The sequence below is a fragment of the Dermacentor andersoni genome, chromosome 6 (assembly GCF_023375885.2).
Source record: "Dermacentor andersoni chromosome 6, qqDerAnde1_hic_scaffold, whole genome shotgun sequence".
Taxonomy (NCBI): Eukaryota; Metazoa; Arthropoda; class Arachnida; order Ixodida; family Ixodidae; genus Dermacentor; species Dermacentor andersoni.
In genome coordinates this window covers 132,512,215-132,584,303 of record NC_092819.1, presented here as the reverse complement: position 1 = coordinate 132,584,303, position 72,089 = coordinate 132,512,215, and the positions used below count along the sequence as shown (strand labels likewise).

Genomic DNA, 72,089 nt, shown 5'->3' with positions numbered 1-72,089 from the left:
CGATACGTGGTAGCTTAGAAAAACATTTTACGGGCTTCTTATGACGCATAACACACAGATCTGTCACTGTCCTGTCGAGACTGTGAGAATAGGCTGCTCTATCTTTTATCTCTATTTTCCAGATTTTCATATTTAGTAATCGACGGCACACCGTGATGTAAAGGAACATTGCGTCCAACAAGCATAGTCGTATCCGGATAAATGGTCTCGAACAATTATATGCCGAGTCTCGTGCTTTCTTTTTGTCGAGTACACTTGTCCCACTAAAAAAAGCTTGTATGCCCCATAACACCCATATCGAATAACACCAAATAGAATATGGGGAAGAAAGCAGGTTCTTATTCGGGCTCTTATATGTTTTATATCGGATTAATGGATACGGGAGTTTATTGACATATAGGGTTTCTTAATAGGCGGCCATCATTGCGCTTCTGCCCACCCACCCCCCTTTCCTTTCCCTTTCCCTCAGAAAGACCGCATAAATCCACTGTGTGAGTTTTCGTCTAAGAAACAGTCATCAGTTGACATATCTGTGTGGTGCGTGTGTGAACATAGCGGCATAGAACAACGAACGGAATCACTAATTGTCTTGAAGGACTAGCATCGCGAAACTCAGTGCCATTCAATCGCCTGTCAGCTTAGCCCCATCTCGCATGTTCACACAGAATCGGCCGTTTGTTCTACCATTTGTTTATATATATACCAGATTGAGCTAAAAGCTGCGCGGAAACGATAGTGTTTCTAGCAGTAAAGGAATGTTTCAATGAAGGGAGCATGACTGCATGCAGACATAGTCAACTGAACAATCGACTGCCCACCGAAGTTGCCACTATCATCGACCCACTAGCGATCAAGCGGCTCATTGAAAGCACTCCATCGTGAATTTTGTTGTCTTTGTTTGCCATCAACCACCCACTCCATCATGTAATGTTTCAAGAAGACCCCTCTAAATAAGTAAGCCAATAAATAAATCGCAACTTTGTTTGCGGCGTGGTTGGGTTGCAGTAGGGTATCGCCATGCTAAAGATATTGCAGTTTGCTCTGACGTGCCTAACCTGATTATGAGAGACTCCCTGAGCTCCATCGAAGAGAACAAACCACCGTTTGTTTGTTTGTTTTTTTGTTTGTTTGCTTGCTTGTTTGTTTGCTTGTTTGTTTGTTAATCCTCAAAAACTCAAAATTTACATGAACGATGTTAGGAGATGTGACTGTAAAATTTGTTATAGGAAGTACAGCTGTCGACAGTAATTCTTTCGAAGTAGGCAACTGTTCTGTTATTAGGGCTATGCCAGTGGGAACATCGTTCCAGGTTTGGTGCTATTTGCAAGGCAAGCAGTCATCGTATTTCATAGGTCGTGTATATTTCTTATTCAGATGACAATTATATCTGCCTATGGTACCTTCAGTTGTGTGTTGGAATTCGCGCGCCTGTTTCGAGTCCGTCGGCCTTGTAGCGCAAAGTGACAAAGGCTATACATCATACTTCTCAGGAAGGAAGGAAGGAAGGAAGGAAGGAAGGAAGTAAGGAAGGGAAGAAAGAGGTGAAAAGCAGAGAGATTAACCAGTAAAGCGTCCAGTTGTCTACTCTGCACTAAGGTATAGGGTAAGGGGCGGAAAAGATAAGTACACAAGCGAAGATTAAACAAAGGAATGCAGCAGTTCGCACATTTTAAAGTTCTTCAATGAGTCCCGTTCCTTTTAAAAAGCGTACTAGCGCTTTCAAAGCAGTTCTGGCCTACGTTGGGTTGTAGAATTCTGGCTTCCATAAGGGACTGTTGTAAAGCTTGTCGAGCGCGCTACTGAGGGTTTTTCATTTTGCATTGAAACGGCGACAGTCACACAGAAATTGCATTATCGTCTCTTGGCACCGCAAACTTCGCATTGTGGCTGTGTGGCCATTCCGATGAGGCATGTGTAGGCATTCGTAAGGGCTACTTCAAGCCACAGACGGCACATGAGGATTACCTGCCGTCGTGGTAAACCACGTGGAAGGCGGAGCTTCATATGAGGATCCAGGGAGAAAGGACGCTGGTTCTTAAAATAAATAGAATTCCATTTGCCCAACGTAAGCTCGCGAGCAAGCGCAGGGAGCTCTGCCGCTGCGTCTGTTCTTGACAACGAGATAGCGACGCAATCACCACTGTTATGTTGAGATCAAGTGGCTGCGTCTGCTTGCTCGTTTGCGACGATCCTGCTATAACTTCATAACCATTGAAATACAATGTCATGTCTTTTTTCAACTGCCCTATGGTGAGCTTGTCGTGTGTCCTCGACAAGCCGTTCGTGGGATCCACGGCGTACTGCAGAGAGCAATCTCTCCAGGGCGAGCTTGGAATTGCATAAGATGGTCCATTTCTAGGGCGTTCTGATTGATCAATTGAGGTACCGCATGCCGAACTGCAAATTCGACAGTCATCGCTGATGTCAACTGCGATGTCCTGAATTTTATCACCGTAGATTTTGCTAGGACAAATACCGCAGCGGCTGAACTAGAGTGCATGACCAACCCGTCGGTGTAAACATCTAAGTGGTCCCTGTGGACTTTATGTAATAGCAATAAGGCTGCGTGCTTCAATGCTGTTCACTGCATCTGTGCCTTCTTCTTGAAGTCTGGAATAGTAAGGCATACCAATGCGGTGACCACATTGGCAATGAAGGCGATGCTGCTGGGACGTAATTCAATGGTAGCGATGTTCCGTGGCTAGTCAGGAGACGGCTGAAACTCGTATGTGGCCTACCCCTTGACAGGTACGAAAGATGGTGAAAGGGCGTCCTTGCGACGTGTCCAATGTGCACTCTTAGAGGGTCGGCTGCAATGTACGTTGCTATAGGGTGGTCACAAGCTATCGTGATTGTGGCTGCTGTGGATGCACACTTCGGGAGGCCGAGGCATGTCCGTAGAACTTGGGCCTGCATACTCTGGAATGTGCGAAGGTGCGTTTTACTGGGCTACCCAGCACAGGCAGGCTGTATCTCAGGAAGCCCATAAATAATGTATGCTATAGCTGTGGCATCAATTGCACAGATGAGCCCCAAGACTTTCCACCGACAAATTTGAATACATTGGCTATTGCAGTGAACCTCTTCCTTATATATGAAATATGTGGTGTCAAGGACAAATCACGGTCCATGATCACTCCAAAGAAACGGTTCTTTGTTTCGTAACCAATTACTTGTCCACTATGCGCCCTAACATATAGAGTCATTGTTTTACGTGTGAATGCGACTAATAGGAATTTTCCTAATGATAGTTCAGGGCCTTTCATAGGCAGATAAGAAGACGTTTGCGTCAGAACCTTCTGCAGCCTTGCTCGTATCTGGGGACGTGTCATGCCGGACGCCCAGATGCAGATATTGTTTGCACAGATGGATATCTGGACCTTCCTTGGCAGTGATCCAACTAGGCCTAACGGTGTTACGTTGAAGAGCGTGGGGTTTACGACTCCGCCTAGCAGTACACTTCTGCAGGTTAGATGATGGGATGATCTACTACCCTCCTAGAACAGTCTGTATTAAGTCCAGGACGCTTGTGGAAGCCGTATGTCAAGAAGGCCGCCGGTCATTCTTGGAGGATCAGATTCGAAATGCACTACAAGAGACTATGTTCCTTTCTAGACCTTCTCCAAAGTATACAAAATACAAGGCAAAGCAAATTGGAACGGCTTCGAGTCATTCACCGACGAGTAGAAAGAAGACACAGGCCCACAAAATGTATTCACGGCCTGCGGTAGCCGTGGCGGATCCAAAAGAAGATCCAGTGCAGCATCGATACGTTACAATCTCCAAAATGGAAATCCTTTAGTGAATCCTTGGATCCTTGTAAGTATCTGTTATATATATGGAGAATTCTGCGTGGTCTAAAACTGTCTCCGCAACGGCGCCACTCTTTAAGTCCCTTGCCTTTCATCAAGGACGACATGATATGGACATTGCAGAGGACTTCTGCGCAAGAATTACTGGCTTCCCGTCGCTGCTTGTGTTAACATCACGTGATGTTGCGGCATTCCAGGACTCTCGCATGGATCTCACGTTTTCTATTGATGAGCTAGAAGTTTCGCTTGCGACTTGTAGGAAGTCATCATCGTCTGGGCCCGACGGAGCCCCATATAAGGCACTTGGAAACCTTGGCCAAAAATCCGGCAGTGTCCTCTTGGGGAAATACAGCGAATTCTGGCGCAAAGGATTGATTCCTTGTAAGTGGAAGATCAGCCGCCTAGTACCGTTATTGACGGTTCTAAATCGCCATTGGACTTGGCATCGTACCATCCCATCATTCCTCATTGCGTTGGGAAGCTGAAGGAGAGGACGGTGTTGACACACCTTGGATGGCGATTAGAACATAAGGAGGTATATCCGCATGCAATGACGGGCTTCAGGCGCTTCGGTCTTCCATCGATACTTATGAACATACACCGATGTAGCTTAGTGATTATGGCTTTCCGATTCTGAGCTCGAGGTCTTGGGTTCAATCCCGGCTGCGGTAGCCGCATTTCAATGAGGGTGAAAGGTGAAATGCAAGAATGCTGAAGAATTAAGACTTAGGCGCGCGATAAACAAACCCAAGCAGTGAAAGTTAATCTGGAGCGACTCACCATGTTGTGCCTGGTAATCGTATTGTCGCTCATGCCAGTAAAACCCCAACATTTACTTTTTTAGCGATCAAGCGCTCCCGTGACTATATAGCCCTGTTGGTATTTAAATTGCACATATTTAAAAGGCCCCGAATGCACTAATTGATTATTGAAGCCTTCCTGCGTGGAACTGAACTCTGATAATGCTGCACGTACCGTCAACTTTGCGACATAGCTATGTCTCGCTCTTTCCACTTTTCATACCAATTTGCGGGGCCATCTCTTCGCGCAGTGTAGCCAACCGAGATGGGTTTTGGTAAGCTTCTCTGACTTTCATCGTTTCCTGTTCGGCCTCTTTCTCTCTCTCTCTTGAAAACTCTGTTCTCTGTTGAAGCGCTCGGAAGAGCGGGAACCAAATTAAAGAATCACGTGCCTGTAACAGATTAGCCGACATTTAAAGAAGTTCACAACATAAGTTACTCACCGTGTAATTTTAGTGGTTGTTATACATGACATGTTCTCCATGTCAAGAGCTCGGCAAAGACTTAACTCATCTGATGTATTCAAGTTGGAAACTGGTAAAAAGTGCTTAAAACGTTACATAACCATTTAAGGAGAACGGTTACCTGCCATTACGAAAAAAGAAACACATGGCCTTACCCAACCCGATTTTATTTCCCCGAGGTTTACCTACAGTGCTAGCTTAGTAGCTATGGCGTTGCATTGCTGAGCACGAGGTGGTGGGATCAACGCCAGCCGCGCCGGCCGCATTTCGATGGAGGTGAAATGCAAAAACGCCCGTATACCGCCCATGGGGTCCATGTTAAGGACACTCAAAGTGTCAAAATTAAATTGGAATACGCCGCTGCGGTGTGCTTCCTGATCCGATAATGGTTTGGGCGCGTAAAAACCGAGAATTCAATAAAAGAAAGTTCAGCAGCTTGTTACACTCCTGCAACTCGTGAAGGCGAAGGCCTGCTGCGCACGTGATAATGCATTAAATTATAGGATCGGAGGGGTCATTCTTGCAAAAGATAACTAGCCGCAGTGTGAAGTAAACGTATGGCGCTGTAGGTCGACCTCCTTATCGACACATGCGAGTGCCTAATGCCCTACCTAGAGGTTCTCTGGTTCCTTATTTGGTTCTTTCTTTCCTTCGTTCTTTCTTTCTTTGTTCCTTTCTTGTGTTCTTTCTTTCTGTGTTCAGTCGATCGCTCGGTATTTGTTTTCTTATTTCTTTCGTTCCTTCTTTCGTTCTTTGTTTCCTTCATTCTTTCTTTCGTTCCTTCATTAATAGTCAGCCATTGCACCTTTGCTTGCTAACAGGGTCATTCAAGTGCCTAGATCGGTTTTTGCCAACTAGGGACAAGCTCCTCCTCTCCTACCATGCTTTCCCTCGCAGCTCGCGTCAGATGCCACGTTCTTGCTAACGCGCTTTTTCTTCCTACCGCATTTTTTCCCCGCGCTTTTTCTTGCTAACGCACATTAGGGCGGCCGTGGCTGCTGCAGCAGCAAGCAGCAAGAAGCGTCCTGAAAGGTACGTTGACTTCCAGCAAACCGCGACAGATATACAGAAGTCACCTTCGCTGCAAATCTGTAGCCGACACAGCTGCACAAGCAAGAAAACAAGCGTGCTTGCGCCGTCGAACTCAGGAGCTGGACTGGCACAGAATGAACATGGCGGACGGAAGCAGCTCCCAGCCTGAAGTGGGCGCTGTCCACTAAAATGCGTCGGCAACACCGAAAACGTTTTCGGTACTTAGCATTTCTTCAGAAAAGCTGATAAAGGGACCTTAGGGGTTATCAGCCATCGCTGATAATGGTATTTCTTCCTACACTCCGCTAGACACCGCTCTTTTTTCGTATATGAGCCGTTGTGACGAGTCTTAAAATATTCCGACATTTATGGCAAGTGAATGGTGCTAATCTCGTCCTATATGTGACAACTGTTCAATCTGTCTTTCTTGCAACGTGAGAGATACTGTCATGATAGAATCTCATCTTGGTTCACCCTCGACGCGGTTGAAAATCTTCTAGACCTATTTGGTTACGGTAGGCTTCGATAACCCCAATGCTAACAAAACTAACATCCATGTCCTGCAGAGCTTTCAAGGCCAAGCCCTTCGAACATGTCTGGGGCTACCTCGAAATGCTTCAACCGTGGCAACAATTGCCACCGCGAGAGACCACCCAATAATGACCTATATAGCTATCGACGCACTCCGGGCGCATGTTCGCCATATATCCAGAGTCCCAGACCACCATCTCGCTCGCTTGCCTGAGAAGAGACCCAAGGCAGCGTTCTCCAGATCAATTGCGGCTAACCGGCACTCTTTTTTCTCTTTGAGGCACTGACCCGCAACAAGAACGCCATCCCCTATGTGGTGCTTGAAAAAGCCTCCTGTGTATCTTGCTGTTCCAGGAATAGTGAAGAAAGCTAGCTTGACCACCGTGACTCTCAAGCAGATCACATTGGAACTTTTGCATTATTCATACGCTAACCGAATCCATGTTTACACGGATGGTTCTGCCTCGAAAAATTCTACGGGCGCCGTTGTTCTACCATGTCAATAGGTCGTCATCAAGTTTAAGACTTCACACGTAACAATATCTACAGGTTCCGAACTGGCCGCTCTTCTCGCTGCTGTCGAATACATTGAAAAAGAACCGCCCAACAAATGGGCAATATTTTGTGATTCGAAAGCAGCCCTCCAGAGCTTGCGAAGTTTACGACGTAACAATTATGAACTGCTGGTGTCACAAATCAACGAAACCTGCCATTGCGCTTCTGAACGAGGACATGATATCATATTTCAGTGGTGGCCGGGACATTGTCGCGTCGTTGGTAATCAGCTCGCCGATGACGCTGCCCGATGTGCCCAGGCTGGCTCACCGACACTCCTTATACCTTTATCGAGAGTCGACGCTGCAAGAGAGCTTCGCAGTCTCGCTCGTACCATCACGTTAATTACTGGCATACACCACAGAACTCTAAGTGTCGTTTATACAGCCTCGACCTATCACTGAAACTTAAATTACCATCGAACCTTCCACGTCGTGACGCAACACTGCTGTGTCGGCTGTGGGTAGGAGTAGCATTCACCAACTCCTACAGCTATCGTACTGGAATGGCGGATTCACCAATGTGCGCTAAGTGCAAGTGTAAAGAGACCATCAGTCATCTTCTGTGCCACTGTTCTCACTTCGATAATCAACGTGAGCCTCTCCAGTGTGCCTTGAATAGACTGGATGACAGGCCATTCACAGAAGCGACGATCTTGGGAGCCTGGCCTCACAGTTCATTAACCCAGAAAGTAGTTTGAGCGCTTTTTCACTACCTGAAGGCAGCAGACTTGAGTGCCCGACTATAGACATCCTACACCTAAGCTCTCTCTCTCTCTCTCTCTCTCTCTCTCTCTCTCTCTCTCTCTCTCTCTCTCTCTCTCTCTCTCTCTCTCTCTCCCTCTTTCACTCCCCATTTCCCTCGCCACGTGTAGGGTAGCAAACTGGACTCAGTCTGGTTAACCTCTCTACCTTTCCTTCTTTCCTTCTCTCTGTCTCTTTCGATAACCCCGAACTTCAGAGTTCTTGCCAGCGACTACGCGCGAAGCATTGCTACTTGTAACAACTATATGCCGATTCCTTTTACGCGACATTTCCGCCGTTTCTAACGTGAGATCTTTCAGGAGAAATGTTGGTAGAAGTAATGCTATTCAGTACTACCGGCGCAGAGGCCAACAACAGAACAGTAAACAGCAGTTACTAAAACTCCTACCACCAAAAAACTTGCGGCAACCCGCCGTTATGCAACCTTGTCCCGCCAAATACAGGGCTAAATAGTTCTCCAGAATTCTGCCATGAAGGTTTCCTCGTAAGAAAGCTGCAGTGGCGGTGTTTATAATATCTCTGCTGCAAAAGAGTGCATCCTGCAGGTCGTGCTTGCTGCCTTGTTTCCGTGTGACTTCCTGGCGCTTTCTTCGCTACCGTACGTCTGAAGATAAATGTCGTGCACCCAAAACGTGGGCACGTGGGCGGCTAACTTCCCACGTGAGTTCTCCGCTGAAAAGCGTTACAATGACGACTCACGATGGCGCCATTTAGAGAGATGGAAAAGGAAACGAGAAGAAGTCACCCTTTTTCCGGTTTCCAACGTTCCCGGCAGAAAAGTTCACTCTCGTGCGCGTACCTTTGGCCCTCGCCTTAGTTCTGTTGAGGTTATTATGCCCTCTGTAGCCTCGTACAACCACTTGCTTAAGAACATTCTTTTTTCTTCTCATATGCTCACTCCGTCTCCTTCAATGGCAGGGTAGCTGTCCTAATTCTCGATTCGTTCCGTGTAGCTCTATGCAAGGAACCACACAACTGACATATTTCTTTCAACAACGTCTAAGGCTAGCGGCGCAAGACTTACGTACAAAAACAACGAAGTGTCAAACTTTGCGTAAGCACCATTAACACTCTAGCCTTTAGACATGCAAGAACCCTAGGCGATATTCGTCTTCATATGGCTGGCGCAAAACACGGAGAAGATTAACAGGTTGCATACAAGAAGGGGCAATAGACTAAACTTGAATAATGCTAACTAGGTCGAAATAAAAATGAAAGCCAGAAGACCACGTCTTGTCCATACGAGCGCTCGCACTGTTTATTTCCTAGCTTCAAAGAAAACAGGTGCAACTACGTTTGCTAGCAGCCGCTTTCACGCACTCCCATATTTTTCCCATATTACAGGCGTGCCTGTATGACGTCATGTTGTTAGTTCGTAGTGACGGTCGCGGCACAATGACACACAGCCCAACAGCCTCCGAGCGAGCTGAATGAAAGCTACCGGAGAATACCTGCAGGCTTTAACTTTCGAATCGACGACCTCGCCTTCTCTATTGGCGGTTCGGCAAGTCACTGCGATGGGTGATAAGAAATGGAATAGAGTCGAACGGAAACAACTTAGAGATTACCACCTTACATCACACATTGGGATCCGTGGCGTCTGGTATTTCTTTCTTTCTTTCTTTCTTTCTTTCTTTCTTTCTTTCTTTCTTTCTTTCTTTCTTTCTTTCTTTCTTTCCTTAAAGACCCCACACGGGGTATAACTTAAGGGGCGGGTTTACAACAATACGTGAAACAGCATTAGTTAGGGTGAGAGAATCACTGACACTTCTGTTCTATGGTCGCTCGTCTTCTGTTCTATGTGTCGGGCTTCGTTTGCGCTACGGCGGCTTAACGGAATATCAGCCAACTAGCCCATGGACAAGTTATGCGATACTGTTGCTCCAGGGCTGGAAATGATGTAAGGATTCGTTTTGCTAAATTCTATTCTTTCCTTATCATACACCGCTCATGGCCGGCCGAACCCGGCGATAAGTTGGGTGGTTCGATGCGTGGATCAGCTGAGACCACTGACGAAGAGAAAGAAGGCATAGCATTGAAATGGAATAGTCACCATATATCGACCCATGAGACAAATATTCTTGGCAAGAGCAAGAACAAGAACTCGGCTCTTTTGGCTTGGAGGCGTTGCTTATGAAAAAAAGCAAGGCTTCAGTTTGCATGAAAGGGGCGTCCATGAGCTTGCTTGCTTGCTTGCTTGCTTAATTCCCAGGAGGAATTCATGAGTTCAGCACTTCGACATGCGTTACGTTTATGTCATAGTTATTGTGGGGTGACGCAATGATGACACGGTGTGTATTCGCTCTAAATTGTATTGACATTAGGGAGTGTTCCTTCTATGAAATTTAATTCAAAGCAAATTGTGGCGTTTTTTATCGCCGAAATCACGATACGGTTATGAGGCGTGCCGTAGAAGGATACTCCGGAATAATTCAGGTTACAAGGGGGTTTCTAACGCGCACCTAAATTCAAGTACACCAGCATTTTTATATATCGCCGCCATTGAAATACGGTCGCCATGGCATGGATCGAACCCGCAACCACGAGCTCAGCCGCGCAAATCGCATAGCCACCAAACTAAGGTGGTGAGTGGCGCTGTTATTAAACAATTGATAGTAGAGTTCGTCCTTGTCTGTATTGTATTTGGACCCGTCCACTGTTTGGCGCTAATTTAACCTATCTGTAATGGAGGACCAATTGGGTCATCTGTAAGTTGTTCAAAAGTATACGGTGCGCAGAAAAACGCTCCTTTCAGATTTCACTTCACTCGACCGGTGGCCGCTACTTTTCCTCGCGCGTCGTATATAAATGCCTTCTCAAAGCAAACGCCTGCTGAAAAGATTGCTCGACGTAGTTACACCACATAACTCGCATTCAAGTGTCGGAATACTTGTATTTAAGCAAAATAAGTGCGTGAAGGAGAATTTAGCACGCAGTCACTAAGAGCAGCATTTCGATGTCCAAATTTCATTTCGCTTGTCTCGTACGCAGATGACATCCACCGATTTGCTATGCGTGAGAAGCTTAAAAAGACAGTTCTTTCTTTTTTTTTTTTAACGTGTGTTCATCCGCAAAAACTTGGGTACTCGGCCACTATGTAAGTATAACAACATCACTTACACCCGCCGCCATCTGTCACCCTGTAAATTTACTTTTTCTTTACATCCTTCATCCTTTCTTGTTCCTTTTGCCGAAGTTTTAAGCTTGTCGTCCAAGCTATGTACGAGATACGCCCAAAGTGGGAAACTAGAAAATAATTGGGTTACTATATGTAAAGATAAAGGACGTTGATTAATTCATTTATGCACGGTAACGGGAAAATAAAGATGAAGGTGTCGGGGAAGTTTTACTTCTGAAAACAACAACAAATAGAAGAACAGTGTGTATAAATAAATACATGGTTTTATTATCCGCATGAAATTTCCTGAGCTACAAAGCAAAGTGAAAGATAGCACATCTGCTGCCGCCGTTATCGGTGTTTGATGCGTTAGGCATCTCTGTTGCTTTTAATCACTGAGCCTTTTTAAAGATCGGTGCTTTGCCTTCTTCAGATATGCTGCAGCAGGTAGCCTGCGCTGTTCCGGAAAAGCATAAACTTTCCGCCATGTTAAAAGCGGTCCAACATTTCGTCGCTGAGAGTTGAATTCCAAGAACAAACCGCCGGGACGATTCGCATGGTCCGGCCGGAGGACTCGGAAAAGCGGACCACCACAGAGTCAGCAAAGCAGGAGGAGGAGGAGGAGGAGGAGGAGGAGTTGCGAGGATGTTGGCACGAGCGTGCGTTCTGTCCTCTTACGCAACGCGGCTGGCTGCCTCACAGTGCCTACTCGGGTGTACGAACACGCGCATGACAAAAAGCGCATGAGAGGTCCGTGGGGTCGGATAATTGTTGCCCGAATAAGGCTACCGCCCCGGATGGCCGCTCGAGCAGCGACAAAGAGCCGTGGTCGGCGGACAATGCAGGGCTTCGCGCGAAGAAGAAGCCACCTGGCCTCCGTTGCGTAATCGGGATAGGCGCTGAGCACTGGCGATGTGCTCTGCTGAGACGGTCGGCATTGTGCTCGGAGGCGCTCGCGATTTGCGCGTACTGCCATGTGTCGAAACTTCACGTGACCGAGTAGGCCACGTCAACTCATTCGTTGATGCCGGGGTATACGCACGTCCGTACGCGAATGCGCGCGAGCGTTCCCGTACGTGTGTGCGGATGCATAGCAGTGTGCCTTTGAGAGCACTACGCTCGCAATACTGCATTCATCCACGGTGATAACCGCGAATGCCATAGTGTTGCCGGTGTTCTGTGGAGCATCAAGTTTGTTGACACTTCAACGGCTGAACGGCCGTTATCGCATGTCAGGATAGTTTAATTAATCGTTACTTCGCGTATAGAACTTATTGTGAATCGGAAGTGGTCCGAAAGGGAGCAAAAGCGCCTAGCAGAAAATGAGGACCTCTGCGGAATGAACCCACTGAATATTTGTCCTAAGAACTTAATTCGATTCTAGCAGGCCCATTTTCATTTCCAGGATGAAGATAATGTCTCCCCAACGTGCGGGATTCTCGAAGGCGAACTGTTGTTGTAAACACGTTTCATCTGAAATGATTGGAACTGAGATGTTAGTTAATGTAGAACAGAAATAATTAAGAACGTGTTGGCTAGAAAGGTACCATCTTAATGGGAAACATTAGCTTGAGCCCTACTCCAATGCCGCCTATTCAGATACATGTAAACCGCAGAAATACTTCTAAGATTCCCCACCGGACCACATTGAGGAAATGTGTTACATTTTAGAGCGAAATTTATATGTTAGTGACTGTTGGAAGTGAAATTTTGACTTAGGTCCTCAGTGTCTGCATGGAATATTTTTTTAATTATAACTTTAAGAAACATAAAAGTCTGAAGTTTACAAATTTTTCCCTCTGCATCAAAAGCAGATAACGCCGTTTTGTAAACTGAATGCGTTAGAGCATCTAAAGAGGACAAATTTGATCTATAAGTTTACAGCTTACGTAAATTGACTACAATGTTTACAAGGGTTTTGAAGAAGTCATACTCACATGAGAACCCTATACTGCAGATTGGTGCATTGTACAGCAATTTGCTCCGCTTTATATGTACAATTGATTCAATTTACAGAATTATGATATCGTTTTTCATCACTGCGTACAGACTTGTAAACTCGATAGTTTCGTTTTCCTAAAATTTGCACTTTTCGACAGTACGATTTCTCTTATATATTTAGATTGATGGCGTAAATGAAAAATTCTGCTTCCGACAGTCACTACATCTTAACTTTTTAGTTTTAACACAGCAAGCCTTACAACGTTTCGTATAGTGGTTGCCGAGAAAAAGAATTTCTTTTTTCTCATGTATTTAGATATGAGTCCCCGAGCTAAACCTTCCTCTTAATAACTTCGAGGGTCGAGGTCACTACCTGCACTGTACGGGGCTTTGTTCTTTTTCTTCTTTTTTTCTTGGCAGGAGCCTTAAATGACGTGTGATGCTTTATTGTTGTGGTGCCCTATAGTAGGCGGTAAATAATTCTTACACATGCCTTGGAGTGTGTCCGTTAGTGTCCGCTTTAAGTGACAACCGCCTGAGCATCACGCCACTTGAAATCCAGCAATGATGAAGTCCTCAGCCTCTTGTGCCTCGCAGTGTTGGACGCAACAGTGTCTTTTGTGTCTTTAGAGTTAGCGCTCTCTTGTGTACCGAAAGATGAACTGCCTATAAAATTCCGGAATTATAACAATAACTGTCATCTCTCTTGCTTATCTTCCTTTTCTTTAACGCTTCACACCTGGTGCCTTAAAATTAAGAACGACATACATGGATCCAGGTGGCACATAGTAATTGACAAAAATGCAGCCAGCGCAGACTCCTAAAGAGTGAAGTAAACAGACAGAGAGAGCGAGAGAGAATTGAGCTGCGAACGGCAGGGAGGTTAACCGGAAGGTAGATATGCAGTTTGCTACACTGCACTGGGGATTGTTAAGGGCAGATAGAAAGACAAAGAAAAAAATGCGCACACCTAGAAAGAGAGGGCGAAAGAAAACTCACACACACCCACACACACACAAATGAACGCGGGTGTGTCACAGTTGTTCAATAAACGCATATACGACTAGCGTTGCCAACCACACGAAATTAGTTGGCATAGTCCCGACTTTAGAGTGAAATTCCCGAGTCCCACCTTGACCCAGCCCTGACGTCCACTTGACACAATTTTGCGTTTGTAATAAACCAGAGTTATTATTTTATAATACCTGACGGTTAGCTCAGTTGCGTATCCTTCTCTTTTGTCATCTGTTGCATTGCCATAAGCACAAAGGTAGTTTCGTTTTCGTAGTGGTTTTAGTTCTGGTGTAGGCCTTAAGCGTTTACAATGTTGATATCCGTGTCAGGTACAGAAATGACCTAACCCTATCTATGCTGGTATGTGTGCTAGCTAGGCAAGTAGCGCGCGTTTCTTAATGGAAATCGCGACGTGTTAGGACTAAAGAAAGCTTTGGAACTTTGTTTCATGGAGAGACGGGCGGCTCCTGCCACTGACAGCATCGGTCGTTGCTAGCTGCCCGCTTTCTGTGGCCCCCGCCTCTCCACTCCGTGCGCCCTCCCCCCCCCCCCCCCCCCCACGCTCCCTTCTTACTTCGACCATTAGAATGTTGGTTACCCTGAGTACGACAGGCGACAATTCTTGTTTGGACACAAGATACGCGCTAAAGGTTGCATAATTTTTTTAAGTGTACAAAAGTAAAAAGAAAGGAAATAGGCAATTGTTCGACTCGGGCGTGTCGCTGCAGTGGTCGTTGAAAAGATTCTGTGAGGCAGGCAGGCCTATGCGGGTCAAATAAACCGCCGGGTTACAACGCGGCACCAATGTCCCGCTCTCAAAAGTCGCTAGGGACAAAAGCGTGCTAGAGTGATCCATCGAGCAGCAAATGAACCTCATTGTCGTGATCCTTTCGAGCCATCCGAGCAGAACACCAGCGCTGTGAAACAGTCACGTGCGCGCGAGTCTTCGACGTGTCGCCCTTAATTAATCAATCCATCAGCGCGGCCCCGTTGAAGGCAGCCGCTGGACAGCTGTTGACGCACCACGTAGAGGAGTGCGCGAAAGAAAACTGGTTTTCCTGGAGGAGGAGGAAGAGGCGAGGCAGTTCACGGGGTCGATGGTGTTGCGTCTTCCGTCCACACGAAGTGTTTGCTGTAGTCATGTCATTGGGTTGCCGTTTCACTTATTCATGAAGTCGCATGATGCTCCTTGTTTTTTTTTTGTTTTTTTTTGCGTTTCTCATTATTTTTTTATTTGCACATCGAGAAATAAACTTTTCTTTTTTTTCGATTAGAAGGATTGTTTGACCGGGATTTTATTAAAGAAGGTGGAGGGGGTGGCGAAATAGGATGAAGTATTGCCAGGCGCCAAGTGTTGTACCAGGCACTCCGCGTGTCAAGGAACTGAGACAAAGCTCCTGTTCAGAAAAATAATACCTCACAAGGATCACTTAGTGACCGGAAACCTTTTTTCTCGCTATAAATAAAGGTTGTTGCTTTCTTGCTGCAAATGAGGACGACATGTTAAAGTCAAAGTCAAATCAAATCAAAATCAATCAAATCAAATCGTTGCCTTTTCGAAAATCCAGATTTGCGTCATAGTGCGCTGATAACTAAGAAAAGGAAGAATCTTTTGTCGACAAACTTGGAGTACAATGCTCGGGAATAATAAAACATTAACCCCTTATAGCTATCTGTACCCGTAACGTTTGCGCCTAATGTGTGCTATGTTTCGGTAATGTATCACATTTCGATTAAACAAGGTTGTTCATACAGTCGGAAATGGCGATTCGGGTTGTGCGCTATACCATTTTTGTTACACAGGGTTTTGTTTTTGTTACACAGGGTTACACATTTTTGTTACACAGGGTTGTTTCCCGACTACCCTGCACCAAAATTTAAAAACATACAAGCGCCACACGTGGCTGGACAAAACCAAGGTGAAACCAAGGTGAAATAAGCCCGTGAATCCACGCAAAGTGCCTGGAGTGGCCAGACACGCGGCAATCTTGTGTGGAATCGCGGGCTTCTTTCGTGCTCGGAAAAACACTTTTATGTAGCACCTACTGACCAACAGAAAGATGCATCGGGAGTTTTTAATTCTGCTCTACAATTTTCTCATTGACAATTTCCACGTCATTTCAAAAGTCCATTTCAAAAGTTCATTTCAAGAATTCATTAACTAATTAAGACTAATTATGTGATTAGGCAGAATACAAAATATAATCCGAGTATCCACCTCACCCAAAGCTCAACAAGGAAGAAAGCCCTACACGCAGAAGACTACAGAGTAATGCTTACACCCACGGAATCCTCATGCATAGAACATACCCTACGCTACAAGGATACCACTGCCCAATGTGCGGCGTACCGGACACCTTGGCGCACCTCATCCTTGAATGTCCATGGCATCTAGACGAAGACGCATTGCCTTCACCGAAAGAGTGTTGTAACGCCAGACAAGAAAGTGAAGACCTCATAGAAACGTGAGAGGCCAAGCCCGTCTCCGAGGACCTGGAACAACAACGACACCTCGTCGCCAGTGCCAAGGAGGCAGCGAAGGCCAGAGGGTTCCTGGAATGAGGAGACCTCCCACATAGAGTAGAACCGGGGCTTACCCCGGGATACTGTTTCGCAAATAAAAGTTTGTTCCTCCTCCTCCTCCTCAAGCGACGGTAAATAGTATTGTCTTGGTTCCGTCCAGCTACGCGGTATCTTGATATGTTTGTGTAAATCTTGGTGCATGACAGTTGCAACACCCTGTACAGTACAATATAGGCGACAATAGCTGTGGATAGGATACAGAAAGCAATAGCTCTACGGGGGGGGGGGGGGGAGGGAATTCCCGCTAAATAATCGGTTTTTCTTGATGTCGGTGTAGCGTGTCGTGCCACATAGATCAGTTTCCCAATTTTGCAATTTCATTTGCGAAGTACCAGAAAAACTGAACACTTCACATGTGCGCAAATAACGCGTCGGGCGTAAATACATAAAACGACTCTGTGTTAGCTGCCTAAATTTGCGCCGTGCTTCCTCCTCTATATATTATACATACATACATACATATATATATATATATATGTGTGTGTGTGTGTGTGTGTGTGTGTGTGTGTGTAGTGCCTTAGTATTGTACTTTTCTACGAACATCAATAAGTCATCGGAACAGATAACTGCCACTCAATGGAGCACCGCATATATAGATCTCTGCCTTAACGCCTACTTGACAATCACTCAAGTGACATTCGCTTACCATTTTGCGAATGCGCCCAAACGAATTGGGAATAAATCCATTCTAAAATAACTTCAAAGTGTCACTTTCACCGAAAAGTTAGAAGGCAATTCAACATCAAATTCAAGTCCACGAAGGAAAGTACCTTCCTGGGCGAGTCTTCTTGGCCACTTTAGCATCCCGAATGTTGGAATAAAGTTTCATGTGAGTTGCGGGTGAGAATGAGCGTATGAACAGCATGACTTACTTTGAGAGCAGTGCTGGAGTGACAGCGTCAGGTCGACGTCAGTGAGAGGTTGAATCGATTTCGATATTTCTGTTTCAGTTATCACCACAATCATAGCCATCACCACTCGAATCATCCTCATCATCGCCAAAATCAACATCATTATTACGGTCATCATTATCATGGTCATCGCAGCCCACCCTAGTTGCTTATGGTTACCGCGTTGCGCTGCTAAGCACGACGACCCGGCACCAAATCTCGACCGCGGCGGCCGGGCTTTGGGTGCGCGTTAAAGAAACCCTGGTGGTCAACATTAAACCGGAGTCCCCCACTAGAGCGTGCCTCATGATCATGTCGTTGTTTTGGCACGTAAAACCCCAGAACATAATTTTAACTTTAATAGCCGCCACATACCCAGTAGCCCCAGTTGCAGGTATGCATATCGTGGCACATACTAGTAACCCATGGGGCACGTACCCTATAGCACAAACTCAGTGGGGTCAGTGGGGCACTTTGTTTTGCAGTTTACTGTAGTCTGTATCGGGCCACGAAAGAGACTAGAAACGGATCAGATTTAGTTAGAAACACGTACCAGAGCTCATCCGGTACTCCTTCGAGTAACAGCGGCAGTAAAGTGTAACGGACAGAGCACCCCATGCTACATCGGTTCCTCTTCGTGGCAACGCACGCCTATCATTCGGACAGTTGTTATTCCCTGCGTACTTGGCCACATCAACAGCGGTGTTATCGTAGTTACCGAGAACAGTTATCGAGAAACTTTTGCTTAAAAGTCAAACGCAACTCTCTCCTAAGCGCACACTTTCTCCAAAGGCTTTTGCGCACGATGAAGTTATGCTGAAGACCCACGCTCCGGGCGGGCCGAAGAGTCCGTATACACGCTCGTTTGCCCTGTATTCGGAGACTAAGTTTCTTCGGTGAAGGTGACAGTTTATAATAACGACACATTTGGGCCTGTCAAGAGCCTTTCTCCGTGCTCACAAGTTCATGACGCGCAGCCTAATAGCCACGTGACTGTCGCTGTCACCAATGCTATTACATCGTGGAACTACAAGCACTGGTACACTCTCGTTCTGTTCAACTGTTGAAACGCGCGACAGTTCTCAGCGTTCCCGCGCTCTGCTTTCTCAAACGAGCCTCTGCGGTTGCCCGCCGGTGATTCCGGCGCAAAGCAACTTGTCGATTACACGAACAGATATGAGATTTATGTAAAAACGAAACTCGGCGTAATACATGCTCTCAAACACGTAAGCCAACATGCACTACCACAGCATTCGAAATTTATTCAATGTGTCGAGTACAACCTCGGTTAACGAGCATGAAGGATTTCACTTTCTATGCGTTAACACACTGAGCCGTCTGCTTTCTTCTTCTTTTTCTTTTTTAATGTGCTACCTCTAGGTCTTTGTCGTCTGTTTCATCGGTGTGCAAACGACGCAGAAGAAAAACAGCGGTCAAGCGCTAATTAGAGGCAGTAAAAAAAGCGGGGAATCAGAAGGTGGACGGGTGAAAGCGTGGCGCGCCGAGAAGGCGACCAACGAACCGATTTTCGCCGGGTCACGCGGGACACGACAGCTGACGCGTTGGTCCCCGGGCGAGAAGAGGCTCTCGGAAGTGTCCGGCAACGCTAGGCCGCGCTACCCTCCACCTCGGCGAAGGAGACGCGGAGGGGTGAAGCCGGGAAGAGCGGGCGGCCCGCGGGAGAGGCGGTCGTCCTATAAAGACCTCGGCGCGGACCAGTTCTTCCTGGCAGCAGTGCTTACTCGCCATTTCGTCCGTCCCGAGCCGAGACAGGAGAGACGCACCGGCGATTCCGCGGCGCCGCCAGCACCGCGCGCGCAGTTCATCCCACGGCGAGAAAATGATGCGGCTCTCGCGAGCAGTCGCCGACGCATGGATCCTTCTCCTCGTCTTCGGTGAGCGACGACGGTGTTACCCCAACTCCTGGATTACCGCTTGGGAACGATCGAAACCGTGCTGTGTTGCGCGGTGTTCAACGTGATGAGCGACGCGACGTGTCATTATTATTATTATTATTCTCTGTGTATGGCATAGAGTAGCTACCCGAAGGAGTGGAGATATTCGCTGTGACAGCTTCGTGCGGGATTTCATTCTTTCCTTCTTTTTTTTTCTTGCCACAGCTGGGAGCTTTGTTGCAAAACAATCTGGCAAATATTGCGAAGTTTAAAGAGAAATTTAAATATGACTCGGGTTGCCTGCTCGATACGAGGCTCTTAATGTAGTAGCATTATAAGACGGGCTGCAGCCAGTTTGTAGGCACTGGTTTGTCGAAATATATGGGCCGATCCCGAAGGTAGTACGATCTAGCACAGAATTCAAAGCTCTAACCATCATGAGGAAAGAATACCGAGACGCGCACGCCAGACATTTCAGAGCTTTGGTACGACAGAAGCATGCTTGTCATCGGGGCCTAATGATTAGAATGACACTTGGGCTGCCGTGGGGGAAAACTGAGGCTCGATCGAACCATCGGTCACGTATTTCTATACAGCATTACAGGTGGACTTCGCCCACTTTCGAGTTATCTAGCAGAAAAATCGACGCATGCTAAGCGTACGCGGGCGCAACCACAGTGTGAGCTAAATCGCGTTTGTGAGAGGTACGAGGCACAAAAACGTAACTTTCGTAAAAGCGCGCGTTCAGAGTAACCCGTAATCCAGGCGCGCGGAACTGTCGAGAAGCCGCAATTGTGACACTCTGTCGCATGCTAATAGACTGTTGGTGGTGCTGCATTGTGGCACAGTTTATTTTCTCTTTTTTTATCTAATCCGTTGCAGACAACTGCTACAGTGGACTTGCGCATAAGTCGTTACTTCCTATTATTCATAAGACATATTATTTACTAATTCCTGATTTATTCATTCAGCATTAGTACAGCAGGGCACCAATCTATTACTTCAACTTGACTCAGTCAAGGCAATGGATAACTCCGAGGGACGACCACAGCGGCACTGCTTAGCTTTAGGAACGTCTATTTTATTTTGCCTGTCCGATCTCCCACGATGTTTTATTTTTTGGTGTTCACTGTCTGCTTCAGATGGGTAACTATATATCGTTCTCAAAATAATTTAAAGGGTATCTTACGATCAGCATGTGCACTCATATGCACATGCTGTGTGTGCATGCTTACCTAGTGTACTAGTTGCGCTATTGAGATAGTGAAGCAATCGAGAGTCACACGCTTTATTCTATTTTGTTTATTATTTAAATCGCTAAAAATGTAATGACATTCATTCACCTCTTTGCTTTATCGGCATCTTAATATAACATCGCTTTTAAATTTTTCCTTTAGCTGACGACTCAAGTACTGTGTTCTGTTGATGACAATTGTCCGTTCGTCGGCTTGTGGAGCTTGTCATTCAAGGAAGCTTTTGTAGCCTTCATTTTTTTTATAAATACTTCAATAGATGCCGACTACTGCATATGTAGGACGTATTTAATTGTAGCTCGAATTATTTGATCACGTGTCACGGTGTCCGCTATTTACCATGTTGGAATGCCATGAATATGCCTGTGTTTGCGCGCGCGTGTGTGTGTGCGTGTGTATGTGTGTTTTCGGTGCACTTGCCCCAGCGCATATGAACGAAAAAACTGGCGAAACATTAATCTGCGGCCCTCGATGGAACAGAGATACTTGCATTTATCTCGGTAATTTATAACTGATAAGCGCTTCTTATAAGTTGTGATTAAAACTAGGTAGGGCATTTATCGGTTCATAATCTAAGAAAACCATTTGCCATTCGATGATGAAGTTCTTGTCTTCCTTGATGCAATCACGACGGTATGGGCACGACCAGGGATGAGCACTTCCAAGTTCGCTGTACTCACTTGCAGTTCCATACGAAAAAGTATAAATTCTTCATTTGTTCTATATCCCTGATAGTTCGTCGAATGGTTATGAAATTTTAAAGCAACAACAGTTCTTCCAACACATGATATAGAAACTCGACAAGCTCTATTGGAACTCAAGACCCTCAGGAAAGTTACATATCAGTCATTTGTTGATAATTCCACGCTTTTGAATCGCAGATGGAAGACGTGTGGCCAGAATGCGCGCTTTCGTCGCGGCCAAAAATACTGAGAAAATTTCCTTCCGCTAGCTCATACGCTTCTTCTTCATTATTTCCAGGCGTGTCCACCATCTGCGCAGGCCAAAGAAAGGTAAGTGTTGTTGCTCGGGGCAATATCGTTTTTTTCTACGTCATTCGTATTTTTCTAAATTCCACCAGATGCAATTCAACGCCCTCGATGAGATTCATTCTGCGCGCCTTAATATAACATTCGCACCACCGTGCAAGAAACGGCTGGCACATCAATATGCGTAGCGTCGACAGTTCTTCCTGTGCCACTGTTCTCATAACAGCATCTGCGCGAAAAATTATTTCTCATGAACTCGGCGTCAATATTTTATTTTATTTTTTCAATCGCATTTTAGAACGCAGGCCTCACGCGCCCGTTCATGGGATCAGCGTCGAGGTCATACCTCGCCGGCGTAATCGAACAAACGAGCACAGCAAGAAATGAAGAAAGTGGAGGAGAACGCTAGAGTGAAAACATGAGGTGGGAGAAGGAGCGGAGGGGGAACGGTCTGCGCATGCGTGGAGGCGGGCCCCGCAGCTTCGTGGGCGCTGTCATCTTCGCCTCCCGGGGGGGGGGGGGGGGCGCAGGGTAGCGTGAGGTGGGCAGTGCTACGCTCGTCCGCGGCGTCGTCAGTACGTAGTACCAGCGTGTAGGACGTGGTTCACTTCATCTGCAAGGGACGGCGGGCTGCTACGAGTGCTACGGCTTGATGTGACGCCCTCTTGGGTGTTGTCGCTGCTGGCACTGGTGGCACGATTTCCGTGCGCCGAAGTGCTGCTGTCGTCAATGAGGGAACGAAAGCGTGAGGAGAACGTAGTGTCGCGCAGGACGGGCAACGATGGCTACGAAATGGCGCCAGAGTAGCGCGCGACGTCTGTACGGGAGCAAAGCGCGCTGCTCACAGCGTTCTCTTCCTAATATAAACTGTGTACCTATATAACCATAATACAAAATATTGACGCGTGAAATGAAAACACATCTAGAAGTGCGCTCAAATTTCGCATTAGGGAGTACCGTAATCGTCGGTGAATTTTTCAGTGGCATGAACATCGAGGGACACTCTTGTTTGTTGCGCAGCCCTTCCCGTTCCCCTCCTGAGACGAGCGGGGAGGAAGTTCAAGATAAGTTAGAAAAAAAAAACTAGAAATATATAGTACAGTGTAAAATGCATGCGTTTCATTACACGTATTATATCCGAACATAAGTTCAGTTACAACTGAAATGTTTAGAGCGTGTTAACTCAGGCCGACTTCTCTGCCTTCATTGAAATAATATATCTATCTCTCCCTGAAGTGTCTGGAATAATTATAAACAATTAGAAGTCACTGATTACCGCACACCAAAGCACTGAATCGTAAACATTAGAAAACCCGACCCTCTGGAACATGACTTTAGCGAAATTCCTGCAAAACCGGAATTAGAAAGCGGTAGTAATGACGTCGCTAATGACGTCACACACAAGAAGGTGGCTTGATATTTAACCGGCTAATTAATGGAATGCAGTTGCCTCCGCGGTCGGTTCATGGGTTTGGTTCGCCTAAGGTGACCTAAACAACACGAAAGCAGAGGTTCGAGTGCAACTAAGAGACGCCAAAATCAAAGATTCAAATCGCATACCATATTTTTTTTCCTTTTTTTAAGGAACTGTCACGTAATGGCGTTGCGCTACAGAGCGCGAAGTCGTGGGTGCGATCTCGTCGTCCACATTGCGATAATGGCAATAAAACCGCAGCTTCTAAAAGTTCAGCTGGAGCCCACGACTACAACGTCCCTCGTAACCAACTATGTGCTTACAGGAAGTTAAATCCCACATTCTTTTAAAGCGAAAGCTTTACTGGCCGCGAACTTGTGATTTCGCCGTGGCCGTGCTCCGAGGAGGCTCATGACGTCACACCGCGTTCTTCGTCTTTGCGCTCGCCTCCACTAGCTTCGCCAGCTGCGTCGCGTGCCTGATAACATGTCGGAAGATTCGAAAGGAGACTCACGTGCACCGAAACCACAGTTGAGGCGGCAGTAGGGACGGCGACAATTCTGATAAGCAGGAGGCGGCCTGGAATCGACATCGGAACGAGATGAAGAGGAAACGAATCGCCCAGGAAATAGACGAACAGCGCGCCGAACGACTGGCTAAACGCCGTAACATAGACAACAAAACTAACCTGGACTTGCAATCAAGATTAACGAAGGCTCATGCTATGCCTTAGCTTTCGCTACGTATATCCTGGCATAGCCGAGCTAAGCCACTGCCAATTTTTTTATTAATTTAAAGAGGCGTATACGTTAACTCAGTGTAATATTTTCCTTCTGATTCTATATGTACACAAATGCGTGGTAATTGTTTTTGCCAAATCTTCCCTCTAGATGTCCTGCTTGTGTGGTTTCGCAGGTTTGTTGAAGCATTTGTGACTTCCGCCCGGCAGGTCCATTATTAGAGTGGCTCACGTTGAAGGATGTTTTCTCGCAGGGCAAAACGGCCCTTCCTACCATCCGGCCGATCGGCACAGCACCCGCCATATCTGAAATACCTATCACAGAGTTCCGCTGCAGCAATCAAGAGTTCCCCGGATACTTTGCCGACGTAGAGACGGACTGCCAGGTAACTCTATCTGAAATTTTGAATATAATTTCATGTACCTGGCTATTAAAGGAGTCAGATTACATACTGTCATTCGTGTACCACCACGTTCTAATAAGTAACTAATCAATTCTGAATGCGAACGTACTTCAATAGATAAGGTCCAGACGATCTGCAAAGCTTTATGGACACCTACGACAGCTTACGCAAGCTTCTCAAGTTTTCAATGAAACCTCCTAAGCAAACGAAAGAAAGCACTCTTGTCGCACGAAGTGCCCGAACAGCGTTTGTCAGTCAGCTTAAACGTTTTGCAACATGCGAACACCTACTCCTGATAACTTCGTGAACGATGCCGGTAACCACATTCTTAAACCATGTCCTGTTTCTATTAAATTTCTACAACAAAAGAAAAGAACGCTGAGTACTGTTTTCAAGACGTCACATCCGCAAGCTTGCTGTCTTGGAAAAAGAATATGGATTCAGTAGCGAGTGGAGCTCTGGTAGAATCAGATAGGTCTTTGTGAAGGGCGTCAAAAGAGTTTGTGCCTCGCTGAAGCTATTGTCGAGTCGTGCCAAATAGCTTCTGTGGAATCTTCAAGCGTGGTACTCCAGAGATGAAATGTTATTGTGCTGCGGGCACAATGTGGCAAACCTACAACGTGACTCTGCTGTTGCTCTTCGCAAGCGTGCACTGACATTTCAGGTTTCAACAGCCTTAGCTTTTCAGGCTCATCATACAAGCCACGTCAATTTGTATTCAACATCAGTAGGCCTTTCTTGCTCTGTGCCGAAACTCTTAAGTGTATATAGTGATTAATTTGCTGACATAAGTGTTATGTCATTGTCACTTTCAGGTCTACCACAACTGCCTAGCGGATGGCCGTAACTCGAGCTTCCTCTGCGTCAACGGCACAATATTCAACCAGCGAAACTTCGTGTGCGATTGGTGGTACAAGTTTGACTGCCGCAAGGCACCCAGCTTCTACCACCTCAACTTAGTCCGGAACAAGAAGAACGGCACCAAAGGTGCGTCTACCGAAGGAACCCTTCCTGTAGCCCCGAAAGCCTTGCCGCCACCACCGCCACCACCTCGGCAACCACCAAGCAGCACACGCTACCGAGAAAAAGAAGCACGATCTAGGTCTTCTTTCTCCCTGACTTCACGTTACAGCAAGTCTTCCCCGAAGCCGCCAACACCGAAGGCGTCTTCGAAGACATCAGCCAGAGCGTCTCCCAAAACCCACGAGCCTTTGATACTGCTTCCATTGCTTAGCATCGGTGCGTCATCCGACAGCAGGAAGACAAAACAGGAAACCACGACAGCGCCGACGCGAGATCGTTCGTCGCGAAGCAGAGCCCGAGTCTTCGCCAAAATAAGGGATGGTCAGGAGCCGGAACCTCGACCGTCAAAAAGCAAGGCTCGGTCCAAAGCTGAAAAGGTGGAGATTCCAGAACGCGTGATGCCTACCTTTAGCGAAGGCACTGACCCCCATAAAAATGGCGGGAGCTTCCAGGAGTGGACCAGCATTGGCCCTGTTTCAGGAAAGCCATCGGTCACTAGGGTGCAGTTTCACACGTTTTCTGCGAATCCACCCCGATTCGACCCGCCGCTACCACAGCCTGAATCCGTTATCGATCCGGCTAGCTGGCTTGACGATGACTTCAATCGGCAGCCAGATGCCGGAAGGGAAGAGTTTCGAGGAGAAGTTGAAGACGCCAGATCTCTAGAAGAGATGGCACCCGAGGGTGGTTCGCCTACCGCGCGGCCCGAGCTGAGGCGCAACAAGTCACAGCCAGCTGCGGATGATGTCGTACGCCTGGCGAAGGCCGTGCCAGAGCCACGCACAAAAAAGGAGCGTGACAGTTGGCGCGGAAAGAAGGAAGCTTTTCCGGGGCTGCATGACAAGAGGCGGCTTTTCTACAGGTTCCAACCCAGCGAGCCATTCGGCGGCTACGGTGCTCTGTCATTTTTCGGCCGAACCCGAGGTCCCATGAAAGACCTCTCAAGGTTGCCTCGTCTCGTGACTGTCAAACTAAACAAGGTGGAAAAGAAAGATGCAGAGCACGCTTACAAGCCACTGCTGTTGTCGGTAAAATTGGACCAGTCTTCGGAGGTGGACTCCAGACCGGCCAAAGGAGCGCCACCGGGCCTATGCTTCTGCCCATGCCACTAGTGCATTTTTCACTGTGCTGCCAACGAAACGACACCTAGCCCCTACTAGTAGGGTACTCGATCCACGCAAAAAGTCCACATGGTCACAATGTGTTTGAATGCAGTTAGAACAGACGCATGACTGCTTCTGGAAGACTTCAGATAAGATTGGTAACCAGGGAATGAAAGGCACTCAGAAATGCTACTGCAGAGTGCAAAGTATAAGTGTGTTGCTTTCAGCGCCTGCTAGAACCGTGATTTTATGGACAAGCTCACGCAGGTGCATAGGTCTGTTCCTGTGCTTCGTCGTACTGTTTTTTTTTAACTGTATTGCTTTCCCGAGAATGTTATGTCAACAGTGTGTTCGACAGTTCTAGTTGTGCGGATACGTAATCGAAACTCGAACTACGCTGGAGTCCTTGCCTGAACTGAGCCAGAACTTAAATCTCTTGGTGCTAATTACTCCAAGAGTCGATGTACTGTGCCTGAAGTATTGTCACCATAATCGTTTAAAGGATTTTGAAGACCTACTATATTTGGTCGCAGTACTTCCCTGGCAGGAATCGCAAGTAGAACAGAAAGCAGCGTGCAAGAAAATACTGCCGAAATCTTCGTTACAGCAATCATGGTAATTTCAACAATTATTTTACTGAAAGTGAGTTACCGAAAACGGTAACTGCATTGCTAGCTTGCCCCTCCAGTGAACTGCATTTCGCAAATCGCGAACCATAAATGCGACATCATCCCACGTGCCAAGAACGCATCCCCTGCCGCGCACGCCACTTGCAAGAAGCTGTTGTCGATCCAAGTTCACACAGCTGATTGTGGTCCGATAGCTGCAAATTCAGTTCCCACGTGTGGGCAAACGTCTGCATGATAGTACAAATTTAAACTCGAAGAAGCTTTAGCATTCATAATATTCGAAGACCACCGAAATTCTACTGCTTGAGCAGCTAACTAATATACGACGCCAAGGAGCAAGCGAGCCACTTAATAAATGTAGGACTCTCCCAATCATTATGGCCAAAGCTGGAACGTTCAAACAGCACTGAAAGTTTACAACTAGCTTGTAGCAGTGAGTGCGACGCAGTGGATGCGTTCTCGCGAACGGTGAAGCCGCACTAGCGGTGGGCGCCTGTGGTACCTTGGCGCCTTCATCGCGTCGGCGCACCTGAGTGTACTTGTATATAAGAAATAAACAGATTCCCATTGCTATGAAATGTGCTTCATTCTATGACTTTGTTAACTGCACTCTACCATCTAAGCGGAATGGATGCCGATAAAAAAGCGAAGGAACGCTGGTTGAAACATAGTATGTTCGTTACAATCACATAAAATAGTTTTTTTAGACGTCCACGCGATGGGTATTCAGGCCAACGACTCGGCATTTGTTTAATGAAAGTGCGACCAATGGAAAGGCCGAAAGATGATGATGAAGAAAATTATAAAAATGCCTGCCACCACGAAGCCACTTTCATTAAGTTCTTTGGTTCGCACGGTACGTTCACTTTTTCACCGATACCATAGCGAGAACAACGTTAGCGCAGAAAGCTGTAAATGGCACAAGCCCATCAACAACCACTTTTATTTTGTTGGTAAAAGACGGTTAGTACAGTGAAGCATGAGACATTCGACGCAAACTTCCCCACTGAGACTAGACATTCCAGCTACCATTTCAACGCATCTTGGTTCATTCCCTGGACAAACAATGACGAGATAACCGCGGCTATGCTCGAAAAGTTCTATTTGAGACAATCAGTCCTAATCATTTAGTTCTGCAAACGGAAGCTCTGCCATTGCAAAGAAGTGCATGTAATGGCGAACAAACTAAAGACAGTGCACGATGGCTTAGCCGAGGAGCAATGGTGCCTTCCTGCATGCCTAGAATAGCTTGAAACAAAGGGCGTGAAACAGGCAAAAGAGAGGCAAGCAGCTCTTCAGTGCGATCTCTCTATTGTTTCGGGAGATGCATTCTTCTTTGTTCACGGGACCCATCAGCACAAATACTCAGGCGAGCGGAATTCGAAGAACGCTGGCGCAGAACTGGTATACTGCGGTAGCCATGAGAATTCAAAGGGAGCAACTATACTAAAAAAACATCCATTCGTTCATAGCTTCCTGACGCTCTAATACTGAGAGCCCCAACTATAAGACTGGGGGCCATTCGAGAATAACTAACGTTGTTCTTTTATCTTTGCGATGGTTTCGCGATGCAGAAAGCTATGACAATAGTGACTGTATTTAGGCCACCGCTTCATGTTTTGCTGTCCCAGATTACACATCGCATACATGTAGTTTAGCGACCTCTATGCAAGACACGGAAATACTGTTTTCCCAGCAATGAGAATAATGCGAGAAAACTAATTTCACGTCCAGGTTGCATCTTCCAGTATTCTCTCGGACCTGTTGTTGTTCGTCGGTTAAATCTTTGCAGCATGCAAAGCCTTTATTGATAACATTCTAAGCTGTCACAGGGGCGTATTCCCCATTGCATACGCAGCACGGCTACTCTCAGCCGCCTTTGTTTTCTTTCGTTAAAGTCTTTCGGCATTTTAAGCATGTTTTGAGTGGTTTTAGATCAATCGTATTGGCTTAATCTGAGGCTCGGACATTACGTTCATCATTGCATCTCCTTTCATTATTTTGTATTGTTGCAGTTTATATCTCATATCCTGTTGCTAGACAATCCAAGCGTCACGGACAACGAGGGCTACGATTTGTTTGTACTCTTCAGAAGAGCTCTGAGAATCAATTTCACAAAAATACACTGACGTGATAATTCGGCCAAGGCCAATGAGCGCCGCAGTTATAGAGTATGTACACAGATATCGAATCACGTAAGTCTTTACGGCGCACTAATACATCAGAGAATTCCTTGCGTGGAACTGCATACAAGAACTACCAGGATCTATATTCTGCTATACTTGAGAACTCCGTCTCACAGAGACGAATTAAGGAGAGCAGATAGTGCCAAACCTACCACAGAAATACCACTACTTCTTGTTGTCTTTGTCATGATTTGTTTTATTCGAGCAGCGCTGCGTCCTCACGAACTACGAACCTAATTAGCCAAGTCCAACTCTTCGGAGCATGCCTGCTTCCACAGGCACTTCCACACGTTTGTGCTTTCACTCAGCATTAACTGTCCCCAAATTTCGGTTTCGTTCCAGCGTCAATTTCCAGATTGTAGAACTACCAATATTGTAAACCTATATGCACCGTTAAGGGTACTTTCTGTCTATAACTCATACATATCCTTACACTCGTTACGGGTGTAAGGACATGAGTTATAGACCGATTAGCACCCCTAAGGACCCTTCAAAGTTTAAATTGGTTTCCAGCGAAGAATAAGGGGGCAAAAGCCGTCAGAAGGAAATGAAACAATGGCGCACTCTAAGAGCTCCACAAGAGAGAATAAACTTTAATGAAAACTGGTCCGGCAGTTTTCCTTCGGGGAGAGACGGGGAAGAAGGGCATTAACCCCTGTCCAGTCCCACCTTCCGTCAATAATGATGACCATGGTGGTGCCTCAGGTGACGGCTAGAAGTCCTTGGACCCAGACGGCTTCTTCCACTTGCCGGACAGCCCAAAGCTGGTCGGCCAGCTCGTCGCTGGCCGACCAGAGGCAGCGCCCGTGGCGGCGGTGGCGGCGGCGGAGACAATTGAACTCGAAGTTTCTCCCCGTCTAACGTCCGCCGCAACGTGAGAAGCAGCAGCGATAGTGTCTTTTCCGGCACATTCCCAAAGCATGTGTAGCCGCTTAACTGTGCTTCCGCACGCTTTAAGCACGTCCATCGGGTGTAGGGTCGGATAACAGTGGCGTACGGTCACCGGGCTGGGGTATACGTGTGCATACAGCTCCGCAAACTTATGTTGCGAAGTTTAACCCCTTAAGGTGCCATCACGTTGAGTTACCGGCATACTCCGTAGAACTATAACCGTCGATGATAGGCCTCTACCCATCACTGAAACTGAAATTACCAAGAATCCCTTCACCAGGTGACGCAACACTGCTGTGTCGCTTGTGGGTAGGAGTAACATTCACTAACTCCCACAACTATCATACTGGAATGGTGGACTCGCCCATGTGCGCTAAGCGCAAGTGTGGAGAGACCATCACTCATCTTCTGTGTCACTGTTCTGGCTTCGATAATGAATGCCAGGCCATTTACAGAAGCAAAGGTATTGGGAGCCTGGCCTCAGAGTTTATCAGCATAGAAAGCCATTCGAGCGCTTCTTACGTACCTGAAGGCAAGAGACTTGAGTGCCGGATTGTAGACATGCTGCCACTAGCTTAGTGCAAGTGAAAGTGTACTCAAGGACCACATCTCCTCTCTCTCACACTTCCCCATCCCCTCTCCATGTGTGGAGTAGCAAACTGGACTATGTATGGTGAACCTCCCTGCCTTTCCTTCCTCACTTGTCTCTGTCATCTCGTAAATGGCGATAATCCCGTTTCAAAGGCACTCTGGAATAACTCCGCCCGCCCACTTAGTTTTTATTTTACTACATCGATGGCTGCATTACTAGTGTTTGAGATGAGCGGTTACTTCGCTGTTTTGTTTTGCTTAAATAAATAGGTATCAGCACTTTTTCAGTGCCTCGAGGGCTCCGCTTATTCAGTCTTCGTGTTCTACAACATGAATGGCAGCCATTTCGTCAGCTCTGGAGGGAGGTGTTTATGCTTGCACTTGTTTTCTACTACATATATGGTAGCTCTTTGTGACTGCTCAGGGACTGTGTTTCTGTTATTGCGTGTTGTGGGCGCCTTTTGGCAGATTTGGCAGATTTGGAACGATGGCATCAGCCAGTGGCAGCTCGCACGTGAGTCGCGCGTGCAAAGGAAAGCCGCTGCTTGACTCTGACAACAAAAGTGTTAGTGAAAACGATGTTATGGAGTTTCGTCCTTCGAGGCAAGAGAATAATAAGTATTCTCATCGCTTAGAGTGTTGTTCTTCGAGCTAAGATGTTCATGATATCTTTCACATCGCTTCGTCTACCGAAAATAATACTTCGCAAAGCGATCACGATATTAAAATGCTCTAATGTACAGCTGTTCCAAACTTTTCTATTCCATTTGTGCAGTCAGCACTCAGGAAATACGCGAATACTTGTCATCCGAAATGAACTGTACATGCTAATTATGCATGACTAAACCAAACAAAAGAAGACTATTTATTTACAGTTCTACACCTTTTTTTACCATCATCATCATCATCATCATCATCATCATCAGCCTAGTTACGCCCACTGCAGGGCAAAGGCCTCTCCCATACTTCTCCAACTACCCCGGTCATGTACTAATTGTGGCCATGTTGTCCCTGCAAACGTCTTAATGTCATCTGCCCACCTAACTTTCTGCCGCCCCCTACTACGCTTCCCTTCTCTTGGAATCCAGTCCGTAGCTCTTAGTGACCATCGGTTATCTTCCCTCCTCATTACATGTCCGGCCCATGCCCATTTCTTTTTCTTGATTTCAACTAAGATGTCGTTTACCCGCGTTTGTTGCCTCACCCAATCTGCTCTTTTCTTATCCCTTAACGTTACACCCATCATTCTTCTTTCCATAGCTCGTTGCGTCGTTCTCAATTTCAGCAGAACCCTTTTCGTAAGCCTCCAGGTTTCTGCCCCATATGTGAGTACTGGTAACACACAGTTGTTGTACACTTTCCTTTTGAGGGATAGTGGCAACCTACTGTTCATGATTTGAGAATGCCTGCCAAACGCACCCCAACCCATTCTTATTCTTCTGGTTATTTCAGTCTCATGATCCGGATCCGTGGTCACTACCTGCCCTAAGTAGATGTATTCCCTTACCACTTCCAGTGTTTCGCTACCTATCGTAAACTGCTGTTCTCTTCCGAGACTGTTAAACAGTACTTTAGTTTTCTGCAGATTAATTTTCAGACCCACCCTTCTGCTTTGCCTCTCCAGGTCAGTGAGCATGCATTGCAATTGGTCTCCTGAGTTACTAAGCAAGGCAATATCATCAGCGAATCGCAAGTTGCTAAGGTATTCTCCATCAACTTTTATCCCCAATTCTTCCCACTCCAGGCCTCTGAATACCTCCTGTAAACATGCTGTGAATAGCATTGGAGATATCGTATCTCCCTGTCTGACGCCTTTCTTTATAGGGATTTTGTTGCTTTCTTTGTGGAGGACTACGGTGGCTGTGGAGCCGCTATAGATATCTTCCAGTATTTTTACATATGGCTCATCTACACCCTGATTCCGTAATGCCTCCATGACTGCTGAGGTTTCGACTGAATCAAACGCTTTCTCGTAATCAATGAAAGCTATATATAAGGGTTGGTTATATTCTGCGCATTTCTCTATCACTTGATTGATAGTGTGAATATGGTCTATTGTTGAGTTACCATCAGCCCTCCACTAATGGTCAAAAGTTATCCTGCTGCGCCCACATCATTTGTCTGTCATGCATCGTCACAAAACGGCGAAATCTCACCAAGTGAAACTGAGGTGCATTACACATATGCGCTGATTGGCGCATTCCGAACGGAACAGAAGATGGCTGCTCGGGGCTGCCGGGGAGAATGAATTTTTTTTTGTATAATAAAAATGCTTGCGTGGCCTGCATAACGTTGTCGAGCCCTTTTGGCGCGTACACACTTTCCTTTGCAAACTTTTCTTAGCTGAGGATCCATTTTAGCGCCACTTTTGCGCTTCCGATTAACGCCGCCGCGATTTTCTACCCGACACCGATAGCTAAGCAAGCCGAAGCCGGCCAATCGCGAACGCCCGCACTGCCGTCCTCATCTAGTTATCCACTTTCGCTGCACTAGACCAGCCCCAGGAAAACCCTTTCCTCTTCTGCATGCTCCTCGCCTCTGGTCAGCCAATAGTATAAAAGCAAAAACAAACGTGAAGGTAGGCAATGCTACTCGCTTTGAAAGCAAACAAACCTTTCATTTGCCTGTTGAAACACCACTGTGGGTCAGCGCCCGCTGCTTGCGTCAGTGATTGCGTAAATTTCAGGTCAGGACATTGAAACAAAATCAAATTAGAATAGTTTTACGTTATAAGGCCCGTTGACCTAGCCGCACAATTGAGCAGCGTTTTCACGCATAAGACATGAAGCTAATTGGTCGAGAAAGCTTTAGAAGGGTTCTCAATGGGGTTAATTTTGAAAATAAGTCATGAAAAAAAGTAAACTCCGTCACTTTTGGTTAAACTAGTAAAGCACTTGAGGGTTTAACCCCATTGACTACTCTGTATAACAATATTTTTTCTCTATTATGTATGTAACAGGCATATCAAGAAGAACAAATTCTGCACAAGCACCATTAACGTATGCAGAATTGCCAAATCCGACTTATTCTTTACGAAGTATAAGGAAGCATACACGTCCGGCTATTCAGTCGTAGAAATGAGCTCATCTTCGTCAAACAACAACTACTCAGAAGATATTCATTTACCCTGTAACCCACTATGGAAGATTATACTGTAGCGCCATTGCAATGGAGATTCTTACAGCTGCCTCACTTCCTTGCACAAAATTTTCCTAGAATTCTTTCTTCGTCATCTAGCGTTTTCGTCGACTGTTCCTAATTTACTTGTTTTATTTTTAGCAACTGCTAAGCTTCACCTCGGGCAGAGGGCAATTTACAATGCCCTCCTCCAATTCGTCTAGTATGTGATATTATTAGGGCCGTCGTTTCTACTAAAACGTTACTGTTTTCTCACATGCTCTTTTAATTATTCTCTTCAGTTTCGTTGTAGTTCCTTGGCAAACTTGTCAAGTTGTTTGCAGACTTAATCTTTGTCTCGGTGTGTGGCGACCTCTACTCGTGGGTATGTGCCCCTCTCTTTAACATCAACATCACGAGCGAAGTGAAAGAAGTAAACTATCAACGAGCTCGCCACTTGACCTCAACGTAGTGCAGTCTAATCGAACGGAAATGATGTCCCAGCGTGTAGGGGACAAGAAACCGTCATTCGGCGCCCTGACGTACGTCATGCCCGGCCATCGTTGCCAGCGACAGCCGCCTCGTCGAGGATGGAACGAGACCAACGAACAATGGCTCGAGCTAGAACCGAGGCGCCAACTCGATGGTCAGCGGTCCTGCCTAGTCGCTCGGCCGGAAGTGATGCAGCGGTGGCAGCGGCCTGTCGTCGACCGGAGGTCCACCGAGACTCACGAAGTGTTACGACCTGCTCGATGTCACGCTGTCGCCGGCGTCATTGCCCCGTCCCGTCCGGCCAGACAGGCGAGACCGCCGTGGCAGAGCAGGATGTCGAGCTCGGATGATTTCTACGGCTACACTGACAGCTCGTCGTCCTACTGGGAGGGCCAGTCCTGGAGCGAGGAGGCCACGGTGATAAGGACGAGCGGCACAACCACGGGGGCCCCAACTTACATGTGCGGGAAGTACTGCATGAATGTTCGCGTCGCGCGCGTTAGAAATGGGGCTTCCCTAATCAGTCAAAAAAGAACGAAAAAAGAAGGAAGAGACAAGCCCGCTGTATTTCGGACCAGCTTAAGTGTGTGCGATTTGAATACCCAAGGGGCGCCATACTGTACGCCGGACAAACAGGAGAAAAGTTCGAACATGAGGGTACAATTAAAAATTAACTTTTGGGGTTACACATGCCAAAGCCACGATAAGGTTATGAGTCAAGCCGTAGTGGAAAACTCCGGACTAACTTTCACAGCCTAGGCTTCTGTAAAGTGCACCGGAATTTAAGTATGCGAGCGTTTTTGCATTTCCCCCTCTTTGAAAGGCAGCCGTCCTGGCCAGGGTCGAATGCGCGAGCTCGAGCTCAGCCGTGCACTGCCATCACTACAGGGATACAGCGGGGGCCGCACCACTCACAGTAGTGCTAAGATAGCATGGTTAGCGTGTTATTCGCTTCTGCTGTTATCCAGAGCTCGATATATATTATATTCTGTTCTACTAAGAGTCTCCAATTTACTGCCGAAATACCTCTCGAAAGAGCTCGGTAGCTTTAAAGCAATAATAACATTTAATTACAGGTTCTCGTGGCTCAGATGTGCTTCTAAAACGCCAGTAGTCGTATGACAGAAAATCAAAAGCTCATAGTAAATATTGTTCGAATTAGTAGCGCTTTCCTATTTCCTTCTTAAGAGCCATCGGGGATCGCCCGGCCAGTTTTGATCAAATACAATTTGATATCTCGACTGGCCGACACATGTCTGAAAAAACCCGAACTGGCATATGTGAATCGCCTGCGCAAGGTTACCAGGTGACACTCTGGCAGGATGCATGACGCGGTGACCATTCTGGCATGATTCGGCTCGTTGGCGACTGGCGGCAAGCTTAGCTCGCTTCATGTCCTTGCCGAACTTTGTTAGTACCCTATCCGTAGACAAACGCTACATAATCGAGCGCTACAGTTTGGTTTCCCTTCCACGCGTACGTGAAACTCTCACGAACGCCACACTGTCATACGAAAGTTCGTGGAATCCCAGCGTAGAGTTCAATACCGGTTTCCCTCCCATAGCCTTTGCTGCGTTTCTCATCTTCGAACAGACGCCCATTGATGTACACGAGCTTACAGAATGGCAGTCTTCAATGGGAAAGTTGAAGTTCAATTTCAATTCAAATCTCTTTTCTGTATATCTTATTTCTGGTATGCTTGATATGCGTCGAAATCGTCGTCGTAAGAAATCCCACCTACCGCAGGTACACGAATAAATAACTCGCGGGATGCAGTAAATTCTACGTACATGTGCGCGTGCCTAAATGCAAGCTCAAAAGCTTGGTTGCATCCCTCTATAGTAGCGATTACTCCTATCTATGAATTCTTTGCCTTGGTTGATTGACGTCTATGATATTCATTTACCCTCTGCAGTCCCGCTTGCTGTGTGATTAATTATTTGTGGTATAGCGTAACCTTGCACTTGTTTCACATAGAAGGATTTTCGTTATTTTTGGTTTCCCGGGAAATTTCCTGCGCTGCCTTGTTTTGTACCGCTTTAATAATAATAAGAATAATAAGAAAAAAAAGAATGCTTCTTAATGAATGTTGTTGCGCTTAAAAGCATTTCGACACATTTGCTGCCACACTTAAACACACAGTGATTGTGCGTGAGCAGACATATCTCGCGTAAGCGATCACATAGTAAACCTATATGGGTACAGGATGCGCAACATCTTTAAGAATAAATGGAGAGAAAACAAAAACAAATTGATTCACTTCAGCAGGTACACGTAGGAAACATATGAATCGCAACTTGAAATTAGTGGGAATGTGGCTATCTAGGTAAACACAAGTTTACGAGAAGTAAAAAAATAAGGTTGCTCCAACAAAAACTACAGCAACGACGTCGTCGACCACTCCTCGCCGTGCACGGTGCCAGCTCTGTGGACGGAGTCTGCGTCGTCCCACTCCATGGAAGACCCCAGCAGTTTCGCGGCGGCGCGGGACGACACCGCCGCCAGCTACGGCGTTGGCGCCAGCACCGAGGACTCGGCCGCGGCTTCGGCGCGCTCTGCCTGGCAGTCGTGCCTGCCCATGGTCGCACTGATGGTGCTCACGTCCCTGCTGCTGGGCACGGCGGTCACCACCGTCCTCCGCATGAAATACATGCTACCGCTCCCGGCCGACGCGACCCAGGCGATCCCGCAGACCACGCTCGATGACGGGTTCGGCGAGGTCGGGAGCATGATGGCGCCTCGGAGGTTGCTGCTGCAGCCGACGCTCAGGGTGGCACATCCGAGGTTAGTGCTCTGCAAGTTAGGTCACTTCTTCTCCAGTTCGGAACATGGTTAGATTTATAGATGGTGCTGTAGCCCAGAACACTTTACCTCGAGTGTGGGATATGGCAAGCCGAACACCGTCAGGGTTGACCTCCCACTTTTCGCTCCCCTTGATTTTCCTCTCTCTCTTCTCTAAGTTTCGCCGTCGGTATCAAGGATGATCTCATTTCGTCTGTAAAGAAATAGAGACGCTTCATTATATTTCCCCTGCGCTCAAGACATGCCGATTTCTAATTAAGTAAAGAGGTGGCACACTGGTTATCCAAGACACCATAGTAATCAACTGATTTATCTAAATTCGCATCTTCAAAACCACACCCCCACCTAATAGTCATTAGTGACGGCACGTGCCCAATCACGTAACGAAAGCCTTATGGTACGGTGCTAGATATAAAGAAAAACATCCAATGCTGCACAAATCAGAGAATAGGGTTCGCTTCGCAGGCTGAATTGGGCTGATGACAGAGAGCACTCACCGCGGCGACACAGTGCCTATGCCGTGGTGCTGCTTTAAATTTTTAATTACGGAGATCATTCAAAGAGAGGATGCGTCTTCCTGTGTGCTTATACTAGAACACTAAGCGACGAAGGCGTCAGAACCTGTGATCGTTGCAACATCTTGCGCTCCCCATTGCAATGGCCGGCTATGTTTCACATGTTGGCTTAGATGAGTGCCACGCCTGTGAAATAATCGTAACGAAGGCTTTTCTGCATCTTTAAGAAAGACAAAAGCCGTGCAGCACCGAACGATCTCTGGTAAATAAATCATGACCTGCTAACTTCAGTTGCCTACCTTGATTTTTTTTTAATTTCCTATACTAATAGACATCGTAAAATTCAATACGTGCCATACCTGCAGGTAATTAATTACCCGCAATTATTTTGCTTGTTTCCTCCATTATTGTTACTTTTGTCTCGCTAGTATATAAATTTCTCGTTGTTTTAAACCGACCGGTATTGTATTATTGACCTCAAGAATCCTGCTAGTCAGAATAAAAGAATGAAAAAGACGTCATGTTAGACTAAAGAAATTACTTGCTGCTTATTTTGTGGGCATCAGGACAATATTTGAAATCGTCTTCAGGCTGTTGTCTCCTGTGTTCTAAAATGACGCTGACGTTATGCGCCACTGGAAATAATCTTGCATTGCGTTAAGTCTACTGCGCACCAGCGGCCTTAAGATATTTATTTTTCCGAAATATTTTATTTTTTCCCATTCTGCTTTCTCGCATATTTTGCCTCATCACCACATTTATACTCTCACTGTGACAGGGCCACGTTTCGAAGCGCCCACGATCAGGGCGCAGTCAAAGACGAGAGTGGCTGGGAGGCAGGAGGAGAGACGTCGAACTTCGAGGGCGCTCCGGCGGTTCGCGCGAGACGCAGCGGTAAACGCGGGAGCCGTCTTCTTCGTCACGCCGGCATGCTAGTACCGGCGAACGCCACACCTCCGCCGTACCACATTGGGATTGTGAGAGCACGTCTTTCCGTTCCGTGTTTTATGCGCGGTGCCATAGTCGAGATGAAGCTTTGGCTAGGCATAAATGGCGTTTCTCGGTTCCCGTAAACTGACTTTGTGCAGAACAAGTGCACATGTGGGACGAAATGAGCATGAACGGCATAAACGGGCGCGGGCTTCAAACTTCCGCGCCCGTTTATGTAGTCTACGTCGTTTGTGTTTCTTTATGTCCTATTCACTTGCGCAGCAGAAACTCAGCTGCCAAGAACTATGAAAGAAGTCGCCCGTGGTCTAATTTCTTGGATCACTGTTTAACCGCATGCGAAAGGAAGTGCTCAACACAAGAAATCGCAACTGACTGTAGTGACATTTGCTGCGCCTGGAAATGAGTTGCGTAGCAGTTGCCAGCGGTCGCCATAATTCTAATTTTCACATTTCACTTTTTTCATGCTGTCAGTTCTTGGGATCTTGTAGTATGTCCGTGTCGGATGTGTAGTATTCGAATGCTTCACCTTCGTATGACTGTTCACTATTTCTGGCCAAGTAACTGCTGTGGTAATGCCCAACGAGGCCTATACCCAGTGAGGCTACTAATCTCTCCTTTGACATTGGCTCGTGCGCAATACGATCGTTATTGCCTAAAAAAATAAAGCTTAAACTTCAACTTCAGTTTAAACATTCGCAACAATTATAAAACATTGAAAATAAATTTAAAACGCCAAGCTACGGAATTAAACCAGTGTTCAGTGACCAGAAAAATGGACAAGAAACAAATGCCTAAACAATAGCGTGCAAGCATAACGCCAACGAAGATGTTTTACATACTTCTAACTTAGGGAGTAACTTCTGACTAGCGTTCTCATTTTTCGCATACATGTCATTCTTCGTTGTGACAGCATAATAACTTATATAGTGACCTGTAAAGGCTACATTTACCAAAACTTTCTGCAACCGCGAAAGCCTCCATTTTTTTCTCCTTTGGCAGACTGCGCCTGGCTGCCGGGAAGCCTCTTACACATATTGTTCTGGCAGCAACTCGGAATTCTTCTACAGCAGCTCCACGGATACCTGCATGCTCACGTCTCACAACCTCGTCCAGCTGTGCAACCGAGGCCGGAACAAGTTTTCCTCCAAGCGCCGATGCGAAATGCATTGCTTGCGGAGTGAACAGCCTTCTCCCAACTGCCTGGAGAAGCCCCTGTTCACCGCTTGCGGAAGGCAAGACTATTGGGGCATTACTTCCAACTTCGTTTACGTAGATGGCAAGCACAAATAACGGCGCTACCTAGCAGAATCCCTAAAACAATTGGTGCTCACGCAAGAAGCTGTACTCCCGTTCAGCTTGATGAAACGTATCATTGCCCATATTTCCTAAGCTACTCTTAAACAAGTGCTGACATGACACTTTCAATTTTTCTGTTCCTTTTGAAGCTGCTAAAAAAAGGTCTTATACCTCTAAACACTAGAAAAAATGTGGGCAAGACTTGGAGAGCCCTCAACAAAGCACTATGATGTTTTTTTCTACGAATTAATTTAGGTTTCATTTGCCAGGTTCGCACAGGGAGTAGCCGCATTGCAAATGAATGAGTGAGCCTGATAATCAAAACGTCATGATGTCGTACTCCCACGTGACCACCTATGGCATCATAACATGACACGCAAAGCTGCTGGGAAATGAATCGGAAACTGACTCGTGCAAAAACCATCATGGAAAATAATTTGGGGTGCTCTACAACTGGCAATTATTTCTTTCATTGGTTTTTGTGGTTTATATGACCTTCATTTACCGCGAACAATCAAAGCTCGATAACGTCATATTAGTAATCAAAAGTGTTTGTTTATTGTTGTGCGCATTCGTTTGCCTCTTCTCATAAAGGTGGCTGGCGCAATAACGTGAGGACCGCTATGGTAATGACGAATCGGATATTACATTTACGTAGGAAAATTTTGGGTGAGACGGACCATCATTGTTTGGGAAAGAAAGCGCTACGCATTTGATGACGAAGATGTGAGACAAATTAATTGGGATCTAGTGCATGGATGGTATTCCGGATACTGTCGTATTCTACCATGTTCTTCAATTTATTCTTCCAGCCGATAATATATGACCCCCTTATGAACGAATTTCAATGGGCAAGGTGCTCAACATCAACAGTGGCTAAACGTCTGTAACTTGACTCGTGGTCGCCTAAACAACTACGTACGATTATATATCTGAATCTCTCAAGTACCTTTTCCACCGCCGTCGTTGTACAACCCTAGGTGGTGCTCGAAAACTTGCAACAAAGAAAGTGTTGCGCTTATATTGAGCAGTTTTACAGGGACTCTGGTTCATGAGCCGCGCGCTTCTTTGACGATTTCGTTAAATACCCGGGCACATGCGTGGAATCATATGTTGACAGATATGCAAGAAAGCACACGTTTGCGCCACTACTCCACTTATACATGGGTACACACGCCATTGACAGAGAACGTAAAGTAATCCTAAGATGAGATGAACTTGTGGAGACGTTTGATGCGATTGCGCTTAATTACTCTCGCTCTGCCGACCAACTCAGCCAATTTGGCCCTATTTCGTCACCAACGTTCACTGCGATACCCTGTCGAAACTCCGCTGCTTCTTCATCTTTGTCGGCAGAATGCAATGTGTTAATTTGTGCTTAGTCATCCATTGCTCTAAAACATTGCAAGAACAAATAAGCCCATCAACGTATTGTAGCTACTGTCAATTTCTGCTACATGAAGCACAAAAAGAGTGCATTTCCTATGCGCAGCTACAGTACTCGCCATGTTTTTATGCCTGCTACACTTGAAGCGTCCTGCCGTTTTCTGGCGTGCGTGTGCACTGTTGTTTTCTGTTTGCAGAAATTTAAAAGGGCACTGCAGCACAGCGCAAATATGATCCTGTCGCTCACCTATAGGCCTGAATACCTATCCACACCTTGCACCAATGTGCTGGCTTAACTACTAACCACCCGTTCCAAAGCGCAGTAATCGCTCAGGAAGTTCAAGGACACAACAATTACTTTTTAAGTAAAGGTGTGTCCTTCGTCAGTGCTTCTCGCAAACATTTTCTGTACACGCTCATGCACACGGTCATTTAAATAGATATGCTACGGCGTGTTATTGCATCAATAAAATGCGATTGGATGTCAAGCTTCATCTAACCATAATAGCTTAAATGGTGCGCGGGGGCGCAAGGCTTAGACCTAAATGAGACTTTGTCTTTTCATCTTTCCAGCGATGACTTCAAGTCATCCCCGTGGTACTTTGACGGCAATAGGTGCGCGCCGTGGAGCTTTCCGTCCGGTCGCTGCCCATCCAACGACAGTCTGGTGTTCACCACGGCCTCGGACTGCAGCAGCCGTTGCTCAAACCCGCGGTACACGCCGTGCTCAGCACCCCGACCCGTGGAGTGCGGGCGCAAGCAGCTGCGCTTTCCGTACTTCGCCGACAACTCGCCGAAAGATGGACGCGTACGCTGCCTGAGGCTCTCAGCTTCCGTACTCCGAAGTCGCCTCTGCCTGGACGGGCTCAACCGATTCAACTCCTCGCTGGCGTGCGAAGACGCTTGCCGAAAGCCTACGACGTAGATGAAAACGAAAATAAACTGTTGTGCGTAAAGTCGTCGTGTCCTTGCAGCAGACGCTTGCAGGGCTGGCTTCTGGGATACGCATTTCTTTGTTTAAGGTATCCTTACTTATCCTCTCCTATATTTAAAAAAAAATTACACTATGCGGTTTTACGTGCCATAACCACTTTCTGAATATGAGGCACGTGCACCTAAATCTAAGTACACGGGTGTTTTCTAATTTCGCCTCCATCGAAATACGGCGGTCATGGTCGGGATTCGATCCCGCGACGTCGTGCTCAGCAGCCCAACACCATAGCCATTGAGCAACCACGATGGTTATATTTCTTTCCCTCACTGTTTTTATATAACGCGCGCACATGGACTCCATTTCACAACAGACTCGATAACGAAAAGCGCGAGTGATATACTCGCGGACACCTTTGTAGCAATGAAAGCAAAGTTACGGTGGCAAACTGCGCACAAGTGGCATCGCCTCATAGTTTGGAAGCCTTGGGCCTTATATTGTCAAACTATTCCAGTCTGTTTTTACTTCGATGTCCTGACGTCAAATTTACGGAACCATTGGCACAAGTATCGGGCGGTAACCCGCTGCGTTGTTTGAAAAGCCCAATTAAACACGCTCCTAGTTTATAGGTCGTCACTTTTTTTTTTGCTTTCAAAGCGAATAGCATTGTCTACATTGAGCAGATTTTGTTATCGAATTGGCTGACAAGAGGCGTGCTGCGCGCTCAAGTGGAGAGGGATTGGATGGGGCCGAGTCAGCACAGTGAAACCGGCTGAAGAGGGTGGTGCCGGCGTCTGCGATTGGTCCGCTTCCCCTTATATAGATTGCGGTGGCTGGTCGTAAATCGCAGCAGCGTCCAACAGAACGCTAAAGGTGCCGCCAGAACGGATTCTCAGCAACGATTTGGCAAAGTGATGTCGCATATGTGCCAAAAGGGCACAATAACGTGATACTACCCCTTGAAAATTTCTTTCATGCGCAAATAAATCCATGCTCCGCTGCCGCTCCCAGTAGCTAGTGCCAGAGCAGTCGGTGGGTAGCCATGTTCTATTCCTTTCGAAACGGGGCAGCCTCCTGCTATTCAGAAAAAAAATCAGTTTTTTGGCATATTAATGCGTCCATAACGTGCACACGTCACATTGACGCTGTGAGTGCTCTTGGTTTTGTGATCTCGCGTGACAGAGAGGCGAAATGGGCGCTGCACGATAAAGTTTGATCAATGGTAGAGTACTGTAGCGAAAAAGGCGTCCAATGATAAATAATTATATTAATTTTGTTGGGTGTAATCACGCATAATCCGCGTGCACAGATAATATCAGAAGAGGCGTTTTCGCGGTTTTGTTGACGTTGCGCGAGAGACAGGCGAATTTCTGGTGGAGAGAAAATTTTTTGACCAATCATGGAGGGCTGATTGCAGGATTGCAATAGAAAAGCTTGGAATAGTTTTACGTTATAGCTCCCTTTATTACCGTTCAGGTACATTGGTGAACTGTAAACATACAAACATCTATGTTTACTCAAAGGCAAAATGCGACACTCGCAGGTAAATTTAAGTCATTCTTTACGAAGCTGCAAAGAGGCAATACCGCGACGTCCCATCGTTGGAAGCCTAGGCCCAGCCGACTAAACTGCTGGTTCTCATTAAAGTTAACTCTCGCACTCTTCTCTTTTCTTTTCTGCGTTCGGTGAAACGCGAAGCCATAACACGTGGAAGCTACGCCGATTCCATATGTGGGGCCCTCTTGCGTAAATTTATTCCAATCTGTTTTTCATTCCAGTATCCTGACATCTAATTGACGTGTCCGGCGTTTGAGCAGGCCAATGAAACACTCTCCTTGTTTATAGGAGAGTGTTTCATTGCCTGCTTTCAAGGCGAATAGCATTGTTTACCTTGACAAGTTATTCTTATCTAAATGGCTGACGGGGTCACAAGAGCCGAAAAGCAAGTAGCAGGGGAGAGGGGTTTCGCTGGCACCAGGCTAGAACAGCGAAAACAGATAACCGGATGAGGAAGCTAGTGCCGGCGTCGGTAATTGGCCTGCTTCTTCTTTCTTAGCTTTCGGCGGCTGGCAGGGAATCGCGGTGGTGTGGAAGGGTAAAAATTCCCTAAAAGGGATCCTCAGCGAAGAAATGTCGGTAAAGCGAAGTGGTGTACGTGCGCAGAAGGCTCCACAACATTATGCTGCCACGCAAATCTTTTATTCTACGCAATTTAATCCATTTTCCCAGGGAAGTCCAAGAAGCAAGTTCCAGAGTGATCGGTTGGCAACCGTATTCTGTTCAACCATATTCTGTTTATAAATGACAAATATCGCCACGAGCATTACAGCTCGGCTTTTTGTTGTTTTTGCCGCTTCTGAGAAAGGTGAGGACGACGAAGCCAACTGAGTGTCGATGACAACGGGGAGGCGCTGTCAACGACTGAGACTCTGCGCTTCCTTTAGAAAAAAAGTTAATATTTCTTGAACTGTAGTCACGTGACTATACTGTAGTACAATAACAACTCCACAGATCCAACACTCCGCTCCTGTATTTGCGACGCATGCACTTTCTGGGCAACGTAGTCAAAACGCCCATTAAACTGATTGCTCGGAGTTTAGCTCATTCCCTCAATACACACTTGCATAACATTTTAGTGCCTTCAGGCACTGTCAACAGATGGACGTAAACACCAGAATGAGCTGGCGTCAGCAAGTTATTCTTAGGGTAATTCATACGTGTACTAAACAGCATGCATACGTGCATTGTCTATTTGTTCGTTCACACGTGGCTCGTTTCAGAGCACTCTGTAGCTGTGCTCAAGCGGGCATGTCTGGTTTGTCGGGCTTATGGGCGCAGAATTATTTATTACCTAACTAACAGGAAGTTAGAAGCCTCAACATTAGGTGTTTTTAGAACGCTATAGAACTTTCTTAGTTGAAGTTACGAAGCTTGATAATTACTATTGACTAAATATGCATTTAAGCGGAATACAGAAATGGTGCTACTGGCTGCTTTATCCAAAAGTGTGCATTTGGCGGCCTCCTCCTAGAGCGCTTGGGCACATTTTTAATGGGACCGACGGAATGTGCCTTCAGGTTATTGTACCGAAAGAAAGATCGTGACACACAACGACAGCAAAAAGCATAATTTTATTCCCTAAATGTGAAATCGTCTTTTTAAGTTGGCACTGAAGCTCACGCAAGAATGACGCCGTCTGACTGTGGCGAAACGTGTTGCAGGCCCTCTAAACAATTGTCCAATTCGAAAGGAATCTATGGGCCTTAGTTAGTTTCAGATGCTATATGTACATAAATTTACAAGAATGTTTGTTTCCTAATATTGCAAGTTATGTCCGTATTTACAATGCGGACTTAGTTAAACCGCAAACTGGCGCTTACTATGCGCAAGGAAGCTGAGCCATTAATTGACGCAGCGCCGCCGCGGTTGGCTCTGAGTAAGGGAAACAGATCTCGTAGGCTGTTGCGGCAAAAGCAATTGCTCAATCCAGAACAAAGTCGCAGCTACCATGCCTTTTTTTTCGCCGGCACGAAATTTCGCAAAACAAAAAATGGCCGTGACGTCGGTACCCTACATTAATAAAACGTTGTTGAGGCTTTTTTACGGCCGCTATTGCAGCGTTTGATCTGCACGTTTCTGTCGTGTGCTGTCGACATCCATCTCATGTACCCCTGTTGCCGGCGTCCATGCACAGTAATTAGAAAAGATTGTACAGATCGAAAAATTACATCTTAAAGATTGCCACATATTTCTTGAATTAACTTCTGCAGTATAGAAGCATCAGCTGGTGGGCGCCAGGAAAGTGGGCACGCTTGAAAATTAGTCGTGGGTACCTTTAAAGTTTGACTAAAATTAGCAGGACGCCCGCTGTATCATCGACGTTGCTGTAAGTAGTACGTAAGGGATCATTTTCTATTTATCGCCGTTGGCTTCACTGATTAGATTCATCTTGCTTTCACGATACCCAAGTAATATGTTCGGTGTTTTAATTGCTTGCTCAGTTTCCTCACTTGCGACACACTGAAACATGCCAGACACACCACAACTTCAAAGGTGTTTAAAGCAAATAACGCTTCACATGTAAAAATGTTACGGAATGGCAGAAACCGCCATAATCATTTCATAGTAATATTTATAGCACTGTCAATTGTTCTCACAATTTCCCTGTCTATTAGCTCCATCAAAACACCGAACTATCCGCTTGAATATTCCCAGGTAATATTTTTTTTGACGAGTTTGCCACATTATGTACAAAAAGAAAACTTTTCCGCATATGGGTACATCTCTAACATTGCGGCAGACGGGTTACAACAAAGTTTTCCCATACACGTTGCTTCGACTACAACCCTTGTTCCGCATTGTACGCCGCGCACACAATAAATTGCTAGGCATCGTTATTATTATCTAGAAGAAAAAAATCACCAAGTTCTATTCAAACTTAATCTCTACAAACCAAGGCTGCAAGCATGATCGGCACTGCAGCCTCGTCTCCGGTAGAAATGCAAAATCGAATTCTTTACACGTGAAGAGACTAAACCGTTCCCGGAGAGCTCTTTCGCCTCCAGATTCTGTTCGGCGTCGTAGTGGCGTTCAAGCGAGTGCGCCTCCCGCAAGACTGTTCACAAGCGGCCTTGGAGTGGTAGCGGTTCGAGCCGGCAAGACAGCGCCGCGGCCGGGATGCCGGCGGCGTCGTGCGACAGCGCACTCGGCCCTCCTCCGCCGACACGTCGGCGAACGCCGGGAACTTCAGGAACGCGTCGCCGCACGGAGCCGAAGCGGGCTTGCGACAAGGCGGGTAGCGTGGGTTCGTGCACCGCGAAACGCAATCGGCCTCCGACGCGAAGACGGCCACGACGCCACTGTTTGCCGGACACCCTCCCCTTGGGAAGTCCCAACGCAGGCAAGACCTGCCGTCGAAGAACCACCATCCGTTCTTCACGTCTTGCCTGCGAAAAAACAGAAACAATTCTATGGACACTTTGACTGAGCTAAGCTGCGATAGGCGAAAGCCTATCTACGACTGCCTCTGTTGTTGTTGTCTGAACTGTTCTGCGAACGGACGCCGCCATGGCCGCGACTATGGGATGAGGGCACCATGGCCGCACTCTTGGAAGACATCAGACTGACTCACCCACTAGTCACTCGGAACCACCTGTCAAGTTTAATGGATCACCCGTTGTTCACCTAAGACCACCTGTCAACTTTGATCACCCATTGTTCACCTAGGGTCATCCATCAAGCGCTGTGACAGCTGTCACCGGCTGTGATTGATCACCGCTTTCCTGCGTCCACCACGGACTGTGCACGGACACTCATGAGCCACTGAAGGCTTACGTCTTAAAAAGCTGCACTGTTTAGGAAAGGGTTTGACACTGCGTGCGCGAGCGGAAGTGGGCACGAATGACCTCGAAACTGCAAACTTCGAAGCACGTATCTTTAACGATTCAGTGCTTACAGGGCCTGATGGAACACTTAAAGAAACGGCGGTTACCTTTTTTCTGGCCAACACGCATTTAGGAAAGGTCTCCACGGTGAGATTGTGTTCTGTGAAATCGGCCACAATATTGCCTGAACTATTTTCAGTCATCCACTTCCCATCCACTATCTTGGGTATTTATGTGTGACTGCTACAACTAACCCTGGGAATGTTAGCCAGCGCCATCCCTCATAAAACTTGGCGGCGGATGTGGAACATTCTTTCTGCCGCAGGCGTCACGACTACGTGATCTCTTTTGGTGAACAAACAAAGACATCAAGGATAACACAGGGAAAAATACTTATACTTGCGAAATGAAATAATGAAATGATAAATTTATAGAAATGAAAGTGGATAAAAATACAAAATACACACACACACACACACGCACATAGATATATATATATATATATATATATATATATATATATATATATATATATATATATATATATATATAAATATATATATATATATATATATGTGTGTGTGTGTGTGTGTGTGTGTGTGTGTGTGTGTGTGTGTGTGTGTGTGTGTGTGTATGTGTACGAATGGACGACGAGCCGTTTATTTATTCAGTCGTTACTCCGTAACATTTTTGTATCCTTTATATTTTCACTGCTGCACGAATCTGTGAAAGGTTATATAAAGATACATACAATTATTATGGAAGCATAGAGGAGGAGAGTTATAGGGAACCGACAGGTCTGATTGCTTTCTAGTTACAATTTCTAAATCGAATACCACAATGAATCCAGAAAAATAAACAGACGAGGTAAATTGCCACGTTTAACTCAAATGTAGGAATACTAAAGAAAAGGTAAAGTGAAAGTGGACGGAAAGTTAGATTGCTGCAGATCGAAATCAAACCCACATCTACCGCATGACGCATATCGTTCTTTAGGATCAAGCTACCACGGCAGCCGTCTTCCCGCCAACTTTCTCAGGCATTTATGCATGTGTACAAGATTAGCCATGAGACCTTTAAGGATCCCACTCATGAAGAGTGAGCCGAAAGCACTCTTACAAAGCAATTAATACATATAGTTACTTCAGGCTTTCTCTTTCTTCATCATCTGTTTGATTGATATCCATGATTGTAGCAGATTATACAGTGCAACAATTCTACACCAATTCTTTTCCATTTCGTGCTTTGTCCTTTATCTGATTTGAGCTGAGTACGTTATCAGCAGGGCTGGGCAAGGCACGACTGGTAGGTGAGAAAGCAAATAAATCGCTGTAGTTGATCAGCATCGCTACCTTCTTTACCCGCAAGAAAAACGGGACACTGCTTTAAACTGTTAACACAGGTGTCAATGGACGCCGGAGAAGAAAGGGGAAAGCTGCACGGAAATCGGAGCCGGTAGAATAATTGCATCGAAACACGCCCAAGTCGGTCGCCATTTCTCGAGCGAACTCGAATTTATTAAAGCTTGCACTCAGATGCAGATGCAGATCACTGCGTGCTCAATGCCTGTTCCTCGAAGTGTCTCTCTTCTGCTTATGTAGGGTTTACTTTAGGGTGACAGCAGTTCTATGTGTTTCTCCTTTTATTGAGATAGCAATTATAGGGACAGTCGCGGCACGTTCCCGCCTTCGTGCTCTCAGGGTATCGCCGCTCATGCGCTGCCCATTTGTTCAGGGTGAGAATGCTGGAACGGTCTTGAGACACGTGCAGCGTGTTTCAGACGACAACGCCTACAGTTTACAGCTACAGCTGACCAGCTTGGGCATGAACTGTGGCCGTCCAAAACATAACACGGGTGTACCCATTACACATCATACATTATCTCAACCAGTAAGCCTATCAATGTAGCATATGCTTATCTAGCAACGTGTTGTAGACCGGCTGCATGGCTGCACCTACCCTTGTATCACATATCCGGGTAGTCCTGAAACATTACGACAGTGTACTAAGTAATAAAAAAGAATGCTTGCATTTCGACTTTAACTGTCTTTAATTTTTTGATGTGTTAGCATTCTTGTGGTACATCACGGCCTTTCCGGAGGGAGTCTTTAAGTGTTCCTAAGGAACACTCGGCGCCGTCCAGCGGTAACACAAAGGGCAGGGCCTTGCTGTTCGAGGCTCGAGCTGGTTGCGTAACAACAAAAATATACCAGTGTACCAGATTAGGCATGTGTAAGCTGCAGGAAAAAAATCCAGAGACCACTCAGGACGTCTTAACTGAATGCGAAGGGACTCACCCAATGTCACCCTTACCTAACGTGCACCTTCCAGAAGCGCATGCATTTAAAATGGTTGGAAGCATCAACTAATCAGCAGTCAAGATAAGCAAGAGCCGTTTAGAGTACTGGTGGGGAAAATGCAGAGAAGAGATTGATACGACCGGATCCGCAACAAGGTAGATCTCTTTCGAGGAAGAGAAATAAGGTTAACGAGATGTATACTAAAATGCTAGAATGAAAAACATGTATACTCATGTATGCCCTGAGGCATTAACCCTCGCATTAAAAAAAAAAGAACTTGTGTAGCATACCTGATTACTTCTTACAGGCTAGGTTACGACTTGTCAATGCCCCGTTCCCAAGGGGATGCCAATAAATCATCATCATCATCATACCATCAACAAAGTGCGAAAGAGGATTGCCGCTGCAGTACTCGCCTCGAACACAAGTCATTTCGAGGATGGCAGTATATATTGTGCAGTTATATTAATTCAATGCAAAATGCATCACCATCGGCAGTAATCGCGAGATTGGTTTGGCCGAATTTATCCCCTTTTTTGACAATGTATCGCTATTGTGGATTTGCCCCATCTCTTCTGATTGACGCCTAAGTTTATACCTTGCACACGCTGCGAAGAGCGGCTGCTCCATGCAGGAGTCGTTGGGTCTCTCGCTGAAGACGCACCGCTTCTCGCAGACTTGCACAGAGGCAAACCGGTTGGGGCTGCGGTTGCACACATGCAACCGAGCCGCGTCCCCAGCGCCGGCTTCGACGCACGCGTTCGCCGTGCGGCTGTAGCGATACTCCCGGCGCCTCTTGCGGCAAATCGTGAAGAGTGCATCACTGCAAGGGCGCTGCGCCTGCGAGGGACGATGACGACGAGATCGTGCACAAAATGTGATTTCACATCTGCAGCTGTTGTGATGGCTTTCAATCAATCAATTAGTAGTTATTTTGTGTCTATACAGAAACACACAAAGTGGGGATTTGGAAGTAAAGAAATTGTACAAACAACTTAACTTCGAAGCCTCGTGTAAGGCACTCTAGTCAGCCGCGTGCTCTTTTTGAAACTCCATGGCGTTATCGTTTATATTTATATTTCAGTGGAGAAAATTTCACTAAATATTTTGTTTTAGTGAGCATCTTGGGACTTATGAGTGAAAGGCAAAAAGAAGCAACGCCTGACACTTACCTGCTTTATCAAATATCGAAAAGTGCGTACGCAGTATCTACGTCAGAGTTATATGAATACGTCGCGTTTCAGGTCATTCGTCAGAAAATTTTGTACGCAAATTGCCAGGCCGCCTTTTGTACAACCAATAGCTGTCGGACATCACGTTGTAGAAAGCAGGCTCCTGCACGGTATATTCAGGGCCCATACCAACAATGAGTCCGTAGAAAAGCTCCACAGGCTGCAGCGGAAGCGTTATGTCTGCCGCATTTTTAGGTCTTGCTTGTTCGCGGCATCTTTGTGCCTATTGGCAGCTCGATTTAGCAGAGGCAAGCAATTCACATTTTTGACGGCTTGAGAACGGAGAGTGTACTGGTTTTATTCAAAAGTAAAACCAGGTTTGCCGAGTCGCTGTGGTGGCGATACCATAGGGCGAGCAGGGGGCAATGACCCCGACGGCCAGAGAAACTGAATTTCGGAGGAGTGGGGCCAGCGAAGTGACGGACGGTCCCTACGAGGGCTCCCCCCCCCCCCCTAGAATGCCGAAGGCTTAGGTGTGAATGGCGGAAGGAATGAAGAGGTAATGTTCAGAGATAGGCTGGTTTCACGCAGTCACACGACACTGTCTCTTCATTTCCACGGACGTCGCTCTTCAAGGTTTGCTCTGAAAACGAAACCACACGAAAGGGCCCTTCATAGGAAGAAGTCAGTGGTGGATTAATAGAGGCGCCCCACAGAAAGACTTGCGTGATTGTGTCCATTGTCGGAAAATAAACACAGGCCGCCGGCGGGCGATACGTGAGGTTGTAGGTCGAAGCTGGTTGAGCCAGGAATGTAGTCTCTCTAATTGCTGCGCGTTCGCTGATGGAGTGCCCTGCTGAGTGCGGAAAACCTGGCCTGGAACGTGGATCGCTGACCCATGAGCATGTCGGCTTCACTGACTCGGATGTCATCCTTGATTGTTGTTCGCAGCCCCAGCCAGTACTAGGGGTAGCATTTCCAACCAGTGCTCTCTGTCGAGCGCGGCGCTCAATGACGCCTTCAGTTGTCGGTGGAGACGCTCGACCATGCCGTTGCCATGTGGGTGGCATCCGAGGTGTTATGAAGGCGCGTGCCGAGCAGTCTCTCCAGGGAAGAAAAAGGTGACCTTTGGAATTGTTCGGCTCATTCTGTACCTATGAACAAAGAGCGACCGCACCGCGACACCCAGGTAGCAACGAATGCTTCCGCCACTGTTTCGGCTGGTCTCAACGTACGACAAGGTACTTGCTGAATACCCGCAACTCGAGAAACCCCGAAACGATCCGCTGCCCGTGAAACACAAGGTGACACATCAAGTCACCACCTCAGGCCCACCTGTCACCGCCCGGCCACGGATGCTCGCTGGACGGAGGTTGGACGTCGCCCGCCGGGAGTTCGAACACATTCTTCAGTTCGGCGTTATTCGTCTTTCCTCCAGCAATTGCTCTTCACCTATCCATCTGATTCCAGAGCAGGACAGTGGCGACTGGCAGCCTTCTGGTGATTACCGAGGTTTGAATGTCGCCAATACTCCGAATCAAAATCCCCTTCACCACATACATGACTTCAGCGCTCGTTTCGCAGGAACCAAAATATACAGCAATATCGATTTCATGAGCGCGTACCACCAATTTCCTGCCGAACCTAGCAACACTCCGAAGATAGCAATAACTACTACATTTGGCCTACTTGAGTTACTCCGTATGCCTTAAGGTTTGAAGAATGCAGCGCAAACTTTTCAAACGTCAATGGACCAGGTTACGCGCGGACTCCTGTTCATTTTTGTCTACTATGACTACATTCTCTTTGCAAGAGGCATATACAAAGAGCACTTTCGCCTTTTATTTTAGCGACTGGATGAACACGGCCTGGTCCTAAAGCCCCAGAAATGCATTTTCTCAGTTGAAACCCTGGATTTTCTCGGCCATCGCATTTCACCCTAAGGCACCAAGCAATTAGAATCACGGGTGCCGGAAATCGAGGACTTCCCCTCTTTAACTTCCTTGCGAAAGTTGCGCGAGTTTCAGGGGCTGATAAATTTTCACAGACACTTCATACCATCCTGTGCGCAAGTTCTACAGCCGCTTACCGACCTACTGTGTCGGGACTCAAAAAAAAAATACTAATAATAAACGCCTACCTTCCACAGCTCTTCGGAGTACGGACACTCCTTCCAGAAAACTAAAACGCGGTTGGCGACTGCAGTGTTGCTGATTCACGCGTTGCCCGACGCGCCAACTCACCTTAGGGTAGACGCGCCGACCGCGGCAGTGAGTGCAGTACTACAGCAGCGCGATGGCACAGACTGGAAGCCGCTGGGCATCTTCTCAAAGCTTCTCAAACCTACAGAAGCTCGCTACAGCACTTTCAGGAGGGAGATGTTGGCCATGTATTGCGCTGTCAAGCATTCCCGTTCTTTCTTTTTTCTTAAAGGCTGTAGCTTTTACATGCTGAGCGAGCACAAGGCGTCAACCTTCGTTTTCAAGAGGAGCAATTCCCCGTACTCAGAACTTGAGGTTCGGCAGCTTTCTTTTATCTCCGTATTTTCTACGAACATCCGCCATATCTCTGGGACCAAAAATCAGGCAGCTAACGCACTGCCGTGGATTGGCGCTGTACCTGCTGTTCCTGCGGATTTCGAAGCTCTAGCCTCCGCCCAGCGAAACGACTCCAAGCGGCGCCGATTGCGGCGAAAAGGCTCGAAGCTCCAGCTTGCGGAGGTGCCGCTTCCCTAGACAATACATTGGTCACGTGCGACACATCGCAGGCAGCTCCTCGCCCGTTCATGCCCCATCACTTTCGGCAGCCAATATTTGATTTGCTGCACGGGCTAAGCCACCTAGGCACCAGAACGACACAGAGGCTTATCGCAGACCACCTCGTCTGGCCAGCTTTGAACAAAGATGTTTGAAGCTGGGCAAGAAGCTGGCAAGTCTGTCAATCCGTGAAAGTGACACCGCAAACGCCTTCAGCGTGCAGCAGTTTCGACCACCAGAGCGTCATTTCGATCACGTGCATTTAGACTTGGTGGGGCCTCGTCTGCTCTGCCAAGGTTTCAGGTATCTCCTCAAGTGTGTTGACCAGTACTCAAGGTGGCCTGAGGCGACGCCTTCACAAGACATGACGTGCGGGTCGCCACTTTTCGGGAGCCAGGTTTAACGGAGACAAGGAATAGCCGTTTTGACAGCCTTAGAACGGAGAGGGGCTGTGGTGGCGCCTCCCTCGGACAAGCAAGGGACAATGACCCCAAGGCGAGGCAAAATGGACTTTCGAGGAGGGGGCAAAAGGAAGTGATTAACGCCCGCTACATGCCTCCTGTAGGTATCGATAGCTCTAATAATCCAATCCATTCAGGCCGTTTAAGACTGCCCAGTCGCCCCGCCGCACGTAGATATAATTTTTCCAAGTGCTTTGCCCGCGGTGGAAACACCTCACAGGATACGTAATGCGATATTCGGCTTTCTATGTCCTTGAAAAGATTTGTTTCGCCGCTTCACTTTTTCGCACTTCACAAAACATAGTTCTTTCTTCACAGCCCTGGGACCCAAACAGCGCGCTCCTCCGTGGTATTTTGAACTGGTTGTTGCTGCTGACGCACCTGCGCTCCGCAAAGTAACTAACCGTTCTGCGAAAGGGTGACGGCTATAAAGCAACAATCAGGTGCTCAAACATCGCTTATAACAGCAGCTCATTCTCTCTCATCACATCCAAATTCTGTCTTTTAGAATATTTGCAGAGCAAACGGACTGATCGATCTAGACCACTCGTAGACGCCGTTACTTTGCCAGACCACTAAAACGCTTCTAAAACATTGTTTTCGCAGCGTTTATGCGGGAAACAAATTGCGAAGCTGCACCCGATGCTCGCCTGACGGTTTTGCCTAGATACTGTACATACAAAACCATAATGCACAGAAGAAACTCTCTTTTCAGGAATCAGTCTTGTTCCCTTGATTGCTGATAAGTGTGCCCAGACTCATCTCCGACATTGTTTCCGTTTCATCGTAACGGCACGTCATTAGTAGTCGTGGGAAACCTCGTGCCGCAGGGTGGCCGCCCGCGGCAAAGCTCTACGGTCGACAAGACGCGCGCCAGCAGGCTGGAAAGAGCGGGAGACCTTCGTCACGTGGACTGCGTGTGGCAGGCGGCAGCGTTATCACCACCACCGGGCCAGTCACGTGAGCTGCAGTCGACATCGCGTGAGTCGTGGCGCGAACATCGCTCGTCCCAAGCCAGCGGGGAGCCCGGAAGTCTCCATGGCCGCTACTGATCTTGTGCACGCGGTTACGCTGCCGCTGCAAACACCGCGGCCGTCCGTACCCCAGCCGTTAAGTCCTGAACGGCTCTTTACATAGCGAGGGGTCCTTCAGTGATGTGAGCTATAGCTAGATGACCTGCTGCAGGTTGACAAATCGTTTCCAACGGTACACGTGGTTATTCTTGGCGGTCCATTGTTTGCCAAAGCTTTATCGGACGATGGTTGACAAGCAGGTGCGCGCCTGCCACAGTACGCGGAGTATCGAGGCATAGCGCCGCTAGCACCTCCCTGTCGCTAGGCAGTCAAGTTATTTTTCTTTTGCTTATTTAGACTCAAAATAGCTGAAAGCATTGCCGCTTAAGTGAGCTTATCGAGAAACGACGCACACAGGAGACAAAGTGCCGCATCCTCTCACCGGAAGTCGAAAAGGTAAGGCCATAATATCTTCCAATGTCTCGGTGCCAGCTCGGTCTTTGTCGCCTGCGTCGCCTGGAATCACAGGACCAACAGATGTCGCTGTTGAAGCACGATCAGTGGTGCAAGCACCCGCAGTTCCGCTGATCTTCCGTGCACTGCGGCTTGACACATTTCGTGCACCGGTTCTTCTACCACCCATGTCGTCAACGTTGTCGTCGGAACTATCGGGGCCAATCGGTTGCTATAAGAAAGAAGATTTAATGGTTATACATACATACATACATACATACATACATACATACATACATACATACATACATACATACATACATACACACACACACACACACACACACACACACACACACACACACATATATATATATATATATATATATATATATATGTGTGTGTGTGTGTGTGCGTGTGTGTGTGTGTGTAACTTAGATTCAAATTTCCAGGATAGTGAATGCTAGAAGTATGGCAAGAAGGCTCGCATTTAATTCACCTTGGTTAAAACGAAAATAAGTTTTCGCATGCTAGCTTTCAGCAGCAAGCAACAAAGTTGCTTTGTTGTGTGATTTTTTGACATACACCATGCAAAAAAAGTGTAACAAGATGAAGTCTTGTTGTGATAGCGGATGTGAGGATCATTTAGGTACAATTTCACAAAGAGTGGCCCCGGTGCCGTAAGTTGATGGTCATGAGATGTGCGCGGTGCGAGGATAAGCATACTGGTGTGAGCCCAGAAAACTACAGGCTTCCTTCGCGCCACCTTCCTGCGTGCACAATGTAGGAGGTCACGTGATTCAGCGGGCCTGGTAGAAGAGCAGGCCGGGAATAAGAGAAGAGTGCGTCTCCTCCTTCCGTCCGGCTGTGGCTTTGCATTCCTGCCCGCGCGGCCGAGCTCCTTGGCAACCCTCGGGCCGCACATTGCAGCTCACCAGCAACGGGTCCGAGACCGAGGGGCGAGCAAGCAGACTACAAACGCGCACTCTCCGCATGTGTAATTCAATTTGTAATTCGCGCTGCAGTTGAAATGACGAAGCGAGCGGCAGCACAAAACGTTAGCTTTTTGAAATGCTCGCGGGCCATTCCAGCTGCCAGTGCTCCTTGTCCCGCTAGCGTTGTGACAGCGACTGCTCACGTTCATGGATGGAGACATATTGAAGTTCGTCAGTACGCTAATGACACCATGTGTGTTTGTCAGTAAGCGAGTGTCTCTTGTAATTTATATGGCCTACAGAACTGCGAATCTCATTTTATGTCCTTCTCTAACGCTTTGTAATCGCAAGCAATTATTCGCCTTTAGGGCGAAACTGCCAGCTTTCCTACAGAAAATTGAAAACAAGGTCACCGTTTTGATGTGCTGAGGTAGTGCGATAATCTCTCTAGGTCCTCATGTATAAGGCCCCGTAGCGAAAAGCCGATTTATTTATGACTGCAGCTTACAGGCATTGAAAAATGCAGATCCAACGCAATCGATACAATCTATGCAAAGCGGCAAAGGTATAGCAAAACACTTGCTATGAAATGTTTAAACGCTAAATACAATGAATAAAATTGTAGTTATTTTATACTATGCAACATGTGCTGCAATTTAGGGCCAAACAATGAAATGTTCCTTACCTCAGTAAGGAAGCCTTCATTGCGGTGAGGCCACCTTATGTCACTCTGACAGCTTCCTTACTGAGGGAACCTCGGTGAAGGCTTCCTTGATACTTCCTGAGCGTAAGGTAGCTCCGAAGCTACCTTCATGCGTCCTCACGCCGCTCCTGGCCCTGAACGAGCGCTTCACCTCACTGCTCAGCTACATGACGCTTACTTGCGCATGCGCGCTGTCGCCCACATGCGGAGAAGCGCGAGCACGGTACGTCTTGCCAGGCATCTTCGTTTCAGTCACGCATGTGAAATGATAGCGTTGCCATAGAGTTTCCTACAAGAATTACTAGAGGGAACTCTGGCGCTAGTGTCTACGGGAGCTGCAATGGGAGCGGTTTTCCCAGCATGGGAATTATGGGAAGTACGTGGATTTGCCTAAACTTCGTTTTTTTGGCTTCAAACGGCATTGTGACTTTGTTAACTCATTTTCAACAGTATATTGCGGAATAAATAATTAAACAAACATCATTAAAATTGCCCGACGGCAGGATTCGAACACAGGGACTCTAGCGCAGAAGCGTGATATTGAAACCATTAAGCCACGGACGCACGTATCGACAAGCGAATGAAACGCACTTATGAATTTATCGCGGGCATGCCAGTGCCTTGAGACGCTTGGCGCGTTTCGATTTGGCCACCTGGACAAGCTCAATCGTTGCAATTAGTAGAAACTGTACGCGTTCCCGGCGTCTTCTGCACTTCGAAGAATATAGATTGCGCTGAAATATACGACAATAATGTTTATATAGCGTAATATACAAAGCCACAAGAACGTCTGAATCCACAAGCACGAAGATCAGACAAATCCATGTACTTCCCATCATTCCCATGGTAGGACAACGACTGCAGCGCCAGAGTTCCCTCTAGTAATTTTGTAGGAAACTCTATGAGCGTTGCCAGGCGTTCCACGACGCCGGCGTGCCAGCGTTGCTGGAGCACATCAAGTTTTGCACTGTGATGTGGTACTTTCTTGCGTTTAGTAAACAAAACTAGAAGAAAGCGTCCACGCATCTCTATATTAGCTCTTCAATTTAAAAATTGTGCGACGATACAACACTTCTTTATTGAATAATGGTGTTAGCGTAAAGCTTTTAAGCGATAATCTCGAACCCAGGCATGCGGCAACTGCTCCTTACGTGAGGACGGGCGAAGGGAGCTTTCAGAGTACGCTTGTTTCCTCCATCGGTCCTTCGCTGTAAGGAGGCCTCAGGAAAGGTTAGGAAGCGCTCGAAGGAAAGGAACCCTATATACCCAGATATTTATTATTTTCCAATCCTTGAAGTACGGTAAAATTTTTGAGGTCTACTATATCGGGCTCAATCATTAGGTTCTCTTATTCGTACGCTAATGAATTTGATATGCTTGTTGTAAATTCTCAGTGCTTTGTTGTATAGGTAACTTATGGTGCTCCAAGCAAGAACAAAGCAACTCATATGCAACGGCGGCCGCATTTCGATGGGGGCGAAATGCGGAAACACCCGTGTACTTAGATTTAGGTGCACGTTCAAGAACCCCAGGCGGTCGAAATTTCCGGAGTCCTCCACTACGGCATGCCTCATAATCAGAAAGTGGTTTTGGCACGTAAAACCCCATAATTTAATTTTTTATCTCATATGCAAAATTGCGAACATTTATTGGCTTCTCTGTTTTAAGTTGCCTAAACACCGTCGTTGAGAAACTTATTGTCAAACCTATCACTTAATTTCTTGAACGTGAATCCATTTTATCTTGCTGCAATAATGGTTTTTGAGCTAAAATAGCAACAAATACAGTAGTATTATCTTTGTTTAACTATATAAATTCTCACTTCAAGAACAACAAAAGCGTCCTAGGCATATTTCTACATTTGCGAAATGCGTTTCACACGGTGGATAATGACATACTGATAAAAAAATTTGGATGCTATGGCTTCGAGGTCAAACACTTGAATTTTTCTACAGTAACAGAAAATAACAGAAAACAACTAGTTGCCATTGCAGATACAAAGTCCGACCTTTCTGACATTGTTACAGAGGTCCCCCAAGGCTCAGTACTCGGACCAATATTTTTTTTCTTTATTTGTAAACAATCTTCATAATGCCTTAAAGAATTTCTCTCCTGTAATGTATGTGGACCACACTGTTTTACTTTGCGCCCTACACTCCTTAGACAAAACACTCCAAGTGGCTAATAATGAACTTCTAAGCGTTAACCGGTGCCTTACGTCAAATGAGCTAACTCTAAATTCCAACAAAACTCAATATATTTTATTTGCTTCTTCGTGCGAAGCACGCCTAAGAGAATGTGATTCGCTTTCTCTAAACCATAATGTACATGAGCGGGCGAGTCCAATTAAATACTTGGGTGTCACATTAGATAAGCATCTTCATTAGAAACCTCACATTGCATCGCTCTCTAAAAAAATTAAAGCAGAGCCTGTTTTATTTTTTACAATTACAATTATTACTTCGATACTGCCACTTTGAAAGCAATTTACCACATTCCATAGTCATCTATCCTACTGTACTGCATCTTGGGGTCACACGTACGTTTCATATGTAGAACCAATTATACCTTTTCAGAAAAGGGCAATTCAATTTTATGACTTTTTCTGATTACAATGCTAAATCAGCGGTGCTCTTTCAAAGTGTATATATACAGCCTTTTCATTTATTACTGAATTTTTGAACACAATAAATACTCTGAACAGTATAACCACTAATTGCCCTCCGAGTTTATCAAAAAAATTTCATACTCCAATAACAATACACGCAGTGCACTTAAGGGAAATTTTCTCTTGCCAAAAATTCATAATGTATATGGAAGGAGGAGGCTGAACAGCCCTGGAGTGCTCCTATGGAACAACTTACCATCGGAAGTAAAACAAGGCAATTTTTTTCAAGATCATTGAAATCCCATTATCGCTCACTACTATTATCTGTACAGGGTATTCATTTCGCTGGTGTGTTTATTTGTTTTTGTCACTTGCAGTGTATAGGTATAAGCACAAATTCCTTTCTGTAGGTTTGTCGTAGCTGTTACAAGTACCCTACCTTCTGTTTATAAATGAATATTTATGTAGATATGATTCCTTTATGATTTGCTGTATCATGCCGTTGTGATTGTCATTAATAATTAGCATGAATCCCAATTAGCTTTCAGCTAAGGATCCAGGTGTCTTGTAGAATATTTCCTGTGTATTCTTCCTATTTTTGAATATTATATTCAAAATACTCACAAGCTCCAAATAGGAGTATTGTGTGAGGTGGGGCATGTACAGAAAATGAAGGACACAAAAAAAGCAGTTCATGCATCATTATACAATGGGTAACAGTTTCACAAACTTTAAACTTTAAAGTTTAAATGCAAGCAAGAGTTCAGCAAATGCGCACTTAACAGAGCAGTTCACGCAAACGTCAACAATGGTAGCCGCCCCGCTAAGACTGCGGTCAGCTTTCAAGCGTAGGCAACAGCATCGGGCAGCTTGAGAAGACTACTAGAGAAGCCTGGAGGAATTCGAATGTTTTTCAACAATAGCTTAGAAGAGCACACTTCGTCAAGGTCTTTTTACATGTGCATTCGCGCCATAAGTGTGTTAAACTATTTACGTTGGCGATTTCGATACCCATTTCCATAGTTTAATCTCTACAGCCCACCGCCCTACGCGTTGGTGACCGTAAATAAATCGGCAACACCATGAATGGAAGACGTACGGCATAGGGACTACTACAAGCAGTCGTATATGACAGCATAAGGACGGGACACGAACTTATCCTGCAGGTCCAAAATAAATGTTGAATCATTAAGCTTCTTTGTGTTTTTCGCATTAAATACCTGACGTCATAACAAGAAAGAACATATGTGTTGTCAATATGGTATTGCTTTTACCATGCGCTTACCCCTTCCTTCCCTATTGTTAGCACCGTACTCGTGACCACGAGACCAGCCGCGACGTTGTCGATGGGGAAGACAAGATGAGGTGTCGGTTCAGCATGTTCGATGACCGCCGATGTCAGCACGATTCCGTTCACCCTCGACGCAGCGGAGACGGCAGACGCCACCAGGATCATGGTCAACAAAACTGCTCCGACCACTGGCATCCACTCTCTGCGGCGAGGCAGCAGCCGGTGCATCAAGTGCCCTTGATTCCAGATGTACGGTGACGCAGAACTACCATGCGCAGAACAAAACTGAACTTTGTGTTACAAACACTAAGCAACGCTTGTTTTCCTTTAGCGCGTCGCGCATAGATGGCCCTAAGCACGACCAGTATGTTGCAACACTAAAATCTTCAAAAGTTCAGAAATACCTGGATTAGACCGTATATGGGCACGGCATCTTGTACAGGGAAGCAGAATTAATTCCTCAGCTGCTCAGTATAGTAGAACGTGCAAGGTCTGGCATTGCAACCTGGTGTAGTAATAGATCGCAGATGCGGCACTCTCGGGAGATGCATGAAATCAAAAAGATAGTGAGCCAGGCATGCTAGTGGCGTTTGAATCATGTTTGAGTGAACGGGTGCTCTTGAAGTCCTAAAGAGACATCTGTGCTATGAGAGACACCCTAGTGCAGGGGTCCACGTATTTACGTAGGCAACATGTAGTTCTACAAACGTGCACCGAGCCTTTAGTGAGTGGCGCTACCAGTGTAGAGGTGCGGTTTCTGCAAACAGAAATCGATTCTGGGCTCTGGTAATAAAAAGTCGAACACCGTACCATTTCCCGCTGCACGACTGCGCCGCGTGGCCCAGGATCTCATCCAGCATTATCTACAGCCGAGGGTTCACATATACGCTATAGGAATAATATCGGCTTACAGCGGTAGCTCCTCCCGGGCCGCGGCGGGATCGCCGGTGGCGAGCACGGGTTCTGCGATCGGCTCTAAGCTGTTGCCGATGACGGGCGAACCGGGGAACTGCACAATGGCCAGGTTGCCGTCTTTCGTCGTAGTGCTGGAGGACGACTCGAAAGTGGTGGTCGACTGACTGCTCAGCGTACTTCCCGATGAGGACGTCTCCGTAGATGACGACGACGACGAAGTGCTTATGACAGCCATGTTGACAGATACGCTTGTGTTTCTCGCATATTGATCTGGGCATTAGAGTCGTGGCAAAGAGAAAACGCTTAAAATTGACTGATATGAACCCCACATTTCTTAATGCGAAGCATTCTGTGCGAACTACAGGCGTTTTGAAGGTATCTATCTAGCATCCTACGCCGTGATGTTGTCGTGGTCGTTTCATCAACGGAATATCAGTATATTGACACCTGTGCTTGTATATCTTTTCCTGTGACCGCTTTTCACCGCCTAGCAAATGTTATCGCTCAGCGCTGGACGCGCCCGCTTCCCTCAGCGCTGCGTCCGTAAGTACTGTACGCCTTACATGACGATCTGAGCGCTGGGCACCTCGGATTCTTCTGGACGCTATCATGGATACAGGAAAAATATTACTGGCCGCGCCCGACTGCGGACGTCACCCGTTACGTCAAGGCGTACCGAGACTGTCAGCGACGCAAGACACCACCGACAAGGCCAGCAGGATCACTACTGCCGATCGAGCCGCCTTGTCAGCCATTTCAGCAGGTCGGGATGGACTTGTTGGGACCCTTTCCGGCGTCAACATCGAGAAATAAGTGGATCGTCGTGACGACACACTACCTCACCCGCTCCACTGAAACGAAAGCTCTGCCGAAATGTAGCGCAGCCGAGGTGGCGAAATTCTTCGTCGAGAACATCCTGCTGCGATATGGCGCCCCAGGAGTACTCATCACCGACAGACTGACAGAGGAACGGCCTTTAGAGCGGAGCTCACCCAAGCCATTCTGCAATACAACCAGAGAAGCCACAGGAGGACAACTATCTACCACCCGCAGACGAATGGTCTTACGGAGCGCCTGAATTACACTCTCGCTGACATGCTAGCACTGTACGTCGACGTCGAACTCAAGATGTGGGACGCGGTCCTGCCGTACGTAACCTTTGCTTACAACACGGCGATGCAAGTAACAACACAGATCACGCCATTCAAGCTGGTTTACGGCAGGAACCAGACGACGACTCTCGAAGCCATGCTGCCGCACGTCACTGACGAAGAGAATCTTGACGTCGCTACCTATCTGCAGCGCGCCGAAGAAGCCCGACAGCTCGCCCGCCTACGGATCAAGAGCCATCAGCGTACCGACAGCCGACACTACAACCTCTGACGACGCTACGTCGAGTACCAGCCCGGCGACCGTGTTTGGGTTTGGACCCCGATGCGCCAACGAGGACTCAGTAAAAAACTATTGCGACGCTATTTCGGACCCTACAAGATCATCCGACTTATTGGCGAACTGGACTATGAGGTCGTGCCAGACGGCATTTCGCATTCACAGCGGCGCCGCGCACTATCTGAAGTGTTCCACGTGGTGCGTCTTAAGCCCTTTTACGCACGCTGAAGAACTTCCTTATTTTGTTGTTTCTTTTGCATGTCCTATTAGCGCTATCCTTGAACTTAAGATAATGGCTAGCGAAAGCACGGCGTTGTCTTACGTTACACTTAAGAATGTGCCAGCAGGTCGCCTTACCGTCGCGGCCTACCTCGAACATTACGGCAAGAACAAACATTTCTCAACCACGCATGACTTTGTGCAAGCGTAGCGAGTCCATTGGATGCATGGTCACCATGGTCGGTTTTCCCAACCGCCAATCAAGCACGTCAAATCGAAGGCCATAATATATCAGCTGATCAGTAGGATGCAGCTGTCAGGCACCCTTCCGGCAAAGCCGCAGTCGTCCCAAATGCATACATTACAAACACTTGGTACAGAGGCTGTGCCCTATATGTCTTTTAATCATTGCAGGTCAAGAGAGTGCACACTGTACATTCTGTTAGACAAGCTTTCGAGACCCATGAAAATATGAATTCCTGCAATGTTAAGGCATGCCGCTTCTCATTTAATAGACCACTGTGTAGGCCGAAGAAACTGCTGAGGATTGAAACTTCAATACGACTCTATATGATGAAGCTTTGCAGAGATTCAGCTTATACGCAACTTCCGTGCCTCGTAAATTTTTCTGGCCGATTGCGTACCAAAGAGCATCGCGTAACAGCTGACTTCCACACACTAACAGAAGATTAAAAGTCACCTTGACTTCTGCAACAGCAGGTTAATTATAAGTAGCCAGATGGCTGGAGTGTGTTCCTTTCGGCGCAGTTCTCCGTCAGCAACGGAAAATATGGAAAATATGGCGCTTCGGAAAATATGGCGCTGGTGCGTTTCTGTAAACATTTTCAGTTCCGCCCGAGAGGCACAGCGCCGATTGCGATAGCAAATTAGTGGATAGCTGTACGAAGTAAGGATGGTAGTTTTCTCGGCCGTATAAACTTGTAAACGTTCGCTTACTAACTAAATTAGCAATGACAGAATGTGTAAGCGTGACTCGACGAGGACGTAGAAACAGACACACAGACATAGCACTGTCTTTGCTTCTTTCTACGTCCTTGTTCAGTCGCGCTTACACATTTTATGATGGATTCAAACCAACTAGCCCGTCAACATGTATTAACTACATTAAATAGTACGGTGTCGCGTACGCACTTGTAAACATGAACACATCTCACTCGATGACAGCAGAAACTGTCTGTGAACACGCTGGAGTTAGGAATCGCGGCAGCAGCCACGAGACAATTGACCTCCGTGCATCCGTCGCTTCAACGCGAACGAAAATTCGAATGCACAGCGCATACGAAGCTACCGGCACTACGCGCACTCTGCAAGCATCGCAAATCGCTTTAAAGGTGAGACCCGCGCGGGCGCGCACTTAGGCCACGTTGCAGATCGCTTTCAATATACACGAGTGCCGGCAACGCTTCCCAACGGCGTCCGCCAAAGGCGTCTACTACGGCGCCCGCGATTCGCGTGGCCAACGCCGTAATAGGCGCCACGCTTGTCTCCACTGTGTACGGAGCGGCGGGCGAGGAGTACATCGAGGCACCCCTTTGTCCGGGCCGCGTTGCTCGCCCACGCACGTGAATTTACCGCGCTCGCCGGCTCAACCTCACGCGCTTTCACTCATACGGAACCTCACAGCGACGCCAACGGCGTCGGCAGAAATGCGCCTGGAGTGCCCATATAATTGCTATCACAATAAAATATTGTGTCTTAGCCTCGGCAGAAATTATTGGTAGTGCAGGAACATTATGCCGTTTAAATGTTCTCAAGGGCTAATGTTAAACTACTTGAATCTATTGCGTCATAGCACATTTTCAAATGGTTGATGACTTCATACAAAACAAACCATTTAGGATATGAGAACCTCTTTTTAACAAATGTTGCACTAAAATGTTATTTAAATTAGGTTATCGCGTTTACGTGCCAAAACCACGGTCTAATCATGAGGTACACCGTAGTGGGGGACTCCGGAACAATTAGGACCACCTGGGGTTCTTTAACGTGCACCTAAATCTAAGTACACCGGTGTTTTTGCATTTCGCCCCCATCGAAACGCACTCGCCGTGACCCGGATTCGAACCCGCGACCACGTCGTCCAACACCACGGCCACTAAGCAGCCACGGCGAGTACTACAACGTTAACTGAATTTAAGGGTATGCCTATAAGTATAAAGTCCTAAAGTACTGAATGCAAGAAAAATTTCGTGACACGTTCATAAAGTCCAGCTATAAACACGATTGTCTATGTCTGCAACGGTTGTTCAACTAACTTTCATCAACCGATGTGCGCTGCAAGTTCAACGCAATGCATTGTTCAGCAGCCCGGAATACGTGAGGAAGTGGAACAAATACGTTATCGTGACTTCTTTACAATGGCTTCTATCGTTCGAAAGCCCAGTGTTAGAGGCAAATTGCAACAAATGCGATATCAAGGCGTCATCACAATTACTTCACGCAACCTTTCATCGAGGGAAAGCCTTAGTTGGCGCACAATTCATACGGAAGGAGAGAAGACGACAGAATGTTTAAAACAAATATTTAACCACTCAGCCAATGCAGTTACTCTATTACTTGCTCGCATCACGTCATACCTGAACGCATCGTAACCGTCGGGGATTCCTGCGTTATCCTCACCGCCTCCGAGGACCGATGAGTTTGGCCAGACGTATTCGCAGGAGCCGGCGCTGCTGGTCGCTTTGTTATGATTGATGGCTGCTTCCAGTTCGTCACAGGGCGAACCACGCTTTCGGGAGCTTTCTCCTGGTTCGCAAGGCCATCCAGCTGATCTTGCTTGGGAGGTTGACTGGAACTTATGCTATAGGTCAAACTGTCGAAGAATTGAAGCTTGCGGCAGGGTTTTTTCACGTTGGTGACTGGAGACGACATCGCAGTTTTGCTTGATTGCTTGCTTCCTATACTATAGCGCGTACCCTCTACAGGGGGTTGGCCAAGTAGCCGGGGACTAAACGGGTGGCGCTGAGGAATTAAACTCGAGCGGAAAAGTAGGTGTGAGGGAACAGATGAAATTGGAGAATCAACTAATGTAAACAGGCTAATGTTAGACATTTCTTTTTCCTAATGGAAAACGAGTGCTTTTTGAAATGAGAGCAAACTAGAAGGTAATAAATTAAAAAAAAAATCAAACTGGAATTTCATAAACTAATGAATAAGAAATCAGTAAATTAACTAGGCGTTCTCCTTTTGTCACAAATGAACTTGCAGACGGTATGCATACGTTCATGTTGCAAAAACCGAATGTGTGTGCCCCAAAGGAGAGAATGTTTGGTGTTTACAGCAATGACTGATTTTCAGAATAGAATTTCTAAGTACTTTTTTCGTGGATCGCAAATCGATGGCAGGTTAATAAAAAAATGGCCGGTGGTTTCAGGTTCTTTGCAGGTAAGGCACAGAGAGGACAGCGCCAGACTGGACTTGTGTAAATAAATATTTTTGGTGGAATGCGGCATCGTTGTTTTGTAAAGGTTGTTTCCAAATTACGTGTGGGACACCATTGGTTGTTCCAAAGGAAAATCAAACGATTTAATTCGAGTGTTTGGAATGACTGTTTCGCATAGTATATTTAGAGAACTTTGTAAATCTAGCCCCCGTGATACAAGCAGAAGTCGGCAGAACATGCATGACTGGTTCATATAGGTATGTACGCGCAAGGGTGTCAGCCAGTTCCTATAAAAGCAAACCGCGGTTACCTGGTACCCGCATCGAGCGCACCGGACGTAAGGCCGACGAGGTTAAGGATTCCCAGTACATTCAAAACTGCACTATTTAAGTATGAGGTGAGTGCTATGCACCTTGACAAAGAATGGGGTATTATTACAGCTGTCGAAGAATTTACAGGAAGTTTTCGAAGAGCTAAAGTAATTGCTAAAAATTATGCCTGAATGATGGGTGTAAAATCAGGAAGTCGCATTAAATAAGACCAAGATAACGCCTCAGAAAAAATTCACCGACGATTACGTTACTCCCTAATGCGAAATTTCAGCGCAGCTCTATACGTGTTTTCATTTCGCGATGTATTGGCTAGTGCGGACAATGTCTCGTGCGGCACGTTGCAGACGGAGCGAAGTGTGGCGTGACTGCCTAGTTAATCTGGAGATCGCGAGAGCCAGCGCGTGGGTGACGCGTAGGCGCAATTCACAGCAGCCGCTGCCGACAGACCTCTAAGACGACGCGTGCTGCTCTGGCGCCATCTCGTAGCCATCATAGCGGCACTACGCTTTTCTTTTCGCCCTTTCAACATACCCTCCTCTTCCGCTTTTCGCTTCATGGTTCCGCTGCACCCTCCTTCTCCACTTTCTTCCTCACCTCTTTTATCCCTCGCTGCGCTCCGCGTTCGCTCTTTCATCTTTCGCTGTGCTCGTTCTCTCGGTTACACCGACGCTCACCGCAGGAACAGGCGCCTAAGAGCTGGGGAGCTATAACGTAAAACTATTTCAAACTTTTCTATTCCAGTTCTGCAATCAGCCCTCCGCGATTGGTCAAATCTTTTTTGGACGACCCCCACTTCACCTGTCTGTCACGCGACGTCACGAAAACCGCGATAGCTCCCCATCTGATATGACGTGTACAGACTGATTATGCATGATTTGACCGAAGAAAAGAAAAATAGTTATTTCTGATTCGACGCCTATTCGCGATTAGCCCTCGGCTATTGGTCAAAAGCTTTCGGGCTGCACCCACTTCACCTGCCTGACACGCTACGTCACAAAACCGCGAATAGTCCCAACGTCAAAGTGACGTGTACGAGTTAAAGATGTATTAATATGCCGAACAAAACTGAATTTTCTTCTGAATAGCCGCAGGCTCCCCGTTCCGAAAGGAATAAAAGATGGTTGCCGCCGATCGCTCAGGCACTGGCTACTAGCACTAGCCGGAAAGCATTTGTTTCTTTGCGTATTATGAAACTTTTTGCGTGGCCGTGAAACGTTTTCGAGCACTTTCGGCATGTTTACGACCTCGTTCTTCCAGCTCCTCTTTGCTGAGGATCCGTTTTACCGTCAATCTTAAGCTTCCGTTGCATGTCGCCGCGATTTTCGACCAGTGACCGAAACCTAAGTCAGGGAAAGTGGACCAATCGCAGACGGCGGCACCACCCCCTTCATCCGGTTATCGATTTTCAGTGCACTGGCTCGGCCCCATCGAATTCCTCTCCGCTTGCGCGCGCTCCTCGCTTACTGTTAGCCTGTTAGATAAGACAAGCCGCACAGTGTGGGAAATGTTATTTGTTTGTCATGCAAACAAAAGTGACCTCCTATGAACGAGGAGAACGTTTGATTTGTCTGTCCAGACAACCCTTGTCAGGATTGGGGGCTCAATCCCATCGCTCGAGATCCGTTGCCAAGATTGGAGTCCGGCATGAATTCGAAGGTAGCTGGCCCATGCCGTCGTCCAACTTAAACACGCTCAGGACGTTGATGAAGGGAAGAACTGCTTCTCATCGAGAACGAGGAAAATTGGTTTATTTACAGAAATTAAATCAGTCTAACATGACTGCTTGAGAAAAAGAGTGTCAGTCCAACATGACTGCTCCAGAGAAAGTGTGTCAGTCCAACCTGACTGCACGAGAGAAGTGCGTCGAGCCTCCGCCCAACAGCCGTTTTTAAACGCTCGGTCCTTCGGCGATACCAGGCAGCGAATGTTCGTTTCGTCATCGCAAAACTAGCCGCCTCCCGCGACAAGGTGACGCACACACACACGCAAACACACAGGTGCGAAGGACTGGAGCCGCCGACAGAGGGGAGTCGTTCCGGGAAGCTCGGAGACATTCTGGGTAGTTCGTTGTCCCGCCGCGGCTTGCTCATGCGTAGCGAAATCAGGTTCGCGCTGGGGGATCTCGGGCACAATACTTCGTCCGTCGAACCCGTTTCGTCACAACGGAGATGGGGCTCGTGGAAGGAGGCCGTTTTCAGCACAAAGCCCGCTTCTTCGAACGCAGTCTAGCTGCAGCGACGGAGAGTGGGGGATGCGCGCCTTGTCCCCCAGTCGTAATTGGGTGGCAATTTTTCCTTGCAGCTCGCCATTCTTAACACCCTGCGGGTCACCGCCAGATGCTTACGTTGGCGGTTACGCAAATTTGACGTCAGGAGATTGGAATAAAAACATATTGGAATAGTTTTACGTTATATGGCCCATGCGCTCTAAAATGCCTACACCCACTTTCTCTTTACACACTGACGCATCCGTTGCTATTACATTATTGATTTTCAATTGTGCTAAATGATCTTGTAATAGGTCGCTTAAACATCTAGTGTGTAGAAGGAGCTCTGCACTGAAAGGAAATATGTCATCAAGATAAATCTTAATAGTATTTACGGATTTTGGGAGAGCATGAGCTCGCGTATTTGAACATTTAATAGTTCTAGCTACGCCTGCACATAAAGTACCAGCGGATTGTACAGATAGGACCATATTTCGTGAAAGAACGCAGATTTTGCTTAATTAGAGCCCTGACGGGAACGCTTGCTCTTTTTGTTTTTACACTTCTCACTAATAGGCGTTGAAACATAATGATAATTATGACGATGCCTTTAAAGTACTCTTGTATCCATTCATTCGGACTATTCGCCGAGTCGGATTGCTTTCATATACAAATTACTTTGATCAAATAAAGCTATTAAGTATAGATAAACACAGTCTCGATCCTGGTTGTCATTAGCTTTGAAACCTATGGCTCATAACCAGCAGCGGCTGTTCCACAGAATTCAGTGGGTAAGATCAATAGACGAGCAATTTTCTTCTTAATGCGACACCTGTACTGAAAGGGAGGAACGAAAGTTGAAGAAGACATAGAACACATCACACGCAGAGTAGCTACGAACGGGAGTGGAATCTCGTATATGTACGTTGGAAAGGAATACTTCGTAATACTTTTTTTTCACTCGACGCTCGACCCATTGGCATTATAAAGTGAGTTAGCGAAGATCTTCAAATACCAAGCCGCTGGAATTTGACAAGCACAGATTTGTTGACGGACACGAAACACCCTTGCTGTAAAAGTGACAATAAAGGAACGCGAACGCATTCCGTACCCCCCTTTTTATAAGTGAAACGCCTTTAGCAATTCTCGGGCAGCTTCACCGTGGCTTTTGCCAAGTAATCTAGTGTCCGCTAGCCACGGTGCACACGCGCGTGAGCCACAGTGGATGGCCAGGTGTGAGCGTGATCAAATCTTTGTACAAGCATCATATTTCCTTAAGCGGTCATGAATGGCCATTTTCATCGATGTAGACCACGCCGCAACTCAAGAGTATTTCCTATACCACGCCAACAGTGCAGGTCAGAAAGGGCTTGGCGTGCCTTTTCTCCCGCGGCCGCTTCTTTTTTTGCTCAGAAATACGAGCCCACCTCCTGTACAACGTATAAGCCATCGATAATACCGCAGGTACATCGTACGTACTTGCCACCTTTTTTTTTCAATTTTGGACGACCTTGTGGAAGTACGGTACTTGATCTGACCTTTCCCTCTGTCGCAATTTTGTTAATGTGATCGTTAACGCCTCAACACATACAGGGGGATGGGATGCGGGCGAATACGGATGATTAGGTGAAGGAAAACATATTTTCGGATCTAATTAAGTCCTGGAGGGAACGATAATGTGGTATGTGTGTGTGTGAAGTGATATTAAAGAGAATGGAAGCGATAAGTGCAATGCCGTAACTGTCTCTCACAGGCGGTCACCTCAACAGCACTGCACGGGGAAAGGGGTGTGGGGAGAAAAAGATGAAGAGAGGAAAGGAGAAGGCGGCAGGGGCCAACCCTCGTGTGCTCGGGTACGTGGTGTCGCAACACACCAAACATCTGCTGACGCAGACGCCCGGCGATAATGTGGTCCCTGCGTCGAAGCAGTGTAATCGCCAGGAATATGCGGCAAAATTCCCAATGCTGCCAGGTGCCGGAGCCTCGTCGGTTTCAGCGCAGGGCAAACCGACAGCAGGTGGTGAATGTCGCCTTCAGCATTGCGTGACTCGCACACTGGACACCCAGGACGGGAATATAACTGGCGAAAGTGCGGCCACTTCCGAGTCACGGCTGAAGGGAGGGAAACCCCGACCCGGATCCTCCGAAGCGCAACCTCCTCTGCACGGGTAAGACCGCGGGGGAGGGTTACTGCACATGAAGGTATGACAGCCCGTGTGCGGTACCGGAGGTGCTTCTTTCTTCTTAAAAGGTGGGTGGCATCATCTAGGTGAAAGAGCTGAGGCAGTGACGGATGTTGAGGTAGCTAGACGGGTCGCAGAATCCGCACGGCTTTGGAAGATCAGAAGGTCACGTGGGACCCACTCGATAGATATTTGCTTCGGGATGCGTGCCGCCAGAAGATAGATCTGCTGACATATTTCAGTCCTGCGACTAAC

At 46.8% G+C, this 72,089-nt stretch overlaps 1 protein-coding gene across 1 annotated transcript; it reads left to right on the top strand.

Annotated features, from left to right (window-relative positions):
- Positions 1-19,039: 19,039 nt before the first annotated feature.
- Positions 19,040-27,531, top strand: LOC126523549 (uncharacterized). The gene is made up of 4 exons (XM_055066759.2): positions 19,040-19,399; positions 21,634-21,665; positions 24,049-24,180; positions 25,014-27,531. The coding sequence occupies exons 1-4, from the start codon at positions 19,345-19,347 to the stop codon at positions 26,331-26,333; spliced, it is 1,539 nt and encodes a 512-aa protein (XP_054922734.2). The 5' UTR covers positions 19,040-19,344; the 3' UTR covers positions 26,334-27,531.
- The last annotated feature ends 44,558 nt before the right edge of the window (positions 27,532-72,089 follow it).

Excerpts from the sequence above, each read along its gene's own strand:
- LOC126523549 (XM_055066759.2), top strand. The coding sequence starts at position 19,345 with ATGATGCGGCTCTCGCGAGCAGTCGCCGACGCATGGATCCTTCTCCTC. Across the intron at positions 19,400-21,633 it reads GATCCTTCTCCTCGTCTTCG|GCGTGTCCACCATCTGCGCA; the intron begins GTGAGCGACGAC and ends CATTATTTCCAG. Across the intron at positions 24,181-25,013 it reads ACGTAGAGACGGACTGCCAG|GTCTACCACAACTGCCTAGC; the intron begins GTAACTCTATCT and ends TGTCACTTTCAG.